The following is a 65,673-nucleotide window of genomic DNA, read 5'->3' as shown; positions in this document are numbered from 1 at the left end:
GCGCCTCCCCGCCCTCCCGGCACCGCCCTCCCGCCCTCCCGGCCCCGCCCTCCCCGCCCTCCCCGCCCTCCCCGGCACCGCCCTCCCCGCCCTCCCCCGGCCCCGCCCTCCCCGCCCTCCCCGGCACCGCCCTCCCCCGGCCCCGCCCTCCCGCCCTCCCCGCCCTCCCCGGCACCGCCCTCCCCGCCCTCCCCGCCCTCCCCGCCCTCCCCGGCCCGCCCTCCCGCCCTCCCCGGCCGCCCCGCCCTCCCCGCCCTCCCGGCCTCGCCCCGCCTCCCTGCCCTCCCCGGCACCGCCCTCCCCGGCACCACCCTCCCCGGCCCCGCCCTCCCCGCCCTCCCCGGCCCCGCCCTCCCCGCCCTCCCCGGCCCCGCCCTCCCCGGCCCCGCCCTCCCCGCCCTCCCCGCCCTCCCCGGCACCGCCCTCCCCGCCCTCCCCGCCCCCGCCCTCCCCGCCCTCCCCGCCCTCCCCGGCACCGCCCTCCCCCGCCCTCCCCGGCACCGCCCTCCCCAGCACCGCCTTCAGGAGGCGGGGGGGGGGGGGGGGGGGGGGGGGGCGGCGCGGGGCCGGACCGGGCGTGGGGGGGGCGGGGCCGGACCGGCCGCGGGAGGCCCCGGGCGGCTCCCAGACAGAGTGCCGAATCCAGGCATTTCTAGCGGAGTCGATTCCCGACCCTGGAGTTGCAGGCTTTGCTGACAGGCATTTTCAGCACAGAGAGGGGGTCAGCCTCCATCACACTCCTGGGAGGAGCGAGCTGAGAGAAAAGAACACGGGAGAGAAAAAGGCCTCGGAGAGCCCCAGGCGGGTGTGGGGGTCGGGAGAGGCCGACGGGACGCAGCAGAGGCCTGGAGCCAGGGCCCGCCACGGACCAGGCCCGGGCCTGCGCCAGGGCAGCCTGGGCGGAGAGGCCGACGGGACGCAGCAGGAGGCCTGGAGCCAGGGCCCGCCACGGGCCAGCCCCGGGCCTGCGCCAGGGCAGCCTGGGCGGAGAGGCCGACGGGACGCAGCAGGAGGAGGCCTAGAACCAGGGCCCGCCACGGGCCAGCCCCGGGCCTGCGCGACCCGACGCAGCAGGAGGCCTGGAGCCAGGGCCCGCCACGGGCCAGGCCCGGGCCTGCGCCAGGGCAGCCTGGGCGGAGAGGCCGTCCCGACGCAGCAGGAAGAGGCCTAGAACCAGGGCCCGCCGCGGGCCAGGCCCGGGCCTGCGCCTGGGCAGCCTGGGTGCGCGCTGTGACTGCCCCTTCGCAGGAGGAGTGTCACACCCACCTCATAAAACAGGTATGTAGCCAGAAAAAAGAACAAACAGACCGTGTCCTGGACACCGTCACTAGTAGGCTGTGCACAGGCTGCAGGCCCCATGCGAAGCACAGCTGAGGGAGGAGACAGGCACTCACCTCTTTTTACCCTGTAGGTCAGCTCATACTGTAGGCCGTTGGTAGTGGTCGTCTTGAATTCAAGAATGTCCCAAGGAGAGAGGTGGGAGTGAGTTTGAGACGTCTTGGGGATGAGGCAGATGGGGTAGATGTGGTCTAGGGGCTCGCTTAGAAATACAGAGAAATGCAGAGATCACCAGACAATAAGGGACTGGTTCAACCCATTATTCTTCTACAGGTGTGTCAGCAGGAAAAGGTCCCCCCCCCCTCTGTGAGTTGTGGGGCTTGAACTCTGGGCCTGGGCGCTGTCCCTCAGCTCTTCAAGGCTAGTGCTCTACCACTTGAGCCACAGCACCACTTCCGGTTTTCTGAGTGGTTTATTGGAGGTAAGAGTCTCACAGACTTTCTTGCCTGGCTTGGATAGTGATCCTCAGATCTCAGCCTCCAGAGTAGCTAGGATGACAGGCGTGAGCCACCAGCACCCGGCTAAGGTTTCCTTTCTTGATTATGGATTTTTCTTAGTGGCACAGGATCTTGTCCAGCTCTGACAGCCAGCTTGCCCTTTCCTAGGTGGACAAGTCCCCCTCTGCTTTCCAACTATAAGACCTCAGTCCTGACCTCCTTTACAGACCAGCCCTTCCCTGAGAGGGGCGCAGCAGTGAGCACCAGAGATGAGGCTCAGTCCCAGATCCCCGGCTGTACATGGGTTTCCCAGGCATCGCCCACTGAGCTCTGACTTTTCAGTAAGTAAACACCCTGTGGCAAGCATGGGAATTTAACCTTGGTCCTCCCAGCCCCCTCAAGTCCTGCCTGTTGACCTCTTGATAGCTCTGGAGCCCTCGCTCTTCCTACCCCACATGGGCCTACCTATTTCCTCCACCCCTGCAGTCCTCATCTGAGGCAGAGTAGGTTGTCTCTTAACTTGAATCTTCCAAGGTTCCCTGATGTCACTAAACTCAGAGATACAGCTGACAAGCCTTTGTAATCACTCTCAGCCTGCCTGCATTCCCCCAAGCCTGGATGTTTCCAGAACAGTTCAATGAGAAACCAACAGGATTTGCAGTCACCCTGAACCCTCTACTCCCCAGTGCTTAGTACTCCCAGAACAGCTCAGTGAGTTGCTGACAGGCTTTTGCAATTACCCTGAACCCTGCACCCCACTGCCCAATGCATGCTCCCCAGGCATTGCTTAGGAACCACAAATAACTATGCTTAATACCTAAGCCTCAGGTCAGGATAATGGAACAAACAGTGCTGGAATGTTTTAAACAGAGATAACTGACTTAACACAAAGTCCTTGGAAAACAGATGGCATTTATGTTCTAATAAGCTTTGCGCTGATGAATCCCATTACAAATGTCAACTGTACATCCAAGTGTACAAGTTCAGTACTGCACTATTCACAAAGCCAGGTTATGGAAACAGCCTAGATGCCCTATACTAGGTGAGTAGACCCAAAAAGTGTGGTACCTATACACAGAGGAATTTTACCCAGCCATTAGAAAGACTAAGGTTATGTCATTTGCAGGGAAATGGATGGACCTAGAGAACAAACCATATTAAGTGAGGCAAATAGCACATGTTTTCTCTCCTATGTGGAAGCTAGATCTAAATACTCTGGAACATGATATGTAGGACCCTAGATACTCACACACAGTGAGACCAAAGGAGGACACTTATGGAAGGAACACCATTTGCTTCTGATCATATAAAATATTTATTAAAATGAACTCCAGAAAATGGAAACGAGGGGTTTCTTTTTCTTCTTTTTTTTTCTCCAGTCCTGGGGCTTGAACTCAGGGTTCACTCAAGGTTAGCACTCTACCACTTCAGCCACAGCACCACTTCTGGTTTTCTGTGGATGTGGTACTGAGGAACCAAACCCAGGCCTTGATGTGTGCTAGGTAAGCACTCTACCACCAAGCTACATTCCCAGCCCCATAAAGGTTTATTTTTGTTGCTGTTGTTTTTGTTTCCTTTTCATCTTGTTTGTTCATTTATCTCTTTTTGGGATAGCAAAAGAGATACAGAAATGGAGGGATAAGTGGTGAACAAATGCTGCAGTGGTGCTCACTAGAAACTAAGTTGAAAATGAACTATACAAGGTGACATTGTCCAATTGTCTTTACCTACTTGTCAAGAGCCCTGCAGGGAGTCTCTCTGCATGATAAGCTTGACTATCTCGCTGGAACATCTCTGGAGGCTATTTACAGAATCTGGTCTTTGCATCCTGCCCCAAACAAAGACCATGTAGCTGCTATTGACCACCTTTTCACATTGCCCTAAGCAAGCATCCTGCAGCTGCTACGCCCAATGAAAAAGCTTCCTTATTCTAAGCATATAAATACCCCTGTGTGAAAAATAAAATTTGGCAGCTTGATCAGAATCCTTGTCTTGCTGTCCTTTGTGTCTCTTGTCCCTTCATTCCTTCTCGCTTAGGTTCACTGCCCTCGTTGAAGTCCTGCGGGTCGGGACACCTACTGTATTTAACTGTAACCCCTTGTATATCATCTTTACGATAACAATTTTAAAAGTAAAAATTAGGGCTGGAAAGGTGGCTCAGTGGTAGAGTGCTTGCCTTGTATGCATGAGGCCCTGGGTTCGATTCCTCAGCACTACATATGCAGAAAAAGCCGCAAGTGGCACTGTGGCTCAAGTGGTAGAGTGCTATCCTTGAGCTGAAGAGCTGAGGGACAGCACCCAGGCCCAGAGTTCAGGCCCCACAACAGGCAAAAAAAAAAAAGTAAAAATTAAAAGCCAGATGCTGGTGGCTCATGCTTGTACTACTAGCTAACCAGGAGGCTAAAATCTGAGGATTGCAGTTCAAAGCCAACCCAGGCAATAAAATCCATGAGACTCTTATGTCTAATTAGCCACCTGAAAACTAGAAGTGGTGCTGTGGCTCAAAGTGGTGAAACACTAGCCTTGAGCAAAAAAGGTCAGAGACAGCGCCCAGGCCCTGAGCTCAAGCCCGGTGACCAACACACACAAAAAAGCTCAGGGACAACACCTAGGCCCCAGGACCAGAGCGCACGCATGCGCACACACACGCGTGTGCGCACACACACATACACACACACACACACAAGAGGTCTCAAGCCTGCTTCTCTACGTGTGTCTCTGCCACAAGTATGGCACAAGCAACAGAGTGGATAGAAGACCTTCCCTGGGAGGATCTGCCTCTGGGACAAACCAACCTGTCCTCAGTGGGCCTGTTGAGAGCAAATTCTCTCCCCAAATCTCAGAAGGCTCCTGACTGACCTGGGCCAAAGCCCCGTCTCCACAAGGGTTTCCCAGTCCACAAGTTCTGGCCCATCCACCCAGCTTTCTTACTCCTGCACCATCCCTACTATCCCACTGGTTCTTCTTATTCTTTTACTTTCTTTTTTTGTTTTTTGTCAGTCATGGTGCTTGAACTCTGGGCCTGAGCACTGTCCCGCAGCTCTTCAGCTCAAGGCGAGCACTCTACCACTTGAGCCACTGTATCACTTTCAGTTTTCTGAGTGGTTTATTGGAGACCAGAGTCATGGACTTTCCTGCCTGGGCTGGCTTTGAACCGTGATCCTCAGATCTCATCCTCCTGAGTAGCTAGGATTACAGGCATGAGCCACCAGTGCCCTGCTGGTTCTTCTTTTTCTAAAATAAGCCTGAACCAAAATTCCTAATCACCATACTCAACTCTAACTCCTAATCCAGCCCCAACTCATAACATAAACCCCTTACCTAATCCCCGCCCCTAAACTCTAACCTTAACCTTAGCTCCAGGCAGTACAAAGTAATACATTTACCTGTGATTTATTTCAACAAACCTCCTGCCTACCAAGGTGTGAGAACAAACTGTCATGGAAATTTGCAAAGGTACTTCTGTCGCTACCGCCTCGACCAGTAAGGAAGACGCGACACCGGACTCTTCTCTCTGCAGTTTATTCAGGACCTTTGAGTAATCTTCTGACCCCAACCCCGGGGAGAAGTCCCCACAGCCTTAAGTGCCCGCTGGGTAGCCAACCCTGATACGCCACGTGGGAACCACCAATAGGTTCAGGTGCGCGGAAGCAAGCCAGAGTCTTTGCCTTAGCCATATCAGGAGTTGTTTACCACGAGAGCACTCGCCATCGGGAAGGCGGAGGGCGGAAGCCGGCGCCATCTTCCAGGTGCGGCCTCTCGCAGCTCTCTACAGTTCCCCCTTTTTTGTTTAAAGAACACAGATGAGAACAGAGGTCTGATCCCTGTTGTGCAATGCAAGGACTGCATACAAGCCTTCTCCCAGAGGGTACCTTCACAAGGACGGGAAAAGGCGAATCGAACCCGTGTGCAATCAAACATGCTCTCCTCGAGGGCAAAACTCATGCCTCTCGACTGCAGTACTTTGGCTTTGCAATCTGTGTTCATTGTTTTAGGGTGGCAAGCCACGCTTAGGGGGACTGACCTGCTCCAATGACTGTAAAGGCTTGGATAATCATGGCTGCACTGCGACGCTGAGAACCTCTAATTTGGCAAATGCACCACAGACATACCAAGGAGGCTAACACCAGAAGGCCTGTCAGGGCTCCCAAACCCGCCCATTCCTTAAGATGATTCATAGCAGCGGAGATCCATGAAGATAACCCCTCCGCCAATCCGGCATCCACTCGGGTCGAGTTCACCATGACGATGGCAACCCTGAGCTGTTCCATCAGGCTGTCGAACTCCCCAGTTCAATTACCTAAAAGATAACTAGACAACTGTTTAGACAAATTTGCAGCGTTTTTTAAATAGGTTTTTTCCTGGGCCTGAACTCTGGGCCTGGGCACTGTCCCTCAGCTCTTCAGCTCAAGACTAGCGCTCTACCACTTGAGCTACAGCGCCACTTCCGGCTTTTTTCTCTTCTTTTTGCTTATATGGTACTGGGGAATCGAACCCAGGGCCTCATGAATGCAGAGGAAGTGCTCTACCACTGAGCCACCTTCCCAGCCCCACTCCTTCTGGGTTAATTGCACCACAGCAGCAGCTAATCCAGCATTAGTTAGTGGTCCGCCCAGCTCTCTGCAAACTTTCATCCATGCTTCTAGTCCCCTATTCTTATATGGGGTTATGGTGACTCTGCATTCCTTAGTGCACTGCTCATAAACAAGCTGTTTAATTAATGGCATGGCTGCATCTGGGTCACCAAAAATTCTGCCAGCGGCCTCGACCATGGGCATCAAAGTCCGAAAACGGCTCCATAGAGCCCTGCAGGATTTTGGTGAGATTGCCACTCACCTCGCCTTTATTTGGTAAGGCCTTCCATGCCTTTATGCCAATTTTATTGATTTGTTCATAAACTTGAACCGGGTAGCCTATCTGCTGACAACTGTCCAAGCAGCATATCTCTGTCCCAAGCTGGGTTCCCCGCAGCCTGATTGGCTGCAGCCTCTTCACTAGCAAATTCAATCAAAAAGGCCTTCCAATCTAAATACTGACCTGGGCTCAAACAAGCTCGTGCAAGCCCACTCCAATCACCGGGTGTCATGCAGTGTCTGTTTAGGGCCTCCACCTGGGCTACAGTAAAGGAGGCTGTGATTCCGTATGTCCGCACAGACTCAGCTAAAGATTTTATAACCTTAAAATCTAAGGGTTCATGATACCGCTGTCCCTGTGGATCCTGAAATATTGGACAGGCTAGATGTAACTCGGTTCTGACCGCTTTCCACACGCCTGGGCTGAAAGAACAGCCGGGGCTGCCACTTCCGGGGTCCTCCGCATAGAGCAGAGGGGCCGAAGGTGTGGGGCGGTGCACGGAGGGCGTGCATTCGTCTTTATCTGGGTCCTCTCTCTCCTTCCCTTTCCTCCTCTTTCTTATCTTTGTTTTTTCTATTTGTTCTATGAGTGATTGTAGTTCCTCTGAGTCTGTAGACTCAGAGGTCTCTAGTTCGGCAAAATCGGGGTATAACCCCCCCCCTCCTCCTTTTCGCTGTCTGCCCTTTCCCATCTTTCTTCCTGCAGCATTTCTAGGGCGGCCTGACCATTCTCTACCGCCTCACTGCAACGCTGGTCCTCAAGACAGCCTCTTATCAGTTTCCATATTGGTCTCACTCCGCTCTTAAGCATTCCTTGTTCAGAGGCAAAATCTAGGTCCCTCCCTAGTTTCTCCCAAGAGGCCACCGTGAGGCTTCCGGAGACAGCGAACCATGGGGCAACGATGTCACATTCATTCAAAAATCTCTCTAAAGTACTCTTTTTTATTTTTAACTTTTTTGAGTGCAGTAGCTCATTGAGAGCCAAAAAAATTGGGTGCGAAGAAGAAGCGCCCATGTTTTAAACATTTAAAGCTGGTAAACAAACTTTTACTTTCACTTTTGGCTACTCTATTGACTAGCCTCGGGTTCTCGCTCTCTCTTTATCTACCGAGAAGAGCAAAAATCCCCCCCCCCCCCCCCCCCGCTCTTGTGGCAGATTCCCCTTTTACCTGGGAACTTACTCCCCGCTCTTGTCGCGGATTCCCCTTTTACCTGGGGACTTATCCCCCGCTCTTGTCGCGGATTCCCCTTTTACCTGGGGACTTACCGGTGCACCACCCTGACCGCAGAGAGTTCTGAGTCCTCGTTGGGGTTATGGCTGAGTTCCCCATACGGGCCACCACGTGTCGCTACCGCCTCGACCAGCAAGGAAGACGCGACACCGGACTCTTCTCTCTGCAGTTTACTCAGGACCTTTTTGTAATCTTCTGACCCCAACCCCGGGGAGAAGTCCCCACAGCCTTAAGTACCCGCTGGGTAGCCAACCCTGATACGCCACGTGGGAACCACCAATAGGTTCAGGTGCGCGGAAGCAAGCCAGATTCTTTGCCTTAGCCATATAAGGAGTTGTTTACCACGAGAGCACTCGCCATCGGGAAGGCGGAGGGCGGAAGCCGGCGCCATCTTCCAGGTGCGGCCTCTCGCAGCTCTCTACATACTTCAGGACCATTCTGGTCAAATTCCATAGGGACATAGCATTGTCCTTAAGGTCTTTTGTTTGTTTTGGGTTTGGGGCTTGGGGTATATGTCTTCAGAAGAATAAGGGGCACAGAGGTGGTAGGTACAAACTGATTTTAACGGTCGTCCAACAAACTTAGGCAGCCAGAAGTAACAAGTCAAGGAAGAGTGACTGCAAACAGCTCAATCAGGTAAGCATTGCTCAGGACAAGGTCACAGGAAGGCAAGTATTGGGGGTGAGAGTTCACAGCATGAGACTCTTTGGCTATGTGACAGGAATGTCACCAGGAGAGAGACACAGGCAGCAGAGAGACTCTCCAGTGCTCAGCACTGCTGAGACACCAGTGGAGATTCTGTAGCTGACAGTGCGTGGGCCAGGCTATAGAACAATGTATGTTTAGCTGACGTAGTGGGATTGAAGAAGAGGGAAAATGGCAAACTGTATATCACAAAGGGATGCCAAAGGGCAACCCATAAAGGGCAATGGAAAGTGTAGGTGTCAGGCCAGACAGTAGAGCCAACCCTATACATCGGAAAGCTTCAGAAGCACAGAGGCCTGGGCCCAGCCTGGGGGGACGCTGTACCATCAGTCTAGACTCACTGACCTACCAAGACAGGCTCCATTGCATGGCAGGCAGGCCAGCTCCGCCAGGACCACGCCTCACCCACAGTACTTTGCTATAGATAACTTCATTATACATATCTTCTTCCTTTTTTGAATTCTGCATAAATTTGTCTGTGGAATTAATTTTATGCTAGCAAAGGAGGTTAGAGAAGATTCATCAAAGCAAGAGTCTAAGTGACACTGGCTTCAAGGACAGGACTAGAGGGACACCTGAGCCAGGGGGCTGTGTCTGGCCAAGAGACGCTCAGGGCCAGCTGGAGGCGAGTGAGTGGAGGAATGCCAAGAGCCATGCGGAACAGGCCCCAATGAGGATGTGGGCATGGTGGGTTCACAAACAGTAGAAGTGTGTGGAACCCAGTGTGGAAGGAAAGGTATCCCGGGACTGGGCTCTGTGGAAACAAGCACTTCTGTAGGAGAAAGGACTGGCCGCCCAAGGAGCCGTCGGCCACCAGAGGGCAGCACAGGGCAGGAGGAGAAGAGCTAGGCCACCATGCAAGCTATGCATATTATCAGAACCAGACTGAAGTCCTGCTGATGTGACTGGGCCCCGTGCGGTGCCCCTCAGAGCCCCTCTGGCCCTCTCTGGATGCTGTCATCTGCTTCAGGTTCCTAATGGCCCTGTCCCTCCCAATCACATGCCCAGGCCATTCTCCATCCTAGTGGGAAGGCCCCACCCCTGACCTTCGCTGCCCAGAGCCATACAAGGCAGTGAGCAAAGAAAGGTCCACCACAAAACCCTCACTGTAGCCTCAGGGCTGCTGAGACTTTGGTCCTGGTCCAGAAGCTCCCTTCCCTAAGTTTATCCTGATTCCATTAACTCCACTCACCTCAACTCGTTTGCCAAAAGCCTAGACACGCCTGCCCAGCTTGCCTGACAGGTCTTGATGGACAGGTGGAGCCCAGCCCCTGGGGAGCTGCCGCTAGCTAATATATAAAAGCCCAGGTTCCACTAAGCAGCTCCTGAGACTAGCCATGAAGAGGAGTGGTGCTCTCCTGCTGGTGGCCCTGGGCCTCCTCTGCATCTTAGGTGAGTTTAGGCTGTGTGTTTAGCACATCCAGGATGGGGGGAAGGGGCGCTAGGAAGTTGAAATGAGTGTGTCTTTGTACACACAGGCAGCAGAGACTCTCCAGTGCCCAGCAATGCTGACACCAGTGGAGGGTCTGTAGCTGACAGTGTGTGCGACAGGCTGTAGAACAATGTGTGTTCCGCGGAGGCAGTGGGATTGAAGAAGAGGGAAGATGGCAAACTGAACGTACACTGATTCTGTTGACTCCAATCCAGTGTCACCCACCGTGGCTCAGTCCACGGAGCTTATTTCAGCTCCACACCAGGAGGAAATGATGCTGTGTTAGGGCTTGACTTTTCTTTCCCAGTGAGACTAGGGGAAGGACTAGTGGAAACCAGAGCATCTGGGACTAGAGTGATAGCGGAGGGGTCTGCAGAGATGAGGAGCTGTGTCTTCCAGGGAGGTTTGGGGGAAGGCTTGGGTAGCCCTGTCCTGGTGTCATCTCCCCTTGCAATGCAGGGTTGGCCACAGGAGAAGACGACAATGAGTTTTTCATGGACTTCCTGCAAACCCTGCTGGTGGGAACCCCAGAGGAGCTCTATGAGGGGCCCTTGGGCAAGTACAACGTCAATGAGGATGCCAAGGAAGCATTGACGGAGCTCAAGTCCTGCATTGATGGCCTGCAGCCCATGCATAAGGCGGAACTCGTCAAGCTTCTGGTACCGGGGCCTGGGCTCTCCCTCCCTCCGCGCCTGAACCCTCCCCTCGAGCGCTGTCCCTAGCTAGAACCCCAGAGCCCACTGCAGCCCTCCGACCTACTCCAGCCAGCCAAAGTGGATGCCCCAGACCTCTCTACCTACACAGAAAACTCTAGACCCTTGGATCTGATTCCCCAATTCAGGAACTATGTAAAGCAGACATGTGCACACACATGCACACACTCAATGCACTGATGCAGCATGTGTGTGCCAACCTCCCAGATACCAGAAGTGGCTGGACTGCAGGGTGGCAGGACCTGTCTTCTCCCACACACCCCTGAGATGGCCCAGGGCTGTCTGCTTCCTGGCGCTGCAGCTTTCTGGCAACTGCTCACTAACTCTTCTGGTTCACATGTATCTGCCTCCAGGTTCAAGTGCTTGGCAGTCAGGATGGGGCCTAAGTGGATCGCGACATGGTTCCCAATAGGCACAGGACCAGCCATGCAAGCAGCCATGGACACACTGCCACACTGCTGTTTACCCACAAGCAAACTCATCTTTCAACATGAATCAATAAAGCCTCCTACAGCCTGGGCCCTGGCTCCTGTCTCTCCCAAACAAAGGGACATGTAAGAACACACTCAAGGACACACTCCTTTCACCAAGGAGCAGAATGTAGGAGGATGGGCACACTTAATGGTAGATTGGACCCAGCAGACACAGGGTAGGCAGGGATGCAGCACAGAAGATGAACAGGCAGCCATGTGGACACGGAGGGGCATCAAGGAAGGGGGAGGGAGAAGACTTGTAGTCCTAAGGCCAGGGCAAGAGCTGGGGCTCAGACAAGGAAGTGGTCAGGGCAGTAGGGAAGACCCCCATCCGTGCTGAGGGGCTGCCTGCGAAAGCTGATGATTCTGTTCCGTAGCCATGCATGACAAGTTCATGTGACAGTACGGGCAGCAGATACCCAGGTGTCGAGGGCTTTAAGAACAATCCCTAAGAGTCACCCAAGGAAAGAGACCCTAACCTGAGGCTGAGTCCCAAGAGGATCCCTAATAACATCAAGAAGAAAGTCCACATGCTCCGGGAGACACTCAAAATCTGAGGTGGGGGGTTTGCTTCACTGGTGGGTGCTGAGAGCCGGCAAGGTCTGAGGATGGTCAGCAGGAAGAAAGCCTCCCCACTGCTGACTCCTGTCTCCCACATCCACTCAGACCCTAAGCCACTAGAATGACCAGCAGACAGACTCCCCGTATCTGTTATCTCCAGATTCGAATGGGAACATGGCTGAATGGGATCATTACATTCACTCCCTGCCCACCCTGGGCTCTGGGCCCTGGGAACGCTGCCTTGTTCCTCCCCTGTGCACCTTCATCCCAGCCAAGCACAGAGAGGGTAGGAATCTGGAGGGAGTGAGGTCTGGAGAAGATAGGAGTCCCTGGAGAAAATGGGGTCCCTGGTAGAAGGTAGGGGTCCCTAGAGAAGATGGGGTACTGGAGAAGGTGAGGGTTCCCAGACAGGAAGAGGCCTGGAAACGGTGGGGGTACCTTCAGCGGAGGTTCCTGGAGAGGAGAGCTTGAGGGGGGCCTGGACAGAGGGCATTGTCTCCATCATACACACTATGCTCTAGAACCCCCCCCCAGTCCTACACAGCCACATTCTAGAGCTCAGGGGAGGGGACCCCTCCCAATTCTCCAAGCCCCTGGGGTGAGAGGGAGGCCTTTCTTTCATGCTCTGCTTTTGGGAACCGCCTGGCACTGACGCCAGGGGGAGGAGCCCACCTGCGTGGAGGCTGGGTCCCAGGCTGCCCTGAGCCTGCTCTTGCACAGAGGTGAGGCCTGCGGACCGGCCCCCCTCCCAAAGGCACCCAGCCAAGCAGCTCCCATTCTCCCTACCGGCTCCCTGCTGGTCACGCCTAGGGTTCTCCAAGTAGATGGGACCTCACCCTTAGGGCCCAAGACCTCCTTAGAGCCAGGGGGTGGGCAGCGTCTCAGGGACAGTGCTGGAGGCTAGGGAGGGCTTGGAAAACGCACACAGCCCCTAATTGCTTGAGACCCCACGGCAACTGCAGCCTGCAGCTCTGCCCGTGCGTCAGCAGGACCAGGGGCAGGAATGTGGGGGCCAGGGTGAGATGGGCCAGGGCCTCCCAGCACCTGTCACCCTCTTACCCATGGACAGAGCCAGCCATGGCGGAAGAGATATGGGTGGGCACTTGGAGGCCCCATCGCCCCCGGGGACCCATCATGGCCCTCTACAGCAGCCCTGGACCCAAGTACCTGATTCCACCCACTACGGGTAAGAGCCTAGGGGTGGCGGGGTGGGAGGAGCCAGAAGCCAGGTGTGAGGTAGGGGTGGGTCTGGAGCTTGGGGAGAAGGGATGTCTGGCTCCAGCAGCAAAGAGACTGTGCGCACAGGCTTCGTCAAGCACACGCCCACCAAGCTGCGGGCGCCGGCCTACAGCTTCCGCGGAGCCCCCATGCTCCTGGCCGAGAACTGCTCCCCGGGGCCCCGCTACAGTGTAAACCCCAAAATACTGAGGACCGGCAAGGACATCGGCCCCACCTACTCCATCCTTGGGCGCTACCACACCAAGACTGTGCTGACCCCAGGGCCGGGTGAGTGACCCCACTTGAGGCTCCCAGACAAGATGGGCATGGGAAGGCCAGGGTGGACCCAAGTACTAAGCCAAAACAGCAGAGCCCAAGACCCCACAGTCCCGTCTGACCTGCAGTGCAGGAGCCCGGGCCACAAGCCCTGTTCTCCCTGCTTGAAAGCAGCCCTCCAGTCAGGGTTTGCACCCTCAGCTCTGATCGAGCCCACTCACCAGTATGCTGAGGCCTGGAGGCCTCACTCAAGGTGGGAGCTACTCACATGCCTGCTGTCCCCGCACCTCCTCCCCCTCAGGTGACTACTTTCCAGAGAAATCTACCAAGCATGTGTTTGACTCGGCGCCCAGCCATTCCATCTCGGCACGGACCAAGACCTTCCGCGTGGACAGCACCCCAGGTCTGTCACAGCTCCAACTGTCAGCCAGGTGACCGGCGTGTGGGCCCTAGGGGTAGAAGAGACCACACGGTGGGGCCCCTGAGGGGTGAAGAGAACCCCAGGACTCCAGGCCCCCCTCTTTCCCCAGGCCCTGCTGCATACATGCTCCCGGTGGTGATGGGCCCGCACACCGTGGGCAAGGTCTCCCAGCCCTCCTTCTCCATCAAGGGCCGCAGCAAACTGGGCAGCTTCAGCGATGACCTGCACAAGGCAAGGCTCCCGGGGCCCCGTGCCCACCTGCTGAGGCCCCCGGCCGGTCCCCTGAACGCATGGTGGGGGGGGAGCCAGGTACCAGCTTGGGAGCTGTGCTGTAGCCGAGAGCACTGCTGGAGGGCAAACAGCAGTGTTAGATAGGGGCGACCCGGAGAGAAGGTAAGCTCTGAGCGCTTGGGGGGAGGGTTCTAGCTTCCCTAGACTCAGGTCATTGTCCTCATACCCAAAAAGGGACAGTGTCCCCACTGCAAAGGGGCCTGACAGAAGGGGTGTGTGTTAGACTGGGGCACAATGGGGATGATTGCTTAGTGATGCTGAAATTGAGGCCTGAATCCCACAAAGGTGTTCATAGGCACAGTGGGTCCAGGCACCCCTGGTGACAGCAGGGTACCAAACCTGCCCCGTTCTCTGACAACACACGCTTACCTGAGTCCTCTTTCACCTCCTAGACCCCAGGTCCTGCAGCGTACCGCCAGACTGATGTGCAACTGACCAAGTTCAAGGCACCACAGTACACCATGGCTGCCCGGGTGGAGCCCCCAGGGGACAAGACTCTCAAGCCAGGACCGGGAGCCCACAGCCCTGAGAAGGTCCAGGAAGCAAAGCCTAGAGGCTGGGTGGGGGTCAGGACAGGACACACTCTGGGTGTGGGGGAGGGGGGGGCCTTCGTGGCTTCCCTGTGCATTGCTGTACTGGCCCGAAGCAACTCTTCAGGTGTGGGAACCAGAGCCCCAACCCTTCCCCAGCTGCTGTGAGTTAGCACTGCTGAGTGCTCCATGCTCAGGGTCCAAGCAGGCTCTTCACTGGCCACCTTGGCCCCAGGTTCTGGAGGGACAGCAGCCCGGCCCCACCAGCTCACGGCTTCTCTCTCCCAGGTGACCCTGACCAAGCCCTGCGCTCCCATCGTCACCTTTGGCATCAAGCACTCTGATTATATGACACCCCTGGTGGTGGATGTGGAATAGCCCTGCCCCGCAAGCTCCACACAAGAGGTCCCCACAGGAAGACAGCCGGGCTGGACTGGAAGCACCCTCTACCACCTGGGCCGCTGCTGGACTGGCTATGCAAAGCACAGCATGCTTATTTGGGCAATTCTAACAAAATATTTTTTCTACACTGTATTCCCATTTGCTAATCTTGTTTCCTGCTGTGTCCAAATTATAAAAATAAACCACACATTCCATTCTTAAGGATTTGTCCTGGGAAAGGCTACGTTTTCCTAGAAGCCCCCCATGACTGTCGGTGCCAACACACAGGAGGTCCCCTTCCAGCTTTCTCGGGGCTCCAGGGTCTGCACAGGAAGACAGGAGGCTTGCGAGCCCGGACCTCGGCCTCACTGTGCTGTGCCTACACTGTGGCCTTGCCCCTCCCCCGCTTGACTCTGGACCACTGTTAATAAGATGTGATGCAATTGCCCGAAACCCCATGCATCCAAAGGTGTGTGGGCATCCCACACAGGCACCTCATACAACAAATCAAGACAGAGTAAGTCAATCCTTCATAAAGCTGTTTATTTGAGTTTTTATTGCTGACAAGTTCTTGAACCATGGGATACAGCCTGGCAACTTGTCCTCATAGCCTCTCACACTGGCCTTTAAGGTCTTTTTATTTGCTGGCATCAAGAACCAAATTGGCATCCCGCTTTTCTCCTGGGTCCAGTGCCAAGTGCACAGAACCAAGCTGGAGGCCCACGTTTTTGGCACTGCCGTCCCCTTTACAGGAGTCACACAGCAGAAGACTCACACAGAATACGGAACAGAATTGCTAGAGCACTACCAACAGCTGTGGAGACAGAAAGGCGAGGAACAGAGACGGATACCCAAGGGGAACAGAACCACAGAGGTTCTACGAGAGATGGCAAAATTTCCACAAGGAACTCATCCCTGGTTAGCCATGTTCTCAGGAAGTTAGCAGTATCCTGCCAGAAAAAACAGGGAGGCCCAGCTGAATCATGATGCGTCTAACCGGCAGGGATCAGTGAGGAGGTGGCCCGGGCAGATGCTGCCAGTGTTTGGTGACAGGCAGAGGACTAAGACAAAGCTCAGCACACAAAGACACCCAGGGTGAGGGCGTTAAAGGTGTCCACGGAAGTGGCACAAACTTTACCAGCCCAGGGTTTCAGGGAAATAACAAAGCCAGAGAGAGAGGTAGTAAGAAGTAATCGATGCTGGAGCCAGACCCTCCTTCTCCAGACCCAACAGAAGGGCCAAAGATGAGGAAAGGTGACTATGGTGAGCATGTGAAGGAAAAGGAGGGCTGCTGACAGGGGGAGCAGGGGAGGGTCCTTGGGTTGCAGGCCAGAGCAGGGCAGGGCCGCCATGTGGAGAGGGCAGGCTGCGTCGACCTGACCTTGGAGGCATGGCAAGCCTCAGCGTGGTCACAAGGTAGGTGGTGAGCCAGCAAGCACTGAGGGTGGGGGACTGGAACACAGAAGCGCACACAACTGCACAATATATTCCTTGAGGACATCTTTTAAAAGCTGGGAGCAGGTGGCTCACACCTGTGATCCTGGCTCGTCCAGAGGTTGAGATCTGAGGATCAGGGTTCAAAGCCAGCCAACCAATTAAGTGATCCTGGCTAGTCAGGAGGTTGAGATCTGAGGATCAGGGTTCAAAGCCAGCCAATTAAGCACCAAAAAAGATGGAAGTGGAGCTGTGGCTCAAGTGGTAGAGTGCTAGCCTTGAGCAAAAAAGTTGGGGGTGGGGGAGAATGAGGAGGAGGAAAGAAGAAGACGATGACTCCTCTCACAAGTTCCGTCTGTATGAACTCAGGACTAGCCAAATAGGCAGTAAGGGCCAGAGACACCTGGGTAGGAAGTCTGTAGAGGTAGGGAGCAAGGAGTGTGGCTGAGGACTCTCCCACAATGAGGGGAACAGGCTGTGGGAGGCAGGGCAGGGGGTAAAAGTTCCCACTACAAACAGTATAGCTGCACGCTCAGGTGGAGTAGGGTCCTACAAGGAGGATCCTCACAGGGAAGACTACCTCACACACAGCGTCTCAAAGGGCAGGTGAGACCTTTTCTGTGTTTCATTTCATCTCCTGGGGAAAAAGTTTTGGCAATGGGGGACCCAAGCCTAAGTCCTGAAGGTAGAGTCCTCTGTTCCCAGACATAAACATGCCCCTGTGGCCCAACCAATTCCAGCCCAAACCCACAGTGCATTCCTGTACCCACAGCCTTGCTCTTTGCAGGGGTCTGGCTATATCCAAGGATAGAGGGCACAGGCTTTAAAATCGGGGACTCATGATCTATGCAGATAAATACTTGCTCAGCAGCTCTAGTGAGGAGATTGCCACATCCAGAAATTGCCATATTTGACTCTCAGCTTGTGTGAGGTTCACAGACATAATCCCTTCTTTCTGTTGTCTGCCCCAGGCTCTTCAGATTCAGACACAGACAGGACAGGAGAGCATTAAACTATTAGAGCCCTGAGGGCTGGGTGGACAGCTGCTGGCCACACTGAGCACATTCAGGATTCTCAGCTGTTTGGCTCAAATCTAGCTTGTTCTGACCTATTGGAGGGCTGAGCCTTAGTTTCTCCAAACCACGAGTGCTCTGATCAGAGGCAACGGTGGCCCTTACCACATAGGAAGAAAATGCATGGCCCATGATGATCACTGTAAAGGAGTATTTTTGTAGCATGTCCTCAGGAGCCCAAGATACCAGGTGAGGAAAACCCTGGATTCCTGTGGCTCCCACTGGCTCACGTCCTTGCCCTTGACAAGAGGTAGGAGAGGATGAAGAAGGCCACAATCAGGCCCACGGCCATACCACAGAGAAGCTTCCGATTGTCTCGCCCAGATCGTGCCATCATGGAAAAGCGCTTCACACTCCCTGTGAGCAGACCAGTCATGCTGGTGAAGTCCGAGTCCTGAGGGAAGGACCCAGCAGGATCACATACGGTGGCACCTTGACCAATCCACCACCCACACAAGCACAGACTTCAGAGCAGGTGGGAGTGGGAGGGCCACACCTTAGACCCTTACCATGCCATCCAGGTACTGGTTCTGGTCTTCAGCATCCCTATCAATGTCCAGGGCCAGCTGATAAGGATACAGAGATTATACAGTCAGGCCACAGCAGTCACAGAACATAGTACCCATCCACCCCCATCAAGACCAGCCAAACTCACCCATGTCTCTACCAGACCCAGTGTCCCAACAGACTGGAAAGGTTCAAGTATCACTCTGGGTTGTACTCAAGCCAACAAAGCTAATGGAAAGCTGCCTGATATCCCTCTGAGACTCTTCCTAACTCCTTTTTTTTTTTTTTTTTTTTGTCAGCTGTGGGGCCTGAACTCTGGGCCTGGGCGCTGTCCCTCAGCTCTTCAGCTCAAGGCTAGCCCTCTACCACTTGAGCCACAGCGCCACTTCCGGCTTTCTTTTTTACTTATGTGGTGCTGGGGAATTGAACCCAGGGCCTCAGGCATGCGAGGTGAGCACTCTACCACCCAGCCCCTCTTCCTAACTTCGTACCCCAACTCCCCAGGGGAAAGAAGGGGCACGGGCCACCACTGACCGATTTAAGCCTGGTAACCTTGGAGGCAAGGCTGTCGGCCATCCGCTTGTTCTCCCGGTCTAGAATCTCCTCCACAGCCCCGGAGCTCTGAGCTGTGAGAACAGACAGAGGCTGAAGACTCGCACGGAGTTTCTGACCTCTCACCCCAGCTGAATTTGTTTGGTAAGGCAGCTACGGAGACAGGGCTCCCTTGTGTCTGCCGAGCACCTGAGAGGCAGGCTGTGTAGCACGGTCAGCTCCCTGGGGGCGACCCCTTCTTTACCCCACAAGAGGTGGCTGTGACACCCAACACACGGTATCTGACAAAACCTGCCGGGCTGGACCCGCACCCGGCGGTTTCCGTAACAGAGCGGAGTGAACTGTGCTGGCCTGACGCAGGAGGAGATCCTGAGGACCGGGGGAGGGGAGGGGAGGGGAAGGGGGAGGGGGAAAGAGGGGAGGGGGAGGGGGAAAGAGGGGAGGGGGGAAGAGGGGAGGGCAGGGGAGGGGAGGGGAGAGGGAGGGGGAGGGGAGGAGAGGGGAGAAGGGAGGAGAGGAGGGGGAGGGGGAGGGGAGGGGGGAAGGGGGAGGAAAGGGGAGGGGAAGGGAGAGGGCAGGGGAGGGGAAGGGAGAGGGGGAAAGAGGGGAGGGGGAGGGGGAAAGAGGGGAGGGGGGAAGAGGGGAGGGCAGGGGAGGGGAGGGGAGAGGGAGGGGGAGGGGAGGAGAGGGGAGAAGGGAGGAGAGGAGGGGGAGGGGGAGGGGAGGGGGGAAGGGGGAGGAAAGGGGAGGGGAAGGGAGAGGGCAGGGGAGGGGAAGGGAGAGGGCAGGGGAGGGGAAGGGAAAGGAGGGGGAGGGGAGGGGAAAGGAGGGGAAGGGGAGGGGGAGGAGAGGAGGGAGGGGAGGGAGGGAGGAGAGGAGGGGGAGGGAAGGGGGGAGGGGGGAAGGGGGAGGGGAGCGGAGGGGAGGCCCTGGGCGAGCTGCGCGTGCGCACTCCCGTGAACCCCGCGCCCACTGCCGCGCCCGCGCCCGCGCCCGCGCCCGCGCCCGCGCCCGCGCCCGCGCCCCAGGCCCGTCGACCCTCCAGGTCTCTGCTACCCCGGACGGGCGGCCACGCTCGCTCCGGGGTCGGCCTCCGAGCCGGCCGGCCGCGGCCCCGGCGCCGGCCCACGCCCGCGGCGCCCTCTCGAGTGCTCACCCCGAGACCAGTCCGCCATCGCGTCCCCGCCCGGCAGCGGCACCGCGGACGTGGCACCAGCGCTCGCGAGGCGCTCGCGCCGCAGCTCTCCGGCCTCTCCTCTTCCGCTCAAGGCCAATCACTTCCGGAAGGGCAGCGACGGGACGGAAATACGTCAGCCTCGGGGCCCCCCGAGGAGCGCGCGGGGCCGCTGATTGGCTCGGGGACCTGCCCGTCAGCCCCGTCCTTCCGGGCCGGAGGAGGCGGGGCGTCCGGGCCGTGCAATCCCGTCCCCACGGGCGCGCGCGCCTCGCCCCTCTCGCGTGGGCCCCGCGGCCTGCGCCGGCCCCTCTGGTGCGTGGCGCGGCTCCTCCGGGCCGCTGCGCCGCCCGCCCGCGCTCTCGGCTCGGCCTTCGGCGGGTTGCTGTGCTTCCCGCCCGCGCCTCCGGGACCGAGCCACGCAGGGGCGCCCGGGGGGTCCGCGGCCCGCAGCGCGCCCCGTCCAGCGCCACGGGAGGCGCGGGCACGGCCACTTCCGGGCTCCGGGCGGCGCGCGCCGGGCCCGCGAGCCCCGCGCCCCAGCAGCCCTCGCGCCGGGCGCGGCTTCCGGGCCGGGCGGGGCCGTCGGTTCGCCCGCTGACGTTTTCCCAGCGAGAGTTGGCGGCGCGGCGTCTCGGGGGCCATGGAGCCCCGGGCGGTCGCGGACGCTCTGGAAAGCGGCGAGGAAGGCGACATTCTGGAAGCCCTGCGGTCGTACAACCGGGAGGTGAGTGCGCCGAGGCCGGGCGAGGGGCGCGCGGCCCGGGCCTCCCGGGAGGGCGGCGCGGAGGCGGCGCGGGGCCGCAGCCCTGAGCCCGGCGCTCTCTCCGCAGCACGCCCAGAGCTTCGCCTTCGATGACGCCCAGCTGGAGGACCGGAAGGTGGGTGCGGTCGCGCGGGGCGGGCGGGGCGGGAGCGGGAGGGGCGCGGGCGGGGCGCGGGGCGCCGGCGGGGAGCAGGAGGGGCGGGGGCGCGGGCGGGGCGGGGGGAGCGGGTGGGGGGTCCGCCGGCGGGGAGGCGCGGCGCGCGGGAGGGGCGGGGCGGGGCGCGGGGCGCAGGCGGGGAGCAGGAGGGGCGGGGGCGCGGGCAGGGCTGGGGGGAGCGGGGGTGCGGGCGGCGCGGGCGGGGCTGGGGGAGCGGGCGGGGGGGGGGCGGCGCGGGCGGGGCTGGGGGAGCGGGCGGGGGCCGGCGCGGGCGGGGCTGGGGGAGCGGGCGGGGGGGGGCGGCGCGGGCGGCGGGGGCGCGGGTGGGAGGGGCCGCCGGCGGGGGGGCGCGGCGTGGGCGGGGCTGGGGGAGCGGGGGGGGGGGGCGGGCGCGGGCGGGGCTGGGGGGGGCGGGCGCGGGCGGGGCTGGAGGAGCGGGCGGGGGGCGGGGGTCGCTCGCCGCAGCCGCTCCGTCCCGTCCACAGAGGCTCGCCTCCCTGCTGGTCTCCGTCCTGGAGCGGGGCCCGCCGCCCTCGCACCGCGTCACCTGGCTGCAGACCGTCCGCATCCTGTCCCGGGACCGCGGCTGCCTGGACCCGTTCGCCAGCCGCCAGAGCATCGGGGCGCTGGCCCTCTGGGCGGACATCGCTGGCCCCGCGGGGCCCGGCGCGGGGCCCCCGGACATGGCCGTCACGCTCGAGGCCCTCAAATGCCTGTGCAACCTCGTGCTCAGCAGCCCCGCGGCGCAGCTGGCGGCCGCAGAGGCCAACCTGGTGGTGAGGCTCACGGAGCGCGTGGGACTTTACCGAACGAGGAGCTTCCCCCACGAGGTCCAGTTCTTTGACCTGCGGCTCCTCTTCCTGCTAACAGCGCTCCGCACCGACGTGCGCCAGCAGCTGTTTCAGGAGCTGCGGGGTGTGCGGCTGCTGACCGACACGCTGGAGCTCACGCTGGGAGTGACCCCCGAAGTGAGCCCCCCTGAGTTCCTTCCCCTCCAAGAGACTGAGCGAGCTATGGAGATCCTCAAAGTGCTCTTCAACATCACCTTCGAGTCCATCAAGAGGGAGGTGGACGAGGTGAGCACAGGTGGGGCTGGGCTCGGCTAGGCCATTTCATGGATGTGGCAAGACAGGAGCCATGCCTGTTTCTGTAAGTGGAACTAGGGTATGTTAACGTCATCCCAAGGGGAGTCACTAACGTCCTAGTCTGCATCGAGGACCGTTTGGGAGAGCAGCAACGGTCGTCTCAGCCTAGCACTGGCTAGGGAGGCCCTGGGGTGCAGCAGCCAGAGTGATGCTCCTCACAGGAGATCCTTTGTCTTTGGTCAGGAAGATATCGCCCTTTACCAGTACCTGGGAACGCTTCTGCGACACTGTGTGATGATCGCTGCTGCCGGAGACCGCACAGAGGAGTTCCATGGGTGAGAGCAGGGCTTGTGCTTGGGAGTGACATACTCAGATACCTAGGTGGGGGTGTCTCACTTGCCTGTGGACTAGAACCACCTTGAGAGCCAGGGCTGTACCACAGTGTCTAACTTTTGTCTGGGGAATCAGACGTTAACTGGCTTGCTTCCCAAGAGCGCAGGTGCTTCCCCGTATGGAACATAGGGGCAGGGCTTAGGGCAGAGGCAGGGATCACCAGGCAACCTGTTTTTTGTGTCTCAGTGCCTGGGCTGGCCTAGCTTTCCAGAGATAAAGTGGTGCCTCAGCCCAGACAGGTGGCGAAGGCAGTGTCTGCAGAGGAGCCCCTCCCCCCATGTTTCTGAGACCAGTCCTTGCTCTTGACTGTGGTTCTTAGTACTATTCTTTAAGACCTTAAGTGCTGACTTGCACCGTGTATTCCTAGAAGGGGAAACTAGGAGTTACACCTGTGCTGAGGACCAGCTCAAGGATCCTCCATCCATCTTTCCCCAGGCACGCAGTGAACCTCCTGGGGAACTTGCCTCTCAAGTGTTTAGATACCCTTCTCACCCTGGAGCTTCATGAGGGCTCCTTGGAGTTCCTGGGAGTGAATATGGATGTGATCAGTGCGCTCCTTGCTTTCCTGGAAAAGCGTCTGCACCAGGTAAGCAGGAACTTTACCTGGACGTCCCTAGGGGTTCTGGCCCTGGCATCCACACACGGCTATAGTCACTGTTTCTGCCCTGCTCACATTAGCAAATGCAGGTCTGATGACCTGGCTGCTCCAAGCCTAGCCTTAGGGAAAGCTGCCAAACGTTACCCTGTCTCCCTCTGGACACCTGCATGCTTACGCCCTCTCTGCTGTTGTTTTCTGCAAGGAAACAAGTTTCTTAGGGCTTAGTGAAGTGCTTGTTATCTTTTAAGTCTTTTTGTAGGTTCCTCCTGCATAGTCTTCAAAAGCTCCTAGTCCTTGCTTGTGACCTTCACACTTCTAGTGTTCGGGCATGGCAACCCTAGGTTACCCGCATTATCCGTCCTTGGCACTGAAGCTTCTGATCAGAGGTCCCTCTGATTCACTGACATTAGGCAGGGGAAAAGCTGCAGACTGAAGTGTGGCGGGCCTCTGAGAGAGGTGTGTGGTGCGTCAGGAGTGGGTGTGGAGTACAGAGCATGTGAGCTGTGCGAGTGCAGAGAGGAGCTGGCTAAGCCCCCTGTTGCTACAGCTGCTGGTGTCGGGCTCCAGAGAAATAATGCGGCTGGGCACAGATAGAAACTCAGCTACTTGTCTGCAAGGGAGGCTCCCAGGATAAGGAGTCTGTTGTTTCTCATTGCTATCATTTCCTGAGGATAGTATGTATACCAGGGGTATGCTGACAGCTTCCAACGTGTAGTTCAGTCACACTCCTAGTTTATAATTGAGCAAGTTACATTAAAAGCAACTGAGCTGTTTGCTTCAGGTCACAACGTCTTTAAGTAGGTTACAGAGTTAGGTCCTGTTCCCATCCCTTCTGAAGCTGACAGACACCCACCCCCAGCTCTGGCCCTCCACTGACTTCCTCCAGCATGGCCTCTCACAAGCCTTCCTGCCAGGACCCAGCACTGCCTGTGTGTGGGTGGCCTGCACCCCACCCCAGGGGTGACTGGCCCTTCTGCAGACCCACAGGCTCAAGGAGAGTGTGGCTCCTGTGCTGAGTGTGCTGACTGAGTGTGCCCGCATGCACCGTCCAGTCAGGAAGTTCCTGAAGGCCCAGGTACCCAGCAGAGGAGCCTGAGTGGGGGTGGGGGTGGACTTGCCTCAATCCACGTAAGCCTGGCGTCTCCAAGCCTGGCCTCAGGGACAGCTGCCCTCCCAGGTGCTGCCCCCTCTGCAGGATGTCCGGACCCGACCTGAGGTCGGGGACCTGCTCCGGAACAAGCTTGTCCGCCTCATGACACACCTGGACACTGACGTGAAGAGAGTAGCTGCCGAGTTCCTCTTTGTCCTGTGCTCTGAGAGTGGTAAGGGGTGCCCAGTTCCCAGGTCTGCCCTGCCCTAGCTGCATTCACACACTGATTCCTGCCTTGGCCTGCAGTGCCTCGATTCATCAAGTACACAGGCTATGGAAATGCTGCAGGCCTCTTGGCTGCCAGAGGTCTCATGGCAGGGGGCCGGCCTGAAGGTCAGTACTCAGAGGACGAGGACACAGACACAGAGGAGTACAAGGAAGCCAAGGCCAGGTGTGTGCTAGCTCACCATCAGACCTGTCAGTCCCTGCTCCTGCCCTCCCTGCCTAGACTCCCGTGGTAGGTGGGATGGCATGAAGAATGGGTGAGACTTTTCTAGAATCATCCACCTGTCCCAAGTGATGGTTGTCCTGATGACATGCTCAGGCTTCCGAGCAGGCTCTCTAGGGAGCCAGGAGTTGCCTGGAGCAGAAGCAATTACTGTTCCTGAAAGGAAAGTTACCTCTTCCATCACCACCAAAAATCTGGGTTTCTTCCCAGACCAGGCTTGATGAGGAAGATGGGAACACCGCCTGTCCACCCAGCACCACTTGTCTTAGAAAGTAACCTAACACGTGTCTCATGCTCTTGCCCTGGGAAGCAGCATCAACCCGGTGACCGGGAGGGTGGAAGAGAAGCCTCCCAACCCTATGGAGGGCATGACAGAGGAGCAGAAAGAGCATGAGGCCATGAAGCTGGTGAACATGTTTGACAAGCTTTCCAGGTGAGAGTGGTGAACCGAAGGGCCTGTGGCTGAGAGAAAGGGGACCAGAGGAAGGAAAAGACCTTGGAAAGGCTGCATTACTTTGTTTAAACTCACTGCTTGCCCTCTAAGAAATCCCACAGAAAAGAGGGGAAGGTCCTTATTGTACCCTTTATTACCAGTGATGAAAACAGGCCAAGAATTTGAGGGACTGTCCAACATTAAGTCTGTTAGATATTAAGATTTGGGCCAGACTGGCACAGGGTACTCCCTAGGCCCCGGTCGCAGCCAGAGGTGTGCAGGCAGGCCCTTTGCCCAGCCCTGCTGTGCTTTCCCCTCAGGCACAGAGTCATCCAGCCCATGGGGATGAGTCCCCGGGGCCACCTGACATCCCTGCAGGATGCAATGTGTGAGACCATGGAGGAACAGCTCTCCTCAGACCCTGACTCGGACCCTGACTGAGGACATGGTGTCTCTGCTTCTTCCTGAACTGGTGCTGCTTCCAGAGACGCCCTCAGTGCCACCCAGGGAAGCCACACACTCCTCTATCTGGGGACCCCCTTCTCTATCCCCCAAGTTCTGTCTTGTGATCTGCCTAGGACTGTGATGGTCGTGTTCTGCTGTAGGTGGGGAAATCAGCTTTTCCACATGCAAAGTTGTCTCTGTGATATGTGTAAGTGCGGAGGCTACTTGGTCAGAGACATCACAGCCAGTATGTGTGGGGAAGGGTGGTACTGAGCTGGGAACACAGGTGCAAAACCATCTGAGGTTGGTATGTTGGCCCAGAGCTACTGTATGGGGCATGTGGTGTGTTTTATGCAGGGGAATGGGCCTCTAACTATATAGCTGGAGTTTGGTAACAGAGCAAAGCATGTGCTATTGTTCCTGCTTCCTCAGCTCAGCACAGGGCTCAGCCACCTTACTGGTTGTGATAAATAGATCAATCCTACCTACTTATTCTAGCCTAACACATGAAAGAAAATGCCCTTGTGAGACTGTAAACTGACTTCAGAGGAATGGAATAAAGATGAGTTTTGGGCAGGACCATGCTTTTGAGTATCTGTATAAAATAGTGAAACAGGGCTGGGAATGTGGCTTAGTGGTAGAGTGCTTGCCTAGTATGCATGAAGCTATGGGTTCAATTTCCTCAGTACCACATAAACAGCAGAAGCCAGAAGTGGTGCTATGGCTCAAGTGGTAGAGTGCTAGCCTTGAGCAAAAGAAGCTTAGGAACAGTGCCCAGACCCTGAGTTCAAGCCCAGGACTAGCCAAAAAAAAAAGGTAAACATGCTGATATTAAGTAAAAACCCAAGCTAGTTTTATTCTCCGAATCTAACACTTCCTCCAGACTCAGTTAACAGTCTTGTTAACTGAGAAGCAAGGTCCCAGAACCACCTTCCATGGAGTCTTAACTTTTCCCATCACCCACCCTCCCCCTCAGGTGCAGCTTGGACAGGAAATGGTCCGCATGCACCAGGAAAGAGGGTACAACATATGGGTGGCAGATAAGGAGGTCAGCTATTAAGAGTTGTGTCTGGGCCATGTAGGAAACAGTACCTCTACAAAATAGGAGATCCAGTACGCATCCATACAAGCTGGGGCTAACAGCGGAGCCAGTAACGTTTCCTAATACATGGTACCTTGTGTTTGAAGTTTTCAGTACCCTAACTAGACACCCAGGTGTAGGGGTGGGGGACAAGAGGAAGGTTAGGAACTGCTGGGCAGACTGCTCTGAAAGGCCTGGACCATTTTCACAATCCAAGGACAGACGAGTTCAGTCCCTCCTATCCCAAGAGGGGGACACCATGTCACAAAGTTAGCTTTCCACTCTGATACCAACACTTGCTGTCTTGAGAAGACAAAAAGGATGATTGGTTTTGCATTTATTTCGTGTGAGAAATTTGCTGATTAACTACTGCAGATGTTGGCACACTAGACAACCCTAGTCCATTGCTAGGGTACCAAAGGCTATGTGACCCAGACCTGTGTCTTGTGACAGACATGCTGAACTGCCCTCGACAGTCTGGTACAATAAAGTAAGCCGAGTCCGGGATCCGGTGAATCAGGTCGAGAGCCACTGCCAGCAGAAAGTATATTACAAGCTTCAGCAGAGTGAAGAACTAGACGAAGAAGACAAGGCAAGTAAGCGGCTCTTTGCCATCCATGTGTGTGATGTGAAACACGCCCATCCACGAAGAAGTTCCAGTGCAGCCTCAGATGTCTACTCTGGCTCAGGCTGTTTCCTGCTTTGTCCAAGATTTGTGAACCTGCCCACGCTGTCTTCAAGCACGTTGTCTCACTAGAAATGGGATGTGAATCTGCTGTATGATAATTTCTCCTAGGCTAACCATTACCCTCCTACCTGTCCCATCCATTCAGCTGGTACAAAGGTGAGAGAGTACCAGTTACTGGACCCCAGGCCTAATTCAAACACAGCTGAAGACAAGCAAAATAATTTTACAAAACAGAAGCTCTTGTCTTTGTAAATAAGAGATCCCAGCAGGCCTGGCAGAAGTGGGTCCAAATGGAAGCCTTGTTCCAGTGGATTTTAACAACTCTGTGTTGATGCTCTCACATGCACAAAAACATAACACTTTGGAGAAGTAACCTTGACTGGTAGTTCTTAAGAAAAGCCGATGAAAACACACCCCATCATAACATAAACCCCTGTGGTGCTGGAAATACACGTCAAGTTGTTAGGCCACCCCAAGGTTCTTAAGTCTGTCCAGAAATGAGTCTGGCTAGGAAAAGGCCATCAAAGTCCAATCTGGTGACCAAACCCCAGAGCTCAGTAGTCTATATCTTTCTAGTTTCCCGCTGAACAAGGTCCTTTAGTTCTTCTGTCCAGCCAAGAAGGTCCACCAGCTTTTCCACGCTGTGAACCACATCCCCTAGCTGGGCAACGTCCCGGCTTCGAGGACGCCAAGCAAAGGGCCCCACCAGTTCCCGGTTGATGAGCAGTCGGGGCACTGAGCTCCGTACAGCCTCAGACAAACTGGCAAAAGGTTCCACCTGAAAAATGGTCAAGTGTGAGGAGCAGCATCAGTACCTGCCTCACCCCATCAGAATCTCACCTCATCAGCTCAGGACTACACACCACTTCCACAGAAACCTTGAGGACGCAAAACCAGACACATAGCCCTACCATGCATCACCTCCTACCACTTGACTGGATGATCTTATCTGCTTCACATTCCCAGTCTCTATCCATCTTGCCAATCTGCAAGCTCTGCCACGAGCGTCTTCTATTCAGCTGCCCACTGTAGCACAGCCTGGGCTCTGAGACCCTTCCACACCTATCTTAGCTGATGGAGAGGCCCCGAGCCCCTGCCCGTGGCTGAATCAGTGTTCCAAAGAGGCCTATGTTACCAGCATTGGCTCTCAAGCACCATCCTCTTTCAAGATAACACTGTGACAAATAAGATGATGCTATCAAGATGGGCTTATATCTGAAGAGTAAATACCCAATCCTGTCTTTCCTTAAAAATTTCTGGCCAGATATGGTGGCACACCTAGCCCTGGAAACCCAGCCCTCTAGAGACAGAATGGGGGGTTCATGGCCAGCCTGAAATAGAGTGCACTGACAATGAAAACCCACAGTTTATGCATAGGGGTAGAGCAGGACCTCTCTAGGTGTGTTAACTGAAGTTAGACAAAGGTACGAGACAGATTTGACTACTGTTCATTAGTATCCACATAGACTATGGAGTTTAAGAACATTTAAACTTCCCGTCACCACAGACATATGTGACTGTTAGTATTTCTAATTGATAAACTAATTTAAAAATGTAATTTGTGAACAAATTTATATGGGTGTGTGTGTGTGTACATGCATGTGTGCATATGCACAGGTACTGGGGTTTGAACTGAGGGCTAAGCTTTTGCTTAGCTTTTTCACTCAAGACACATTCTACAACTTAATGTCTCTGTCTGTCATCTGTCTGTCTGCCTGTCTCTCATGCCAGTCCTGGGGCCTGAACTAAGGGCCTAGGCACGGTCCCTGAGCTTCTTTTGCTCAAGGCTAGCACTCGACCACTTGAGCCACAGGGCCACTTCTGGCTTTTTCTATGTATGTGGTGCTGAGGAACCAAACCCAGGCTTCATGCATGCTAGGCAAGCGCTCTACCACCGAGCCATATTCCCAGCCCCATATGGTACTTTTATAAGTAGAAGTGGGGATGGGGTGGGGGGCTGTTTTCATTTTACTTCAGAAATAAAGATGTAGCCTGGGTAATGGGGCTGGCTGAACCCACAACCTGACTATAGACCTCGAGGCCTTGAGGAGTCTCCTCTGTCCCACACCTGTACCCCCAGCTCTGCTGAACTCCACGTGCCTTTCACTTCCAACAATGAGTGCCTCAAATCCCAGTGAAATACAGGCAATACTCTAGGGTTACAGGAGTTCATATCACCCCCAGGTTGGACATCCAGGCTCTCATGGGTGTCGATCCCTACAGGTCTACCTGTACCAGCCAGCACCATCTGACCTCACCTGCAAGGGCACAGGACCGCAGAGCCCTCTCAACAGGAAGAGACCTGACATAGCGCATCAATCAACAGGAAGAGACCTGGCATAGCGCATCAGGGCCTCTTGGCCCTGCTCTCCATGCTGGCCATCACGCCCCTCAGCTCATTCGTCTCTCTTGAAGGCACACATATATCACCTGACAAGATTGTGTCCAAATTCACTTTGCATCCACTGACCCACCCTGACCCATTGTTTGGTTTTCCCATAGTACACCCTGCCCTCTAAAAACCCTGTAAGCTCATACCTTTGTCTTACTTTGTCCAGAACACCAGTGAGGCCTGGATTACTGGAACAGTAATAGTGCTGGGCCTGTCAGCAGGCTGGGCTTTCTGGTCTTTCTATCTGCTGGTGCCTAGATCCAGTCAGGCTCAGCTCTTTTTCATGGTCTCACTGCTTACTCTAATCACACCTTTTAGAAATTTCCTGGCAATCAGAGCCAGATGCAAATCAACTTCTTGGACACATCTAGTGGGTGTCTTAGGCAACCGTGTGCAACTCAGTATCTCTCCGGATCACCCCTTACCAGCAAAGCCAGCCCTGCAAACTAAGCATTACATGCTCCCCTCCCCCAGGCTACAGTCCACTCCTGCAGTAGCATCCAAGGTACAATTCCAGCCCCGGGTCAGCTGCTCAGGTTTGAGCCTGGTCCCATACAAGATGGGCTTCCTGACCTGGTCTGGGAGACCCACCACACGGCAGCACCTTCTCTTCCTCCCGTCCCATACCCATTCACCTAACCTGACCCACTCCCCCAGGGCCACCAAACAGGAAATGCTTTGGATCCACTCACCTGCAAAGACGGCATCTTCACCACTACTCTGTGGTAACCCCTCGGTACCCACTTCCACCCAGCACCCACCTCCACACTGACAAACCTCCAGGGAGGTACCCAGGATGAGCAGCAGATCTGCCATGGGGAAATCAGCCACGTGCAGCAAGAATCTCTGGGGCATTGGCTCCCCAAAGAACACGATGTCAGGCTTCACAACACCCGTGCAGACAGGGCAGCAGGGCACCCGGTCTGCCATCACTTCCGCCTGGGGAGACAGAGGGCTGCACTAAGAAGATATCTTGTAAGAGGAAAAGAGGAGAAGGCAACAATGTTTCAAAAAATCTCAAGTATGCACAAAAGCTGAATTATGTAATGAACGGCCAGGCACACAGCTTTAGTAATTAATTACCAATAGTTTGACAAATGTTTCACATAAATGTCCTAAAGCATTTAAGAGAAAATCCTAGATATCACCTAGCTTCACGCACAAATCGTCCCTCAGGCTGCGTGTCTACCCGGAACCACATCTGTGCAGTCCCCGGCCCTCAAATGCTGTTCTGTGGCATCTGGCCTACAGTGAGACAGCAGACGTCTGTTCCTGGTTTAAGCTGAAGTGAGCAGGGCATTGCTTTGGTGTTGGCGTTTAGTCTTCTACAACTCGCTGGCATGGCCAGGGCTGACAACAGCTGCCAAAGACCATTTCCTTGTAGGACAAGATGGGATAGATAGCGACTGTTAATATACCCTGGGCCAGCGCACCAAGTGGAGAAAGGAAGCATGGAGGAAGGCATCCCAGCCTCGTGCTCCTGGCTCACGCCTGCAATACCAGCTACTTGAGACTGAGGTCTGCGGGTCCTAGTTCAACGACAGCCAATGAAGGAAATTCCACCACACTTATCTCCCATTAACCACCAAAAAGCCAAAAGTGGAGCTGTGGCTCAAGTGGTAGAGCACTAGCCTCAAGCAAAACAGCTCAGGGATGGCACCCAGGCTATCCTGGGAGTTCAAGCCCCAGTACCATCACCCAAAAAAAAAAAGGGGGGGGAGAGGGGAGGAAGACACTTGCATTATAAGACAAAGCTTTGTGACTAACATGACATGCATTAGTAGAGTGAATCCAGCAAGAACAAACAGAAACAAATGGCAAAAGAAAGATCCAGCTTGGACTTCAGATATTGTCATCTACAGTTTTTTTTTTTGTTGTTTTTTACTGTATCATGTTCAAATTAAAAGGGAAAGAAAAAAAATAACAGCTAGGCATCAGTAGCTCACGCCTATAATCTCAGCTACTCAGGAGGTCGAGATGTGAGGATCTGCCAGCCTGGGCAAGAAAGCCTGTTAAGACTCTTTCTCCAATTAACCACCAAAAAGCCAGAAGTGTAGTTGTGGCTCAAGTGGCAGATCACTAGCCTTGAGCAAAAAAAGCTCAGAGACAGGGCCTATGCCCTGAGTTCAAGCCTAAGGATTCACACCAAAAAAATAACCATTAAGAATTTTTTTTTTTTGGGGGGGGGAGGGCTGGGAAGGTGGCTCAGTGGTAAGAGTGCTTGCCTTGCATGCCTGAGGCCCTGGGTTCAATTCCTCAGCACCATATAAGCAAAAAGAAAAAAGCCCGGAAGTGGCACTGTGGCTCAAGTGGTAGAGTGCTAGCCTTGAGCTGAAGAGCTGAGGGACAGCGCCCAGGCCCAGAGTTCAAGACCCACGACTGGACCAAAAAATAAAAAAATAAAGAGATCCATGGCACAAAATAAGAGCCCAGACTGAGGCAAACAAAGGCAACTGATCTCTGATAAAGAAGCAGAGGCAATCCAATGGGGAAACAACACTCTGCAACAAAAGGTGCTGGAATGCTTGGATGTTCACATGCAAAAAAAAAGTCTGGACAGACTACATGCTTCACAAAAATTAACTAAAAATGGCCAGGCATCAGTAACTCACACCTGTAATCCTACTTAAGAGGCTGAGATCTGAGGACCGTGATAGAAAAGTCTATGAGACTCTTATTTCCAATTAATCAGCAAAAAGCTAGAAGTGAAGCTGTGGTTCAAGTGGCAGAGCACTAGCTGTAAGTTATAAAAAAGCTCAGGGACAGCGCTGAATTTAAGCCCCAGGATCAGCACAAAAGTAAAAAAAAAAAAAAACAATCCCAAAGGCCATAGAAGAAGTAATTCATGTCATATATTAAAATTAAAAGCTCTTGTTATGTGAAGGATATTGTTAAGAGAATGAAAGAAAAAAATGCCACAGACAGGAAAAAGTTTCAAAAGACCTATCTGATAAAGAATATTAACTAAAATTTAAAGACCTCTTAAAACTCAACAATAAAAAATAAACAGATTAAAAAGAAACCTCCCCAAAGAAGATTCAAAGATAAAACACCACATAAAATTATGTGTAACATCACAGGTCGTCAAGTGACAAAAATTAAATCAATGAGACAATTCTACACGCCTGTGAGACACTTCTACATGCCTGTAAGTCACTTCTACATGCCTGTGAGTCACTTCTACACGCCTGTGGGACACTTCTACACGCCTGTGGACACTTCTACATCCTGTGAGTCACTTCTACACGCCTGTGGGACACTCCTACACGCCTGTGTCACTTCTACACGCCTGTGGGACACTTCTCCACGCCTGTGAGTCACTTCTCCACGCCTGTGAGTCACTTCTACACGCCTGTGAGACACTTCTACACGCCTGTGGGTCACTACTACACACCTGTGAACACTTCTACACGCCTGTGAGATATTTCTACACACCTGTGAGACACTACTACACACCTGTGAATCACGTCTACACGCCTGTGGGACACTTCTAAATGCCTGTAGGACACTTCTACACACCTGTGACTCACTTCTACATGCCTGTGAGTCACTTCTACACGCCTGTGGACACTTCTACATGCCTGAGACACTTCTACACGCCTGTGAGACACTTCTACACGCCTGTGAGTCACTTCTACACGCTTGTGGACACTTCTACACGCCTGTGGACACTTCTACATGCCTGTGAGTCACTTCTACACACCTGTGGACACTTCTGCACGCCTGTGAGACAATTCTACATGCCTGTGGACACTTCTACACACCTGTGGACACTTTTACACGTCTGTGAGTCACTTCTACACGCCTGTGGACACTTCAACAGGCCTGTGGGACACTTCTACATGCCTGTGGACACTTCTACACACCTGTGGACACTTTTACACGTCTGTGAGTCACTTCTACATGCCTGTGGACACTTCTACATGCCTGTGGACACTTCTACACTGTGGACACGTCTACATGCCTGTGGACACTTCTACACGCCTGTGAGTCACTTCTACACGCCTGTGAGTCACTTCTACATGACTGTGAGACACTTCTACACACCTGTGAGTCATTTCTACACACCTGTGAACACTTCTACACGCCTGTGAGTCACTTCTACACGCCTGTGAATCACTTCTACACGCCTGTGGGACACTTCTACACGCCTGTGGGACACTTCTACACGCCTGTGAGTCACTTCTACACGCCTGTGAACACTTCTACACGCCTGTGAGTCACTTCTACACACCTGTAAATCACTTCTACACACCTGTGGGACACTTCTACATGCCTGTGAACACTTCTACATGCCTGTGAGTCACTTCTACACGCCTGTGGACACTTCTACACGCCTGTGAGTCACTTCTACACGCCTGTGTCACTTCTACATGCCTGTGAGACACTTCTACACGCCTGTGAGACACTTCTACACGCCTGTGAACACTTCTACATGCCTGTGAGTCACTTCTACACGCCTGTGAGACACTTCTACACGCCTGTGAGACACTTCTACACCCCTGTGGGACACTTCTACACGCCTGTGGACACTTCTACACGCCTGTGAGTCACTTCTACACGCCTGTGAGTCACTTCTACACGCCTGTCAGACAATTCTACACGCCTGTGATTCACGTCTACATGCCTGTGGACACTTCTCCATGCCTGTGAGTCACTTCTACACGCCTGTGAGTCACTTCTACACGCCTGTGGGACACTTCTACACGCCTGTGGTCACGTCTACATGCCTGTGTCACGTCTACACGCCTGTGGGAGTGGCCCACATCCAGAGCTAACAAGGAAGCATGCTGGGAAGGACAAGAGGCAACAGAGCCCTCAGCGCTGTCGTCGCACGGAACGTAAAACCACTTGGAAGACAGTTTGGTGATTTATGATCAAACTACTACTACATGACCTGTCTGCAGTTAAGCATGTAAGCACTTGAGCACCTGGCAGGGGTCAATGCAGTGTGCAGCTTTTATCAGTTAGCTCAGCTGAAAGTTCCCTCACCTCAGGCTGAGTATTCGGTTCTGGGCCTGGCCAGCCGTGCCTACTGTTGGCCCCCAAGAGACCACAGCCTGATTTTGTATTTGCTTCCTCGTTAAGAGCCTGACCTCAACTCTACCTCCCTGTATAACTTTCATCCTGTGGGAAGGTTGCTACCCCTCACTGCTGTAATAAATAGTTGAGAGCAAGTCGGGCCTGTTCTTTCTCCTCCATTTTTGTAACATAGGGAGCCGAAACCCAGGAGAGGTTAGTATCCAGAGCTAACGGACCCCCCCTTCCGCCTCCTGGCCACGTCTCCCCAATCTTCAGTCTCCATCTCTCCTTGGGGTCTCTCTCCACTGGGAGGACAGAGCCTACCACGCTTACTATTTTAGGCTAAACAACCACCAGTCACCCCTGGAACTCCCTGAGTTATCAGCGTCAGCCCTGGCCCCTCCGAATCTCTCTTCCTCTCCTCCATCCCGTGACTCTTGATCTCTAGGCCAGGAGACCCTTCACTGTTTGGCAGGCTGCATCCCTGCACACAGCCTTCAGGACAAGGTATTCATCCAGATCCACGGTAGAGACGCCCCAACGCGGCTCTGAGGACTCTGGAAATCTCCCACTTTCTCTTGGTCTGCACGGTCTCCAGAGACTTTGGCAATCTTTCACATTTGACTGACCCCAGATTCTCTTTAATTAGGACCTTGGGGATGCCCTTCTCCTAATTATTGGGTTTGTTCTTTGCCTTCCCTAAGCCTCAGAGATGCCCCTGGTGGCAGAACAGGTCATTTCGTAGTCCTTCCAAGTTTTCTGAAATGGGTTCTCAATTGCAGCCCCCTAGAATTAATTCACTTATGTACCCAGATCTGGCTGGCTTCAGTACAAACTCCAGCCCAACTTTGATACTTTAGATTTTGACATTCTGACTGACTTCCTCCAAAGAAATGGTCCAGGTCCCCTACATCCAAGCCTCCAGACTCCCTCCCCTGCTCTCCTGTTCTGCTCACCAAATCCTTCTCGGCCATAAAACATTCTCAAAATCTAAATTGTCATCTAAAAAGTCCCAGCCATCTCCTCTAGAAAGGTAACTTACCTTGTCTTATGGCAGTTCAATCTGTCTCTTCCTGCACACACACCTTTTCTTTTCTCTCTCCCTCTGATGACCTCCGGACCAGAGACCCTTTACCACTGGACTGCCTCCATTCCAGCTGACAACCCTTCAGCTTGTGTATCGAGAGGGAGATGCAGGCTGGGTCCTGGGGACCCCTCTAGGTTCCCTCTTGAAGGCTAGCTGTTGTAGACTTGCACTTTTGACCCCACAATACTGCAAGATATACATTTCTCCAATGGAATGGCAAGTGGTCAGAGTTCCCTAAGCCCAAGCCTTTTTCTGTATTTGCTCTTGTAACTGCATTCTTCCGCTCTGCAGTCAGTCCTCTATAAGTAAACTCCCTCTGTGCCTGCCAGACCAGTTCTTGGCATCCCCAGGTGGGCCACCTGTGCCAGATCACTGCCAAAATGGCGCCTCTGCTCTGGCTCCTTCACCAGTCTATCGCTGACAAACATACAGGGGCCAGTTTCTTTCTCTGACTTGAATAATCTGGCCCTTTTTCCCACCCAAAAATCCCATAATGGGAACAGTAAGACAGTATGCCCAAAACAAACCGGATCTTTTTGTTTTGGGGACTCAGACACTAATCCATTCCATTTCTCTTTCCTGAGTCTACTCACTTCAGAATCTGGTTCTCAGAACTCCTATAGAAGGCTGCAAAAGGCACCCTGAGAAGCCCTCCTTCTCCCTCTTCCCTCTCTGGTAGCACTGTCCAATCACTCGTTCACTCTTTAAGCCTCTCTTTCTGTACCTACATTTTGTTGCCTCCTCCCCTTAAAAATGTCTACAGGAATTTAGGTGATGCACCACTTCCTCCGCTGAAAACCTGGTTTGGGAACCTTCCCCAACTCTCTTTGCAAGCCCTTGAGACTGAAGAGACCAAGGCCAGGTGGTATGTTTCCATGTGACCCCTCACTCTTCTACCAAGCTTTACCAAAATAATTTTAAAGTTTTCCCATTCTCACTAACCAATGTTTGTTCACATGTGAAATTCTGTTTTGTTTGTTGTTAGCACAAGTTTTGCTCTTGAGTTTGTCTTGTATTTTGTTTGGTGTTGCCACTGGCCATGTGGTTCTATCATACAACAGGCAAAAATATCCTTTGCTGCTGAATTCCAGAAAACTTATAGCTGATTTTCTTTCTTTTTTTTTTTTTTTTGGGGGGGGGGTCGGTCATGGGCCTGAGCTTTGGGCCTGGGCCCTGTCCCTCAGCTCTTCAGCTCAAGGCTAGCGCTCTACCACTTGAGTCACAGCACCACTTCTGGCTTTTTCTGTGTATGTGGTGCTGAAGAATCGAACCCAGGGCCTCATGCATGCCAGGCAAGCACTCTACCACTGAGCCACCTTCCCAGCTCCATGATTTTCATTTTTTTTAACCTAAATGCACCTTAAAACTTTAGTGCACAAGTGTGTGTGTAAACATGTTCAAAATAAGCTCATTTTCATACATAAAAACTGTCACCATGGTGTGAGAAAAGTAGTCCTTCCTATCAAACTAAAGTGCTTCTATCTTAAATATTGATTTTTTGATGCTGATATTTCCTGAAATTGCTTTTTAACTTCAACTGTCACTATTATCTGTGCTGCCAGAGACCAACAGCCATGTGAGAAATGCAAATCCTGTGTCAAGGAAGTTAACAAGTATCCTGCGGTTAGAAGGAAAATCTTTATCAATGCAAGTAGCAAAATACTTAGGTACTTAGAAAGTGAGCCTAATTCCTTAACTAGGAGAAAGGACAGTTTGGATTGAGATAAAAATCTAGCAAACTGGCTCTGCCCAGGCAGCCTGACTGTGGGTGGAAAACAGTAACTTGCCTTGAGGAAAGTTATTGTGCAGTTCTGAGATAACCAAGATTTAGCTGGATCCCAGACCAAAGGAAAAAAGTGGGTAGTTTTAAACCTAAGCCTCAAAAAAGTTCATCAGATTTGTGTGTGAACACATGTGTCTAATGTGTTTCCCAAGTATGTATGTTTTAGATACAGAACTGACATCTTAATTATATCCAAAAGTGCTATTTTCAGTTAAAAAGTAACTAGATTGTTTAATCAGTTGCTGTTTCAAAACTCTCACATCTATTGTTGAGTTTTGTGATTATGGATTTTGTGCTCTGCAGCATTTAGTCAGACCCACGGGGGGGAGAGGGAATAAATAACTCTTCCAAATACTTTTTGGTCAGACTTAACTTTTATTCTTGGTAAGTTTTAGGTAAGCCCTGTGTCAAAACTATTTCTATTGATCTCCTTGTTACTTCAGTTGGGAGTAAGGGGCTATTACAAAGACTCATTAGATTTGAGGATCGTGCTTCAAAGCCAGCCATGGCAGAAAAGTCCCTGTGAGACTCTTATGGCTAATTAATCAGCAGAATGCTGGAAGTGGTACTGTGGCTCAAAATGGTAGAGCACTAGCCTTGAGCAAAAGAGCTCTGGGACAGTGCCCAGGCCCTGAGTTCAAGCCCCAGGACTGATAAAAGAGGCCAAGTGGGACATTAGCCCAGCAAGAAGCAGACACCCACATGACAAAGCTTGTCCTGGGGATGAGAGTCTATCCAGAGGCAGTTGGAAAAACTTCAGATAAGAGAGAATGATGTCATGCGCTAAATGGAGTTCACTTTGTGCATGCCCTTTCAAAATTAACCAGAGCCAAGAGACCATAGAAAATAGTTGATAAGCATGCCTATTTATGTTCATACCTGTCTTTTTTCTAACTGGGCAGGAACTTACATCTATTACCTGCTATTTCTATTAATAGTGGATCTCCCAACCATACTCTATAATATTTTTTTTTTTTTTTTTTTTGTCGGTCGTGGGGCTTGAACTCTGGGCCTGGGAGCTGTCCCTCAGCTCTTCAGCTCAAGGCGAGCACTCTACCACTTGAGCTACAGCGCCACTTCCGGTTTTCTGGTGGTTTATTGGAGATAGGAGTCTCACGGTCTCTCCTGCCCGGGCTGGCTTTGAACCGCTATCCTCAGATCTCAGCCTCCTGAGTAGCTAGGATTACAGGCGTGAGCCACCAGCGCCCGGCTTCCATACTCTATAATATTAAGGCCGCCCATCAGTCCTTTAACCACTCCAATCCAGCCTCAGCTTCTGTCCACTATGCCCTCCTCTACCCAGTCACTGATGTTAATTAGTCAGAGTAGTAAGGGACATGATCCACTAACTCCAGGACCGCCTAGAATGTAGGAGACAGGGGCTAGCCAAGTCACCCAATTTTTTTCTTTTCCATCCTTCTGCAGTCTGTAGGCCCAATTATCATGATCATACTGGCAATATATATAGGCCCCTGCCTTGTCAAATGTCTGATTTCCAGGAACATGTGCAAACATTCACATCCCAATGGGTGACCAACTCCTTCATGTCCACGGGATACCAGCCACTCGACAAAGAGGAGCCCTGGCCAACACAAGACCTCACTGAAACCAACATCTAAACATTGCCTCTCATCAGCAGGAAGTAGCTAAAGAAGGACGACCATTGACTTTTTTTCCAGCCTCCCCTTTTTGGTCTCAGTCCAATTTTTCTATCTATCCAGAGACTGAATATGAAGAATCGACACCCCCGCCCCCCAGGTCAAGCGAAACACCAGGAGCACACTCATGGGCGTAACTGCAGGCAGGTCATTCTGACCTATGCCTGGCTGAAAGTTCCCTCACCCAGGCCAAGGGTGCTTGCCCTTTGCCCCCAAGAGACCACAGCCTGTTATTTTATTTCTGTTTCCTTGTTAAGACCAATAGAAACCTGACCCCAACTCCACCTCCCCACACAACCTTCATCAGAGGAAAGCTTGCTTAACTCTCACTGCTATAATAAACAGTCCTCACCTGCTGAGAGCAAGTCTGGCCTATTTTTTGATCTTCCACTATTGTAACATACTACTTACAATTCCAACTCTGTAACATTCTGGAAAAATTAAAACTTAGAGTCAGTAAAAACAAACAAACAAAAAAAACAAAACCAGCCGGGCGCTGGTGGCTCACGCCTGTAATCCTAGCTACTCAGAAGGCTGAGATCTGAGGATCGAGGTTCAAAGCCAGCCCGGGCAGGAGAGACCGTGAGACTCCTATCCCCAATAAACCACTAGAAAACCGGAAGTGGCGCTGTAGCTCAAGTGGTAGAGCGCTCGCCTTGAGCTGAAGAGCTGAGGGACAGCGCCCAGGCCCAGAGTTCAAGCCCCCACAGGCAACCAAAAAAAAAAAAAACAAAAAAAACAGGCTGACAGAATGGTGAAGGGCAGGAGGCTTAAACAAGTAAAGCACAGAAGAATTTTAGGACAATGAAACTACTCTGTATGCTACTATAATGGTGGACTTGAAGCATCACACGTTTGTCCAAACCCACAGAATACACACCAAGAGTGAGCCCCACTGTAGTTTTATATTCTGGGTGATACTGACATGTCCATGGGGGTTCACAGCACACCCCACTCTATTGGAGAATTTGAGAGAGGGGAGGCTGTACATGTATGGGGCAGGGAGTATATGGGAATTGTCTATAATTTCTACTCAATTTTGAACCTAAAACTCCAAAAAATAAAACCTACTTGAAGAAAAATATACTTTATTCATTCCTATGGTTTGAGGTTAGCCCAGGCAAAACGATGAAATCCTGTTTCTATTTGTCCCCTTTATCTTTGGTGCTCAGGGCCTTATGCATGCCTGGGAAAAATAAGCTAGGTGAGGTGGTACAGGCCTGAAATCCCAGGCCTGAGTAGCAGAGGCAGGAGAATTTAGTCTGAGGTCACCCTGAGGAAAAACGCAAGACCCTAGTTGAAAAGCAAACTAAAAGCAAAGAGGACAGAGTTGGACTCAAATGGGAGAGCATCTGGCTAACCAGTGCAAGACCTTGAGTTCAACCCTCAGTACTGCCAAGAAAAAGAAAATTACAAATATCAAAAGTAAACATGGGTGCAATGGTTCAAGCTACTTGGAAGAAGATCAGGAATTGCAGTTCAAAGCCATCCTGGTCATAAAATTTATGAAACTCGAACTTACTCAACTGCCTGACACATCCCAGCAATAAAAAAAAGTAGGAAGATTGAAGCACAGGTATAAAAACAAAGAGGCTACCTCAAAAATAACCAATACAAAAAGGAGCTGGAGGTATGGCTCAAGTGATCATTCACCTGCCTTGCAATAGCAAGGCCGTGAGTTCAAACCCCATACTACTCAAACAAAGTGTTCCACAACAGGTGAGAGGCTAAATGTAATACTCCATAGCTAATAAAAAGAAGGAGCAGGGCTTTAGGTGTCAACACTAGATAACTAAAATTCTGCAAAGAAAGTGAGTGCAGAAGATTAAGCTTAATTAAGACTCCATCACTGAAAAACATTAATGTCCATGTGCAGACACTTCTCTTTTTCTTTAAAGGCCCTGAACATTATATACCAAATTGTTAAAGGCAAGGCAGGAGGGATTGGTTAAAGGGAAATTCAATTTCCTTGCATATTTCTGTACTTAGTTTTAGTTTCCAATTTTGGTCTTCCCATCATGCAACTTGGTGCTGGAAATCACACCCAGTGACTTATGCACACCTAGAAAGTGCTCTACCACTGACTCATAGCCCGAGCCCTGCCTTAGTTTGTATAAGCACATGGTACTTTTCTAAACCCAAAATAAAGCCAGGTGCCAGGGGCTCACGCCTATAATCCTCGCTACCCAGGAGGCTGAGCTCTGTGGATCATGGTTAGAAGCCAGCCCAGACAGGAAAGTCCGTGAGACTTTAATATCATATTAACCACCCAAAAGCTGGAAGTGGAGGTAGCTCAAATGGTGAAGTGCCTACCTTTCATGAAAAAGATAAGCGAACAGCGCCCAGGCCCTGAGTTCAAGTCTCAGTAGCAGAACAAAAAAGTCCTGAGGTTTGAATTCAGGGCCTGGCCACTGTGCAGGAGCCTTTTTACTAAAGGCTAGCATTCTACCACTTGAAATACATTTCCACTTCTAGCTTTTTGGTGTTTAATTGGAGGTAACAGTCTCTGGACTTTCCTGCCTGGGCTGGCTTTAAATCACAATCTTCAGATCCTGAGTTGCTAGGATTACAGCAATGAATCACTGGTACGTAGTCACCACATTTTTATTTTTATTTATTTATTTTTGTCGGTCATGGGCCTTGAACTCTGGGCCTGAACGCTGTCCCTCAGCTCTTCAGCTCAAGGCTAGTGCTCTACCACTTGAGCTACAGTGCCACTTCCGGTTTTCTGGTGGTTTATTGGAGATAGGAGTTTCACGAACTTTCCTGCGCCGGCTGGCTTTGAACCGAGATCTTCAGATCTTAGCCTCCTGAGTAGAAAGGATGATAGGCATGAGCCATGGTCACCCGGTTCACACACATTTTTAGAATAGCACTTACCACTTTTACAGCACCCTCAAGAACTGAAGAAAGGAGACTCATCAGTGGAAAACTCACCCAGCAGTGGTCCCCTGGGAAGGACCTTCGACAGACTATGCAGGTAGCTGAGGCAAAAGTCCCATGAGCTTCTACCAGCTTTCCAGCTGGGATGCCAGACACTGAAATTGAAACCAAAGTTCAGTGTTAACAGCCTGAGATAGCTGAAGTCTGGGGCTTGGCAAGCCTAAACTTTAAACAAACTGGAATGGCTAATAAACAGACTAAAATGTAACTTCTCAACCGGGCATGGTGATCAGCACACCTCTAATACCAGCACTCAAGAGACTAAGGCAAGAGAATTATGAGTTCCAGACCAGCCTAGGCTACAAAGCAAGACTGTCTCTAAACAAAAACAGAAGGTGAAGAGATGGAGACTTCCCAAAAAGTGTGCTATTGCTGTTCATTTCTGAAAGGCTTGGGGCAGAAACCTCCAGGCAGCTTCCCACCAGTGTCCCAACTACCGTGCTGGAGCGATGGCCTGGCAACTCCACCCTCCTCCAAGGCCTGCCCAGCTGCTCCTTGCGAGAAGAGAGGGCCTCGGGCCTTCTCCCAGGAAGTGTGCTCCTGGAGCAAAGCAGGCAGGTCTTTTCAGATGACAGTACTTCTGCAGACTGGCAGGGCGGCTGCTGCTCGGCAGTGCACCAGTACTGCACCTTGGGCAAGGCCCTGACGGCGCTTCCCTCACACAAATAGCCTGGCAAGCACAGCCTGCACAACGCTACTGCAACCACAGCAATTTCACCAAGAAATTATCACAGGCTGACCTGGACAGCACTGAATATTTGGTGATTCTTCTGTGTGATAACAATTGTCTTAAATAACTGTGGTGATCTATGTTCTAAAGTATATCTCCCAAAGACACCCACTGGTTTAGATTGTTTCTAAATTAAATTGGGGGCAGGAGTGTGAAGGAAATGCAGGAAGAGCACAGACCAACATGGACTGACATGTCAGTAATGAAGAGTTATGGAGAAGACATAAGTGCTCCTTGCAACGTTCTCTTTATGTACTTGACACATTTCTTTTCTTTCTTTTTCTGTGCCAGTTCTGGGGTTTGAGCTCAGGGCTTGGGCACTTTTTTGCTCAAGTTAGTGCTCTACCACTTGAGCCACAGCTCTACTTCTGGCTTTTTGATGGCTAAATGGAGTTAAGAGTCTCACAGACTTTCCTGCCTAGGCTTGCTTCAAACTCGATCCTCAGAGCTCAGCTTTCTGAGTAGCCAGGATTATAGGCATGAGCCAAGTGGCTCCACATATTTATTAAGAGACAAAAAGGAGATCATCACACTAGATTCATAAAACAATGTGAATTTTAGTTCTTCCTCAAACTCACAACCCAGTAACTTTGTGGGAATAGGGAGGCTCCCAACAATAGTCTGGAACACTTGGAGAATGCAAAGGCATATCCAGTTGGCTTGAAACAGCCCCAGGGATGAGGCCCAGCCCTACCTGAAAACAGGCATAGAATGTTCGAGGGGGATAGAGGGCTCACCTCTCTCAAGCCCGTCGATGTTTTGTGTATAGAGCCGCAGAAGCAGACCCTTATCATGGAGCAGTCGGAGGAAGTAGTGAGTGACATTGGGCCTATAGTTCCCAGGGTACAGCTCCTTGGCCAAAGTAAAAAAGGGCTTGGGGTTGTGAAAGAAAAATTCAAGTTCAAAAATGGCCTCAGGGTATGGGATGTTGTACTGCTGGAGGTTGCTGTAAAGGCCGCTTCCGGGAGATCTGTGGGATAAAAGGAAGAAGTCTAACCCTTCAAAAGAGTGGAGACATAGCATCAATGCCACTGGGGGTTGAAGTGTACCTGAAATCTGGAATGCCACTGGGTGTGCTAATGCCAGCCCCAACCATGGCCACTACTCTTTGGCAGGCTCTGGCACGAATCAGCTCAGCAATATCCTGAAGGGAAAGCTTCTCCTTCTCATGATTGCCTCCACTTCCAAAGAGGCCTGAAGCACCCACAGAAAGAGATATGAATCTTCTTCCACCTGTAGCACTGACAGCAAGAGCAGAGCAGAAAAGCAGCAGACAACAATCAGTCTCAAACTAGCAAGAATGTGTATGATTCAACCCTTCCCATCATAAAACCATCACTTCTCCCAGGCTCCCTAAAATAACTACTTTTCTCACCACAGATAACTACTAGCAGAGTAGTCTTGAATTAGAAATCAAGATTTACTCGGGGGCAAAAAGACTGGTTTAATGGGGATTATATAAATTAGAATAGCATACCGAAGTTCAAGCCAGGCAAAAACCATTCCTTTATGGGGGTGGGAGAATGTTCTCATCAAAGCTCTACACCTTAATGTGGCAGGTATACAGTATGACATTTGAAGAGCATATGGTATACAGTGACATATGACAGATATACAATGACATTCAAAGAAAATTAAAACTTTCATGCTTATGTATTATTGGGAAGAAAGCTAGGCTCTAGTGACTATTCCACACCTGACAGCTCAAGTTCAGACTGCCACAACTCAGCAGCCAAGGTTAGACAGCAGGCAAGGCAGTGTGTATACTACAGGTCAGGGATCTCCCTGGGCAGCTCTGGGATTCTTGGGTCACCTTCAGAAACCAGGAACTAACAACATTAGGAGTTTGAAGTTTATCTTTCAGAGGAAAAAAAGCACATAGCAGGGCCTTGGGATCTGTAAACTATTCAACATCGGGGAGAGTGAGAGAAGAAAACCAAAAACGTAAGTAATACAGAGTCTATGGCAGCTCTACTGAGGTCTGCACAGAGAAGCTCAGGCACCACTGTTTCAAACGGCTCTCTGGAAGACCTCCTGGGTCTACTCTAGAGCTTGACTCTTGGGCCCTCTTAACATCTAATCAAGTGCAGCTCCTCCCCTTACTCTGGCAACCTGCCGTGAGGTGGGCCAAGGGCGTCTTTCTTATAACCTGAGGGCTGTGCAGCCCCTGGTCCATTCTTTTATCAGATGTCCTTGATGACTTTCTTTGGCCGCATCTCTGTCTACATTGTGGAGAAGTGAAAAGAGTATGACACCCTCTTCAAATACATGAGGTGGAAGCCAAGTAGACACAATAACAGGCGACTAAGAGTATTTCCTTTGTTAGCCACGCATGCCAGAAGATGCTAAAGGCACATCTTTAGCCGTGAGGACAATTCAGGGTCTATATCCCAGGAGGATGATCCTAATAGTGCTTTCTTTTGCCTTTTGTGTGGGAGTTGCACACACCCATCTCCTTTACGCCACCTACCCCGGCCCTGGCCCAAGGTCTCCGTACTCCTGGCACCCGAGGACTCCCCACAGTGCAGTTCTAAGCTTTCCACTGGCTCCTCGAGCCCCTGCTTCAGCCCGCCCCTCCGAGCAGGCCCACGGGCCAGGTCAAGGCCCAGCCCGCACCCCCAGGGGCCGCTCTGAGGGCAGCTCCGGGCCCTGGGCCGCGGCCGCGCAGGTCGCGGGGGTCAGCGCCGCGCAGGACGGGGTGCGGCTCGGCGGCCGTCCGCTGCACGACCTTCCCGGAGGGGGCCTCCCGGCGCCGCGGGCCCGCCCGCCCGCCCGCCCGCCCGCCCGCTCACCTCCCAGGCCGCACAGCCTGAGCGCGGCCAGCGCCCGCTGACCCCGCAGCGCCATGGTGCTCCCGGGCGCGTCCCTGCCGCTCGGTCTCGGGCCTCCAGGCCACGGCCCCGCCCCGGCGCGTCACGTGCAGACCCGAGCTCGGCCCCGCCCCGGCGCGTCACGTGCAGACCCGAGCTCGGCCCCGCCCCGGCGCGTCACGTGCAGACCCGAGCTCGGCCCCGCCCCGGCGCGTCACGTGCAGACCCGAGCTCGGCCCGCCCCTTGGTGTTACGTGTGGACCCGAGCCCGGCCCGCCCCTTGGTGTCACGTGCAGACCCGAGCTCGGCCCGCCCCTTGGTGTCACGTGTAGACCGACATTCCGGCTAGCTCCCGGCGCGTCACGCGTGGACCCGAGCTTGGCCCCGCCCCTTGGTGTCACGCGCGGGGCCGAGCTCGGCCCCGCCCCTTGGTGTCACGTGTGGACCCGAGCTCGGCCCCGCCCCTTGGTGTCACGCGCGGGCCCGAGCTCGGCCCCGCCCCTTGGTGTCATGCGTGGGCCCGAGCTCGGCCTCTTGGTGTCACGCGCGGACCCGAGCTCGACCCGCCCCTTGGTGTCACGCGCGGGCCCGAGCTCTGCCCGCCCCTTGGTGTCACGCGCGGACCCGGGCTCACCCCGCCCCTTGGTGTCACGTGCGGACCCGAGCTCTGCCCGCCCCTTGGTGTCATGCGTGGGCCCGAGCTCGGCCCGCCCCTTGGTGTCACGTGTGGACCCGAGCTCGGCCCCGCCCCTTGGTGTCAGGACCCGAGCTCGGCCCGCCCTCTGGTGTCACGCGTGGGCCCGAGCCCGGCCCGCCCCTTGGTGTCACGTGCAGACCCGAGCCCGGCCCGCCCCTTGGTATCACGCGTGGGCCCGAGCTCGGCCCGCCCCTTGGTGTCACGTGCAGACCCGAGCTCGGCCCGCCCCTTGGTGTCACGCGTGGGCCCGAGCCCGGCCCGCCCCTTGGTGTCACGTGCAGACCCGAGCCCGGCCCGCCCCTTGGTGTCACGTGCAGACCCGAGCCCGGCCCGCCCCTTGGTGTCACGCGTGGGCCCGAGCTCGGCCCGCCCCTTGGTGTCACGCGTGGGCCCGAGCTCGGCCCGCCCCTTGGTGTCACGTGCAGACCCGAGCTCGGCCCCGCCCCTTGGTGTCACGCGTGGGCCCGAGCCCGGCCCGCCCCTTGGTGTCACGTGCAGACCCGAGCCCGGCCCGCCCCTTGGTGTCACGCGTGGGCCCGAGCTCGGCCCCGCCCCTTGGTGTCACGCGTGGGCCCGAGCTCGGCCCCGCCCCTTGGTGTCACGTGCAGACCCGAGCTCGGCCCCGCCCCTTGGTGTCACGCGTGGGCCCGAGCTCGGCCCGCGGTCGGCGCCCGGCCCGCACCCGCAGGTCAGAGGCGGACTCGACGGCGGCCCCCGGGGTCGAGCGCCCGGCCGTCAGTCCCCGGCCGGCCCGGGAGGCGCACCTGCCGCCCACGGCGCTGGCGCTGGTCCCGGCGCGGGGAGGGCCGTCCCCGCGGGACCCCGGGCTCGCGCGCAGCTGCAGCGCCGCGGGCTGGAGCGTGGCTCGGCGGCGGAGCGCTGGCCTGGCGCGCACCACGCCCGGGTTCGAGTCCTCAGAGCTCAGGGGGTCGAGCGCTGGCCTTGGGCAAAAGCAGCTCCGGGCAGCGCCGGCACCAGGGGAGCAGCCCGGACGCGGGCCGTGCGCGTGCGCGTGCGCGTGCGCGTGCGGAGCGAGCCCCGGGCCGGGGCGGGGCGCAGAGACGTTACCCGGGCAACCCGCGCGCCGCCGGCGCCGGGCTCCCAGCGGGCCACGCGCCGGGCGGCGCGGCGCGGCGCTTCCGGGAGTGACCGAGCACTTCCGGCCGCCGTCCCCGCCGCCGCCCTCTCGGCTGTGAGGAGACCCGAGCTCGGCCACCATGAAGGACGTGCCGGGCTTTCTGCAGCAGAGCCAGAGCTCCGGGCCCGGGCAGGCCGCCGTGTGGCACCGACTCGAGGAGCTCTACACCAAGAAGTGAGCCCGGGAGCCTGCGCGGCCGCGGGGAGGCGGCGCGGGCGCGGGGCGGCGCGGGAGAGGGGCGGCGCGGGAGAGGGGCGGCGCGGGCGCGGGGAGGCGGCGCGGGAGAGGGGCGGCGCGGGAGAGGGGCGGCGCGGGAGAGGGGCGGCGCGGGCGCGGGGAGGCGGCGCGGGCGCGGGGAGGCGGCGCGGGCGCGGGGCGGCGCGGGCGCGGGAGAGGGGCGGCGCGGGCGCGGGGAGGCGGCGCGGGCGCGGGGCGGCGGCGCGGGCGCGGGGCGGCGGCGCGGGCGCGGGGCGGGGCGGCGCGGGCGCGGGGCGGCGGCGCGGGCGCGGGGAGGCGGCGCGGGCGCGGGGAGGCGGCGCGGGCGCGGGGAGGCGGCGCGGGCGCGGGGAGGCGGCGCGGGCGCGGGGCGGCGCGGGCGCGGGGAGGCGGCGCGGGCGCGGGCGCGGGGCGGCGCGGGCGCGGCCCCGGGACCCCGGGGCCCGAGCCGGTCCGCAGCGGCTGGGGGCAGGAGTCGCCGCTCCCCGGCCGGCCGGCCTCCCAGCGCCTCCCTCTGGCCCTGCCGCAGGGCCCGCAGGGTCGTGGCGGCCCGGGGCCAGCGCGCGGTGGCAGCCGCTCCACAGGGAGCGGCAGGTCCCGGGGCTCCTCCGCGTGTCACGTGTCACAGTGACCTTTCCCACGGCCTGGAGCCCACACCAGTCAGCCGTGCGATTGGTGCGTTCTGCGACCGGTTACAGGGATGCCCCAGTACTTCCTGTCCCTACTTTCCACTTCACGTTGTGCTTCTTGCTCCGGAGAGGTCTCAGAGTTTGGGTTTGTTTAGAAACAGGATGAGATTTAGATCCACCGTAAGTTACTAGCGTTTGGCCAGGCGACTCAAGCCTGTGTCCCTGTCTGGGAGGTGGAGGTCGCTGACTGCAGTTGGAGCCCCAGCAAAAAGGTTGAGAGAGTATCATGACCAAAAGCTATGTGCAGTAGTGTGGGCCTGTTATCTCAGCCAGAGGGGGAAAAGTAGCTGGCCCTTGTTAGCCCAACAACTTTGTGAAACAACTTGGAGGATTGCAGCCCAGGCCTACCAGGGAACAAAGCAAACCTTACCTGGTAAATAACCAATGCAAAAGGGGCGGGGCTGGACTCAAGAGATAGAGCACCAGCTTAGCAAGTGGAGACCCTGAATTCAATCCCCATTACAGCCCCACCCACCAAAAAAGTAAATTACCAGCATTGGGAGCTGCTCCATGAAGAGACAAGTCCCATAGTATCCCTCCTACTGACCATGGGGCATTTAACAGCCTTTCACCCAAACATTCACATGTCTTCATAGTGTCTGTCAGGCTTCTGATAGTATCAGTTCTTAGTGTGTGACAAATGGTAGGTAACATTTGATCTGCATTATTAAATATTCGCCTTTAGTGTTTATGTGAAGGGTGTTATGTCACTGTCCTAGAGGTTTTATGTTTTAGCTCATTCCATCCTTCAGCCACAGATGAGAAAACTGAAGTTGTTTTCTTGCCTCCCCTGAGATACTTGGCTAACAAGTAGGAGAACTTGGATTTCAATATAGTACTGCATAATTTCAAGATTGTTTCCAGTTGAAACAATCACCCTTCGAAGTCTAGAAAGATGTTTTCCATTTCATAGCTGGGAAAACTGACTTAGGATAAGGGAGCTCAAGGTAGCATGACCATTAGTAGCAGAGTCTTAGCATTCTTTACACTGTGCCCTATAAAGAATAAGGAAACTGGTTAGCATTTGTTGTTTGCTAGGACTGGCAAGGTTGAAAATATTTGTGACTTCATGTTAGTTTATGGCTCTAAAGGGCATAATGTTTTTCAGGTTGTGGCATCAGCTGACACTTCAGGTGCTTGATTTTGTGCAAGACCCGTGCTTTGCCCAAGGAGATGGTCTCATTAAGGTAAGTCATTTATGGTGATAAGTCAGATTATATGAATATGTTTTTTTTTTTTGGTCGGTCGTGGGGCTTGAACTCTGGGCCTGGGCGCTGTCCCTCAGCTCTTCAGCTCAAGGCGAGCGCTCTACCACTTGAGCTACAGCGCCACTTCCGGTTTTCTGGTGGTTTTATTGGAGATAGGAGTCTCACGGTCTTTCCTGCCCGGGCTGGCTTTGAACCGTGATCCTCAGATCTCAGCCTCCTGAGTAGCTAGGATTACAGGCGTGAGCCACCAGTGCCCGGCTTATGATTTTTTTTTATTTTTTATTTATTTATTTTTTTTTTTTGTCGGTCGTGGGGCTTGAACTCTGGGCCTGGGCGCTGTCCCTCAGCTCTTCAGCTCAAGGCGAGCGCTCTACCACTTGAGCTACAGCGCCACTTCCTATGAATATGTTTAAGGACTACTGCTTTGTGATGATCATAATGAGATCAAATCACTTTATGCCAGGGATTGTTGTAGGCACTCTATATTTTTTTATAACTTTGGGGAATAGCTACTATTTTTAATTTTGTGGTTGTTGTTCTTTCTTTTTTCCTAGAAGCAGACCTAAGAGTTAAATGATTAACCTACCTAACAAGTCACAGAAGAGCTTTCAGAGACAGATATTGTCTCAGCCGGAATGGTGGCTCACAGCTATAATCCCAGCAACATGGGAATTATAGGTAGAGCATTATTCCTGGAGGCCAACCCAGGCAAAAAGTGGCAGACCCTATCTGAAAAATAACAACACAAAAGGGCTTAACGTGTGGTCAATTGGTAGAATGCTTACCTCACATTGACAAGGTCCAGAGTTCAAACCCCAGTATCACCAAAAAGAAAGAAAACTACAATTTTTGTTTCTATGATTCTAGACTAGAGCTGGGAATGAGACTGAGTTGTAGTTTGTGCTTAGCATTCATGCAGCCTGTTGTTTTATCCTTAGCGCCACCAAAACAAAATAAACACAGTGAAATGGTATATAATCTCAGGAGACTCAGTCAAGAGGATCATAAGTTCAATGGCCTAGGCAATATAGTGAGACCTGTCTTTTGTTTTTTTTGGGGGGGGTCCGGTCATGGGGCCTATACTCTGGGCCTGGGCGCTGTCCTTCTGCTCTTCAGCTCAAGGCTAGTGCTCTACCACTTGAGCCACAGTGCCACTTCCGGCTTTTTTCTTTTTGCTTATGTGGTGCTGAGGAATCGAACCCAGGGCCTCAGGCATGCAAGGCAAGAGCTCTACCACTGAGCCACCATCCCAGCCCCTGTTTTTTTTGTTTTTGTTTTGGCCAGGTACTGGTGGCACATACCTGTAATTCTACCTTTTCAAGAGGCTGAGATCTGAGGACCATGATTTGAAGCCAGCCCAGGCTGGAAGGTCCAGAAGACTCTTGAGTGGTAGAGCACTAGCCTTAGGCATAAAAGCTTATGGACAGTGCCCAAGCCCTGACTTCAAGTCTTAGGACTAGCACCACAAGAAAAGGCCAGGTGCTGGTGTCTCATGCCTGTACTCTTAACTTAGGAGGTTGAGATTTCAGGTAGGAAAATCTGTTAGACTCTTACATCTAATAAATTACGCCCCCCCCCCCAAAAAAAAAAAAGCTGGAGGTGGAGCTGTGGCTCAAGTAGTAGAGTGCTAGCCTTGAGTAGAAAAGCTCAGGGAAGCTGGGTGCCGGTTGCTCACGCCTGTAATCCTAGTTACTCAGGAGGCTTAGATTTGAGGATCGAGATTCAAAGCCAGCCCGGGCAGGAAAGTCTGTGAGACTCTTATCTCCAATAAACCACTAGAAAACCGGAAGTGGCGCTGTGGCTCAAGCAGTAGAGTGCTCCCTTGAACTGAAGAGCGCAGGGTCAGCGCCCAAGCCCCATGACTGACCAAAAAAAAGCTCAGGGACCATGCCAAGGCCCTGAATTAAAGCCCCAGGGCTGCGCGCGCGCACGCACGCACGCACGCACACACACACACACGAGAATAGATATAGATGAATGAAATAAAATTCTAGCTTAAAATACTACCTTATAGCATGTCCAGGTATCTTTTATTATTTACACATTTTTTCAGTGTCATGTAGGCCAGGGTAGTCTAGAACTTCCATCCTCATCTATCTTAAGCTTCTTAAGAACTGAGATTATAATCCTGAACCACTTTGGTTTTTTGTTGCTGTTGTATTTTACTTCAGGGAAACTGTTCCAAAAGAATAGAAAGTTCAAAATAGAGGATGATACAAAGAAAGATTGCCATAGGAACCTTGTAGATAATTCTCACTCCCCTTCTTTACCACTCTGCTTGTGGAAATACTTCTGACCTTAGTAATGTAGAAACAATATTTGTTCACTTGAGAGAAGTAGGATTGAAGGGGCAACAGCATAATATGCTGCCTTTTTAATAGATTACTTTGAGGATTTGTAAGCAGGAAAGGGAAAAAAACTTTCTAGCCTGAATCCCCTGAAAGAACTCAGAAGCCTCTTGAGATCTTCTCAGGCATCTTTTTCTGATTTTGAATGAATCAGATTTCTATTGATAGCGCACCTATAATTGTAACATGAGTTATTTTTCCTGAATACATTATTTTGTTTATATCGTTAATTTGTGTGTGTGGGTGAATGTGTGTGTGCCAGTACTGGGTCTTGAACTCAAGGTCTTATGCTTTTTTGCTCAAAGCTAGTGCTCTAGCAGTTGAACCATACCTCCACTTCTGGTTATTTGGAGAGGAGCATCTCAGAGACTTTGAGATTCAAAACCTGAGCTGGCTTTGAACCTCAGTCCTCAGATCTCAGCCTCCTAAGTAGCTAGGATTATAGGTGTGAGCCACCAGCACTTAATGCATTATATCGCACATACTGAAGCTTACCACTTTACCACTCCACCTCCTAAAGCTGAAAACTTTTTTTGTGTTTTTTTAAAAATATTATTATTATTACTATTATTATTTGACTGTTGTGGGGCCTGAACTCTGGGCCTGGGTGCTGTCCCTCAGCTCTTCAGCTCAAGACTAGTGCTCTACCACTTGAATCACAGCACCACTTCCACAGCACCACTTCCAGCTTTTTCTGCTTATGTGGTGCTCAGGAATCGAACCCTCATGCATGCAAGACAAGCACTCTACCACTGAGCCACGTTCCCAGTCCCTTTTTATGGTTTATATCCATCAATTTGCCACTCTACTACCAAAAATAACTTGCAGTTGTCTGTAAGCATAAAGTTTTTTGCTGACCATTGGAAAAATGATTTAAAAAAAAGTATTAACAGTTGTTCTCCAAGGTTCTACATCCTATAGTGAAATATAGTTCATTGTTATCTTTGCAGTCTTAACCTTTGAATTGTTTATATATGGCAAAGTGTTCACTCAGCTCTTGTAGTAATATGACACTCAGCAGATTTGAGTTCACTTTTTCATAGATAAATAAACCTTGAAAGTTGTTAAGACCAAGTTCACATAGTGTAAAATGAATGGTACTCATTAATACAGTCACTGTTTTTTGTTTATGTACTCCAATTTTTAAAAATCAGCAAACTTTTTGAGTAATAATCCCCCTGTTGGGAGAAGGATGATTATATTTATTTAGATGATTGTATGCCAGATATAAATAACTGACACAGCAACATTTCCATCTTGCTGCTTTGTATTCTAGAGAACTATCATGCTCGTTTCAAAATTGAAGTTATCTGGAGGTTTCTTCTCTTTACCCACCATGAACACTCCCTTTCCCCAGCTAACCTAGTTGTGACCTTAGAAGTTCATTGTCAACCTGCCTTCCCTGTGCCCAGCCCACATCTGATCATATCCGGTCCAACTTACTGGCATGTCTTTGTATCCTCAACAATGCTCTGTTCCACTGTCTTTCAGTCTTCTTCTTCCAGTGGTCTCAGTGTTCTCTGGTGTTTTTCTCTGTACCTAGTTTTATTTTCCTAGTTCAGCCTGGCCTAGAGAAGAATCTAATCTCCAGTGTCTTCTACCTTATCCTTCAGAATCAGTGCAATCTGTTCATGTCTGCCGTCTCCTCAGCTACTTTGTATATGATGGGCATTTTGATTTACACCTGGTAATACTGATGCAGCTTCTTTAACTAAAAATAGTGGTTTTGACATCTGATTTTGCAGAATGAAAGACATCCTGTACTTACTCTTCTGTTTTGGTTTCACAGCTTTATGAAAATTTCATTAGTGAATTTGAACACAGGTAAAAAACCTTTTATTAGTTATTTACTTTGAAAATAAATATGTTGATATTTTTTGACATTCAAAAGCTGGTGGTTATTATTTCAGGGTGAACCCTTTGTCCCTGGTAGAAATTATCCTTCACGTGGTTAGACAAATGACCGGTAAGCCTCATTTTGTTTCATAGTAGAACAGATCAAGTGGTAGTTAAAGTGATCTTGAAATAGGCTTTTAACTGAATGAAATGTAATTAAATGTAATTTAATAAACAGTATTGGCTGGGAGGAGTGCACACTTTGAATCCTTGTACTCTGGAAGCTAAGGCAGGTGAATCACAAGTGCAAATATAGCTTAGGCTATGTAGTTAAGAAACTTGTCTTTTAAAAAAAAAAAAAAACCAGTCACTGGTGGCTCACACCTGTAATCTGAGGGTTCTGGTTCAAAGCTGAGGATTGCGGTTTGAAGCTAGCCCAAGCAGAAAAGTCTGTGAGATTTATCTCCAATTAAACACACACACACACACACACACACAACAGAAGCGGAGCTGTAGTTCAAGTGGTAGAGTAGTAGAGAGCAAAAAAGCTCAGGGACAACACTCAAGCTCTGAATTCAAGCCCCAGGACCAGCACCAAAAAACCCCACTGGCACATACTTGTAATCTCAACTACTACATTGGGTAGTTGGATTTAGAAGATCATGGTTCCAGCAAAAATTAAATGAGATAGGGTTTATCTCAACAAGCCTAGGCTAAGGCCCAAGACCTTACCTGAAAAATAACCAAAGCAGTAAGGGCTGGAGGTTGGCTCAAGTGGTAGAGCACCTGCCTGACAATCACAAAGCCCTGAGCTCAATCCCCATACTGCCAAGGAAAGAGAAAGAAAAAAACATTAGATTGAGTTAAGTTTTTATTACACCTTCTGATCTAACCCTGCAAGGTGTTGGCTAGTAGAAACTCTGCTGCTGGTGAGCCTGACTTTGTTCTTCTTTCTCTTCTAGATCCTAATGTAGCTCTTACTTTTCTGGAAAAGACTCGTGAGAAGGTGAATATAAAGTTTTAACAGCACCTGTGGGAATATATGAGACTTGAATGTTCCTCTTTAGAAGCCTTTAATCTCCTGGCTTGAAAGTGAGATCAATGACCAAGTAGTGACTCACTTTGTGAATTTGCTGCCCACATTCTGAGTTTCTCTTGTTTTTGATATTGTTAGGTAAAAAGTAGCGATGAGGCAGTGATCCTGTGTAAAACAGCAATTGGAGCCTTAAAATTAAACATTGGGGACTTACAGGCTACAAAGGTAAGGTTACCATAATAACCTATTTATCTGTGGTTTAAAACTGGGAGTGGGGGGAACTGAAAAAAAAAAAAACTTCCCTTCTCTTTAACTGTTAACTCAAAATAGTTTTGAGTTATAGAAAAGGTGCAAAATAGCACTCATATTTCCTTTTTTTTTTTTCCCCTTCTTTGTTCTGCTGATAGGTCTTTGAATTCTGTGCTTGGGTGCTCTCCCTTAGCTTTTTTGCTCAAGGCTGGTGCTCTACTATTTGAGCCACAGCTTCACTTCTGGCTTTTTGGTGGTTAATTGTAGATAAGAGTCTCAGACTTTTGTGCTAAGGCTAGCTTTGCACTCTAATCCTCAGATCTCAACCTCCTGAGAATCTAGGGTTACAGGCATGAACAACCTGTACTGAGTTAATCCAGATTCCCCAGTGATTACATTTTGCCACTTTTGCCTAATTGTGTGTGTGCATGCGTGTGTGTGATTTTTCTTTCTCAAAATCATTTCATAGTGAGTTGTTCATATGAAGCCTGCTATCCTTAAAACAAAAGAACACTGCCTGTGTGACCACAGCTTTCCATTCTGTCAGATCTCCACTTCGCCTTGGCTAGGTGACATTCCTGGGCTCTTGCTGGCCAGGTGCAGCCTCCTCACTACTGGCAGGTCATGTGCTCCTCCATCTTCTTTCTGCCTCAAAAACTCTTGTTGAAGTTTCCTGTCTTGCCTTTCTTTTATCTTTGTTCAGTTTGGGGGACAAATGTGGAGTATGGTTAACAGTGAGACCAAAGTATATAGTTAGTCCTTGGGGGGTAAAGGGGGAGGAGAGTGGGGTGGGGCTGGTGGGGTGGTGCTAGTCCTGAGACTTTAACTCAGGGCCTGGGCACTGTCCCTGATGAGCTTTTTAGCACTACCACTTTAGCCACAGTTCCACTTTGGGTTCTTTGGTGTTTGAGTCGAGAAAAGTCTTAACAGACTTTCTTGCCCAGGCTGGCTTTGAACCTTGATCCTCAGATCTCAGCCTCCTGAGTCACTAGGATTATAGATGCCTGGCTAGTCATCTATTTTGTTTAACCAGAGACTGCATGTATTTTTGTTTGGTTTGGTTTTGATTTTGGTAACCATGATATTAATGAAAATAGGTTGGTGGGGTAAGGGTTGGAAGTTCTCCTTGCCTTAAAAAAAAAAAAATGCCTTTTAATTATTGCTACCCATCCAGGATCTTGTGCATACTTGTTACACTGATTTTATTTAAGACACATGGCCACTGTGAGACAGTAAGGAATTCTGTAACTGGCCATCCTTGAGTTCCAACCAGGTCAGGAGCAGAGCAGCATATGCAGTAAGCACACTGTGCTCCCAACCCTGTTCCTCCTCACTGGGGCCTCTCAGTGCATACTTCCTTGTCCAGGCAGATGTGTACAACTCTTAATCTCTACTCCTCTGGTTTTAGGGCCATCATGTATAGATGTAGGCAACTTTTACCCAAGTTTTCTTCTACCATGTGTTGTTTCACAACTTACAAATGCGGTGAAGGGATATAAGTTGCTTCTACACGTAATTTATTATCATCTCTATGTCTAGTTTATTGTGTATGTGAGCAGTCTCCCATGTGTGTTTCTGGAGAAGAATTGAGTATGAGGTGTGTGAGCCCCCAGACTCCTGATGCTTCCTGCCTTTGTCCCTTGATTTTTTTTGGGGGGGGGGGGAGGGGGTCCGGTCGTAGGGCCTGAACTCTGGGCCTGGGCGCTGTCCCTCAGCTCTTTAGCTCAAGGCTAGCACTCTACCGCTTGAACCACAGTGCCACTTCCGGCTTTTTTTTCTTTTTGCTTATGTGGTGCTGAGGAATCGAACCCAGGGCCTCAAGCATGCAAGGCAAGCGCTCTACCACTGAGCCAACTTCCCAGCCTGTCCCTTGATATTTTGGGGGGGGGGTCCGGTTGGGGGGCCTGTGCCACTTCCGGCTTTTTCCTTTTTGCTTATGTGGTGCTGAGGAATCAAACCCAGGGCCTCAAGCATGCAAGGCAAGCGCTCTACCACTGAGCCAACTTCCCAGCCCTCCCTTGGTATTTTTATGTCATTGTACTCTTGCAAATTTACTAGAGGTTAAGTTTTCTAGTGTCGCGTTTATCAGTGCCTCACTTTGCAGTATATGCTTTTTGTTTTTGTTACTTTTTAAATCTTTAAATTGGAGGACAATTACACTTCCTGTGTGTAGGAGACAATTGAAGATGTGGAAGAGATGCTCAGCAGCCTCCCCGGAGTGACGTCCGTTCATAGTCGTTTCTATGACCTATCCAGTAAATACTACCAAACAATTGGGAACCATGCATCCTACTACAAGGACGCTCTACGGTTTCTGGGCTGCGTTGACATCAAGGATCTACCAGGTAACAGAGCCTTTACAGTTCATGTCACACAGGCATATTGCTGAGCACAGCAGTTATGAGGTGCTGGAGGAAGTAGGTTCAGCTTCATTCAGGTGGGTTCATCCTCTGAAGTAAAGTAGAAAGATTCTGTAGCTCTGGTTTATAACTTATTGGTCTCCAGCACTTAATGTGTATGACAGCAAGGCTAAGTCCTACTAATCCCTTCATCTTCTCCAGGTTCATACTGTTACCTAAGTCAGAGGTCTTACAGGAAGTATAGTATGTGATACAAGGACCTTCTGATCTCCTGCAAGATGGAGGTCCCTGAAATTCCCTAGAGCTGAGGGCTTCTGAAAACCAAGCTCTGGATTAGAGTCTTTCAAGGATCTGACAAGTAGAAAGAAAGTTGGCCAGAGCTTTGGGAAAGAAAGAAAAGTATGCATTTGCATAAAAATTTCAGCATAAGGGGCTGGGAAGGTGGCTCAGTGGTAGAGCGCTTGCCTTGCATGCTCAAGGCCCTGGGTTCGATTCCTCAGCCTCACATAAGCAAAAAGAAAAAAGCCAGAAGTGGCGCTGTGGCTCAAGTGGTAGAGCACTAGCCTTGAGCTGAAGAGCTGAGGGACAGCGCCCAGGCCCAGAGTTCAGGCCCCACGACCGGACCCAAAAAAAAAAAAAATTTCAGCATAAGCTAGGTACTGGTAGCTCATGCCTGTAATCTTAGAATCACAGTTCAAAGCCAGCCAGGACAGGAAAGTTGGAGCTTTTTGTTTTGGAGGCGGGGGTCAGTCCTACGGTTCAAACTCTGGGTCTGGGCACTGTCCCTGAGCTCTTCAGCTCAAGGCAAGTGCTCTACCACTTGAGCCAGAGTGCCACTTCAGTTTTCAGGTGGTAAATTGGAGATAGGCATCTCACAGACTTTTCCTGCCCAGGCTGGCTTTGAACTGTGATCCTCAGATAGCAGCCCCCTGAGTAGCTAGGATTATAAGCATGAGCCACAGGTGAGAATCTTATCTCCACTAAAACTACCTAAAAAGCCAAAAGGGAAGCTGTGGCTCAAGTGGTAGTGTCAGCCTTGAGCAAAAGAAGCACAAAGAAAGCACCCAGGCCCTGAGTTCAAGTCTCCTCCCCCCCACCCCCTCCCCCCAAAAAACCCCAAAACAACAGTATAGTATAGATAGACCTCAAAATATGCTGGTGAAGCTAAGGGATCAGAAACTCTAAAAAATGCTGGTGCAGCTTTGCAGATCAAGAAAAATACACTGGAAACGCAACTACTGCAGCCCAGAGAATAGAGGGCTTGATGTCAAGGGAGCAGAAAGCTGGCTTGTTCTAGTTTTATTTTTATTTTATTTATTTATTTATTTATTTATTTATTTATTTTTTGTTGGTCGTGGGGCTTGAACTCTGGGCCTGGGCGCTGTCCCTCAGCTCTTCAGCTCAAGGCGAGCACTCTACCACTTGAGCCATAGCGCCACTTCCGGTTTTATGGTGGTTTATTGGAGATGAGAGTCTCACGGTCTCTCCCGCCCGGGCTGGCTTTGAACTGTGATCCTCAGATCTCAGCCTCCTGAGTAGCTAGGATGACAGGCGTGAGCCACCAGCGCCCGGCTTTGTTCTAGTTTTAATAAATGCAGACTGAGGTGACATTCAGACAGCTGAGTGGCAGTTTTACTTCCCATGGCAGGACCAGGATGGTTCTAAGAAACTCATTACTCTGGAAAGAACAAACTGAATGTTGAACAAATTCACATGCATTTTGGAAACAATTAGTGATCTGATTGCTCCATCCATAACATTCATTTCTATGTGATTCCTATTGTAACCCAGATTGGCTCAACACTTTAAGAAGAAGCTGCCAAGACTGTGTTCTCTTACTTGTGTTATGTTTTGTTACTTTGTTTGGCTTTTCAAGGCCAAACAAGAGTTGGATATGATTGGTATGTTCTTGTCTCAGTGTCAGAGCAGCAGGAGAGAGCCTTCACACTGGGGCTCGCAGGACTTCTCGGCGAGGGAGTTTTTAACTTTGGAGAACTTGTAAGTTGACCTGTATAGATTCCTTGATGGAGCAGGGGAGAGGGAGGCTGCCTTCTGCCTGCTGATGTCTCCTCTCCACAGCTCATGCACCCTGTTCTGGAGTCTCTGAGAAGCACTGACCGGCAGTGGCTGATTGATACCCTTTATGCCTTCAACAGCGGCGCTGTAGACAGATTCCAGACACTTAAGACTGCCTGGGGCCAGCAGGTAGGCCCCGTGTGCCACTGGCTACACGTGTCCACTCACCAAACAAGTACTCACCTGGCCTTTGCTCTACACGTGTCTAGCGCCCAGGAGGCCTTGGGCACAGAGGGGGCAGTAGCACACCAAGGCAGCAGATGGTCAGTGATGCTTAACCCTAAAGAAAGAGTAGAAGGTGTATAAAAGAGCAGTACGTACATACACCTTCATCTGCACGGAAGGTGCAGATAAAAAGGTGTCAACCTCCTGAGGGAAGAACTGGCCTGGGCGTTAGAAGAACAGAATCAACACCTTCGTCGGTGCTGGATGAAAGGATGTTACCCCCTCCGGGGAAACGTGAAATAGTAAGGGAAAAGCAAATGCTTAGTATGCTTGCTAAACTGAGTAAGCATGTGTGTGCAGCTACATAAGCAGGCAGTCGCTTAGTGTGAGAAAGAGTGGAGAAAATGCAAGGAGAGGGAGTCACTCTCAGGAATGCAGTGCAGCCGGAACCACAGGATGGGGGGGCCACACAGGAGCATGGTGGTGGGAGGAGTTAGCAAGAGGTGCTTAGTGATAAGTCAAGCCTTTTTTAGTGAAACTAGTAGCAAAATTGCTGGTGTTAACTGTAGTAGGAATTGTGGTTGTGTTCTTGATTATGTATTTTCCTGAAACTTCCACTTTCTTAAAGCTTAAACTTGCAAAGTTCATATATAATGGAGCAGGATGGGTATGAACGTAGGATCCCAGAGGAGGCAAGAAGTACTAGACTTAGTCGGCCTTAACTGAGTCTGTGTACTGGCATCTGTGCAGAAATGTGCGCTCATAGAGTGGGCACAGTGACCCATACCTGTAGTCCCAGCTGCAGTCAGACAATCGCTTGAGCCTTGCACTTGGAAACTGGCTTGAGCAATATTAGAAGACCTTGTCAAAAAAAAAAAAAGCTGGGTACAGTAGCTCACACCTATAATCCCAACTACTTGGGAAGTAAAGATAGTAAGATCAGGGCTGGGAAGGTGGCTCAGTGGTAGAGCGCTTGCCTTGCATGCATGAGGCCCTGGGTTCGATTCCTCAGCACCACATAAGCAAAAAGAAAAAAAGCTGGAAGTGGCGCTGTGGCTCAAGTGGTAGAGCGCTATCCTTGAGCTGAAGAGCTGAGGGACAGCGCCCAGGCCCAGAGTTCAGGCCCCACGACTGGACCAAAAAAATAAAAATAAAAATATAAAAATATATTAAAAAAAAAAAAGATAGTAAGATCAGGCCTTGAGGTCAGTCCAGGGGAAAAAGCTAGCAAGATTCCATCTCCGTGAGCCAGCTTTCGTGTTGCCTTCTTCCAGCTGTACAGAAAACACTGTGCAGTTGACTGCTGTCTGGGTGAGTGGATGTGTCAATATGTCCATCCCTGATGTCCCCCTACCTGAAAAGTAAAGAAAGCAGAAGGCTAGGAGCATGATATAGGCGGTAGACAACCTGTGTAGCAAACATAAGGCTAAGTTCAAACCTCAGTAGCCACCCACCCCCCAGAGAGGGGTGGGGGGACCACACCAATTGGCTAGCCATAGCAGTTTATAAAGGGAGAGTAAGATCAGAGGTTCGTTATACCAGTGACTAGGCTGGAAACGCTCCTGCTGAGGAGAGTAAGGTTTCATGATCGTTTTTGTTTTTTATCTTGAGATGGAATCTCACTGTATTTCCCAGGCTGACTTGTGGGCCAGGAGATCCTCCCACCTCAGTCTCCCAAGTGCTAGGGTTATAGGTGCAAACCACTCTGCCTGCTGCTGTGTGTTATCAGTGTTTGCATTAAGTCATCAACTGCCATTAGTTTAATTCTGTGTTCACCAAATAACTTGCTGGTCTGTTGGCAGGAGAGAATATGCAGGCCTCACAAAAGAGTGCTAGTTCATATTAGAACACGATTTTCTTTTATAAACCAGACACTTGTTACTTGATTCAGCACAAGTCCCAGGACTCAGGGGCTCCTCAGAGGAGTTCCGCACCATGCTGATGGATAGCAATGCCACTGGGAGCCTCCAGGAGCACAGGACAAGTCCTTTCCTGGAGGTGCCTGTGCCAGGAGAGGCTGGGGGTACCTGGCAGTGTTTGTGATACCATTACTAATCTTGTCTCACAGAGTCCTTGTTGGTAGTAACAGCTCATAAAAGTCTTTCATTTCCTGCATAAAAGGAAGTTAGTATATCATTTGTCAATGAACTTTATCAACCCACAGTATAATATTTTGGGTTTGCCCAGTTTCTTTTTGTTGAATGCACCATAATAAAGCCTAGGTTAAGCCCAGCACTGATGGCTCGTGTCTGTAATCCTAGCTGCTCAGGAGTCCTGAAATACAGGATGAGGACTGCAATTCAAAGCTAGCCAGGGCAGGAAAGTCTGTGAGACTCCTATGTCCATTAAACTATCCAAAAAGCCAGAAGTGGAGCTGTGGCTCAAGTGGTAGAGTGCTATCCTTGAGCAAAGGAAGCTCAGAGACAGCCCAGGCCCTGAGTTCAAGCCGCAGGACCAGCACAAAACAAAAACAAAAAACACCTAGGTTAAGTAATTGATCAGCTGAAACATGAGAGATGTCTCTGTCTTTTTGCAGCCTGATTTAGCAGCCAATGAAGCCCAGCTTCTGAGGAAGATCCAGTTGCTGTGCCTGATGGAGGTAAGAAGCACCCGGGAAGCAGTCTGTCCATGCATCCAGGCTGCCATCAGGCTGCTGGACCCTGAGGGCCCCTCCCACCTTTCCTGAGTTTCTTTATAGTAAAACACATGGCTGTAGTATGTGGGATACTAACAAGGGGGTTCTCCATTTTCAGAGTAGGTTTTGACCAAAAAATCCTTACCAATCAGTTCTCCGACCATTCTTATTTGGGAAAATTGTTTTAAATAACATTTTTTTCAGATGACTTTCACACGGCCTGCCAATCACCGACAGCTTACTTTTGAAGAAATTGCCAAAAGTGCTAAAATCACAGTGAATGAGGTACAGTTCTTGGCCTGGGGTACTGAAGAGCTCAGGCAACTGAATGTGTGTCTTCCAGGCAGAGGAGGGCCTCTGTGAGCACTGTGCCCCGGCCCGTTCCCCCCACCCCACCCTGCCAGCAGAAGCAGTATTGTGTGCACCCAGAGTGTCTCACACAAGTCCTCAAACAGGTGGAGTTGCTGGTGATGAAGGCGCTCTCGGTGGGACTGGTGAGAGGCAGCATAGATGAGGTGGACAAGCGGGTGCACATGACCTGGGTGCAGCCCCGAGTGCTGGACCTGCAGCAGGTGAGGTGACTGAGGCTGCCCGCCTTCCCAGAGGGAGGCGGCACCTGTGGGGTCCTAGCTTCCTGTGGCACATGCCACCTGGGAGGGAGTCATTGCTCAACAAGAGGGTTAGAGATGGGATTACTGCTACAGGAAGTCAGTTTCATGTACCTAGGGTTTGAGCACTGCATTTAGAAGCTTAGAGCGACAACATGCTGGTTATAATCTCAAAATTGGTACTCAAATCAAATGTGTTCCTGGTTTTGTGATTTGAGCTCAAATCCTTCTTACTCGTATTGCTGGAATTTAATCCTGCGGATTTCCTCTATTCTCACCTGTTCTCTTTAATAATGTCCTTGTGATAGGAATTAACAGGGGTGATCATATCATACACACACCCCTACCTCCAGCTCTGATATTCTTACCACTGCCCCAGGAGTGATCTGGAGACATAACATGGTCCTGTGTTGCCTGTGACTTACTGGTCCTGACACACTGGTCCTGATTTGCCTTCAGATCACAGGAATGAAGGACCGGCTGGAGCTGTGGTGCACCGATGTGAAGAGCATGGAGATGCTGGTAGAGCACCAGGCTCAGGACATCCTCACCTAGAGCCGCTCCAGTGCTCCACTCAGCCTCACCCAAGGAGGCATTTCCTGGCCCAGGAAACTGGCAGCAGAGAGGATTACCTGTGTTCAGCTGCTCGCCCTCTGGAAAAGCAGCCTGAGTGGTGAAAGGGTCCTTCAGGCCTCAGATGATGAGGACGAGATTGAAAGTGGAATCCGTATTTCCACCCATGTCCACCTGCTGGATCTTTACCAGTGCAGTTCAGAAATGTTCTGACAATAAACGCCTTTGCTTTGTCCTGTTTACGGTTCTTTTCTTAGCTTTCAGGCTACGCCTATGCCTAAAGATAGCCTGCCCTAGAACTTGGGGGCCAGGGCCTTCGCTCTGCCTCCTCACTTTCCACTGCACACAGGATCGGGGCAGAGGCTTGCGCTCAGTCACCTAAGGAGCAAGTCCTGTCCTTATTGTCAGATGCCATAGTGACCCCTTTCTCCTTCTGCCCCCTCTGCCTTCAGGGATCCACGCATTCACACCCGTGACACCTTTGCCTCCTCCAAACCAGGGCACCCTGACCTGAGCAAGAGTTGGGTGAGAGTCCGCGTGAAGGCGGGGAAGGGTTAACGTGACCTCGGGGCTGTGCACGGTAAGGCTCCAGTGCCTTCATGCTGAGAGCTTTTCCTGCAGCTCTCCAAGTGAGGTAAGACCCACCTGCAGGGATCGGGAAGCTGACGAAGGTCACCATCCCAGCAGCCCGTTCCTGACAGAAAAGAACACGTGAGTCACAGGGCCATGCCTGACTACCAGAGGAAGTCTGACTGCCCCAGTCCACAGGGACCCGCAGTGTGGAGCTGTCTCAGGCAGAAGCAGCCTCCACAGCTAGATGGCGCTGTCCCTGCCTCCTCTGGCCTTCCGCTTGTCAGTGGTGTTAGCAGGTTGGCAGCCTCTGTCCCTGCAGGAGGACTAGCCTTGGGCTCCAGCACTCAAGATTCTGGCTGCCAGCACGCCATAAGTGTGCATTCACTTCCCAGCTGTGGCTGTATGCTGGGGTGCAGTGCAGAATGGCTGAGCCACTGAGTTAACTTGGCGGTGGACAAGGTCCAACTCCCTGTGCTGCATGACCGAGTGTGGTGTGCAGAGGTGACCCCACTTGGAGCTCGGTGTTCTTGGTTCTGAACTTGGGGGACCAGACTCAGAACCAGGCCGACATCCGCAGTTCCCGCCTGAAAAGGGCCAGCTAGAGACTAGCCCTTCCTGTTTAATCCCTAGAATTTGAGAACAAATTTGGCCTAGAACAGGAACCTTCGTCTGAATTCATGCTTAGCTATGTCATCATGAGCAAATGACCTGGATTTTGTTTTATTGGTAATTAAGCACACTCCTGAGCTCCACCAGCTTAGTTACTATTTGGGTCTTCGCTCTGCACCTGCGCCCTGATCCACCTGAGTATCTCAGCTGGTTGTGCCCAGATAGCAGAGGCCTGAGAAGGGAGAGTCCAGCTCTGCATTTGATGACCCCTTGAGTTACCTGGTCTTCCGGCAATGACATCTGGGCATGCACCGCCAGCCACAGCACTGACCCCTAACACCAAGGTCACCTCTCCTTTAACACCCAAGAAACGGGCCCAGTCCTCAAGATGGCCCACAGCTGCCTTGGGGGACACTCTCCATGGGGACAGTGGGGGTTCTGGCTGGTTTGGTGGAGACATGGACCTTGGAAACCACCTGGCCCCTGAGGGGGTGTGGAGTCACTGCAGGGTAGGGGACAACCTTAGTTAGCAAGGTTCTGTAGGGTACCTCCCTGCATTCCAGCCAGGTGGCTGGAAGCTACAGCCGTCCCTTCTGGTCACGGGACTTGGCAGAAAGGACACCTGCTGGGGAGAGCATGGCCTGGCATGTGGCCTTGCATTGACTGAGGGGCTTGAGGCAGCTCTGGAAAGGGTGTTCACTCCACAGTGAAGCGGACTGGAGGGAGGTGGGCTTGAACTGCAAGAGGAGAAAGGCGGCAAGATTGAAAATAAACCTTGAAGTGCCGGCCATACTACTGTACAATCAGAGCTGCTTCGTCTCCAACTCGGGATGGCTGGCCCAGCTGCAGCCTTCCCATCCTCAGATGACGCCCTCACCACCAGTTGTTCCAGAAGCCTGCTCAGAACACTGTACGGTCTTCCCAGCAGACAACCTCCTTCCTCAGTGGGCTTCCAGTCACGCTGCAGAACTCAGCAGATACTTCCTGAGGCCCAAATTCCAGGCACCTCATGTTAGCTCTGGGAAATCAACACACAGAGATTCATTACATTGTAGCCATTGGAAAACACTTCAGACATCTTCAGAGGTACACCTCATTGCCCCAGGTTCAAACAGAAGAGGAGACAGTGTGAAGTATGAAATCTCTACAGCAGTCTCAATGGGCTGGGAAGGTAGCTCACTGGTAGAGCGCTTGCCTTGCACACACGAGGCCCCGGGTTCGATTCCTTAGCACCACATACACAGAAAACCACAGTGGCGCTGTGGCTCAAGTGATAGAGCGCTAGTCTTGAGCTGAAGAGCTGAGGAACAGTGCCCAGGCCCAGAGTTCAGGCCCCACAACCAAAAAAAACCAGTCTCAAGTCACAGGTACAGCGCAGTTGACCATTA

The 65,673-nt window shown here is 52.3% G+C and overlaps 7 protein-coding genes across 14 annotated transcripts; 4 read left to right on the top strand and 3 right to left on the bottom strand.

Annotated features, from left to right (window-relative positions):
* The first annotated feature begins 9,863 nt into the window (after positions 1-9,863).
* On the top strand, positions 9,864-11,229 carry LOC138818761 (secretoglobin family 1C member 1). The gene is made up of 3 exons (XM_070009852.1): positions 9,864-9,957; positions 10,457-10,656; positions 11,064-11,229. Exons 1-3 carry the CDS (start codon positions 9,903-9,905, stop codon positions 11,094-11,096), a joined length of 288 nt encoding a protein of 95 aa, XP_069865953.1. The 5' UTR covers positions 9,864-9,902; the 3' UTR covers positions 11,097-11,229.
* Positions 11,230-12,333: 1,104 nt separating this feature from the next.
* LOC138818760 (ciliary microtubule associated protein 1A) lies at positions 12,334-15,069 on the top strand. The gene is made up of 7 exons (XM_070009851.1): positions 12,334-12,466; positions 12,814-12,930; positions 13,050-13,250; positions 13,540-13,641; positions 13,769-13,890; positions 14,343-14,483; positions 14,769-15,069. Exons 2-7 carry the CDS (start codon positions 12,822-12,824, stop codon positions 14,856-14,858), a joined length of 765 nt encoding a protein of 254 aa, XP_069865952.1. The 5' UTR covers positions 12,334-12,466; positions 12,814-12,821; the 3' UTR covers positions 14,859-15,069.
* Positions 15,070-15,390: 321 nt separating this feature from the next.
* On the bottom strand, positions 15,391-20,007 carry LOC138818775 (BET1-like protein). The gene is made up of 4 exons (XM_070009875.1): positions 19,584-20,007; positions 18,410-18,501; positions 17,878-17,934; positions 15,391-17,762 (listed from the first exon to the last, which is right to left on the bottom strand). The coding sequence occupies exons 1-4, from the start codon at positions 19,600-19,602 to the stop codon at positions 17,595-17,597; spliced, it is 336 nt and encodes a 111-aa protein (XP_069865976.1). The 5' UTR covers positions 19,603-20,007; the 3' UTR covers positions 15,391-17,594.
* A 106-nt stretch (positions 20,008-20,113) lies between these two features.
* LOC138818773 (synembryn-A) lies at positions 20,114-25,654 on the top strand. 5 transcript variants are annotated; one of them, XM_070009865.1, is made up of 10 exons: positions 20,114-20,328; positions 20,435-20,482; positions 21,010-21,600; positions 21,853-21,944; positions 22,438-22,588; positions 23,580-23,675; positions 23,760-23,922; positions 23,997-24,141; positions 24,509-24,631; positions 24,952-25,654. In XM_070009865.1, the coding sequence occupies exons 1-10, from the start codon at positions 20,245-20,247 to the stop codon at positions 25,070-25,072; spliced, it is 1,614 nt and encodes a 537-aa protein (XP_069865966.1). In that variant the 5' UTR covers positions 20,114-20,244; the 3' UTR covers positions 25,073-25,654. The 5 variants fall into 5 exon arrangements, with proteins under 5 accessions (XP_069865966.1, XP_069865971.1, XP_069865969.1 ...); XM_070009870.1 differs by having other exon boundaries at positions 20,115-20,328; positions 23,796-23,922; XM_070009868.1 differs by having other exon boundaries at positions 20,142-20,328; positions 23,778-23,922.
* An 824-nt stretch (positions 25,655-26,478) lies between these two features.
* Positions 26,479-45,358, bottom strand: LOC138818774 (NAD-dependent protein deacetylase sirtuin-3, mitochondrial). 4 transcript variants are annotated; one of them, XM_070009871.1, is made up of 6 exons: positions 45,252-45,358; positions 43,509-43,692; positions 43,197-43,429; positions 41,724-41,824; positions 30,014-30,175; positions 26,479-27,622 (listed from the first exon to the last, which is right to left on the bottom strand). In XM_070009871.1, the coding sequence occupies exons 1-6, from the start codon at positions 45,304-45,306 to the stop codon at positions 27,407-27,409; spliced, it is 951 nt and encodes a 316-aa protein (XP_069865972.1). In that variant the 5' UTR covers positions 45,307-45,358; the 3' UTR covers positions 26,479-27,406. The 4 variants fall into 4 exon arrangements, with proteins under 4 accessions (XP_069865972.1, XP_069865975.1, XP_069865974.1 ...); XM_070009874.1 differs by having other exon boundaries at positions 43,509-43,700; positions 45,252-45,357; XM_070009873.1 differs by having other exon boundaries at positions 26,479-26,909; positions 45,252-45,357.
* Positions 30,188-35,773, bottom strand: CUNH17orf100 (chromosome unknown C17orf100 homolog). The gene is made up of 4 exons (XM_070009601.1): positions 35,705-35,773; positions 33,967-34,026; positions 33,654-33,821; positions 30,188-32,898 (listed from the first exon to the last, which is right to left on the bottom strand). The coding sequence occupies exons 1-4, from the start codon at positions 35,771-35,773 to the stop codon at positions 32,623-32,625; spliced, it is 573 nt and encodes a 190-aa protein (XP_069865702.1). The 3' UTR covers positions 30,188-32,622.
* A 1,768-nt stretch (positions 45,359-47,126) lies between the features above and the next one.
* Positions 47,127-63,343, top strand: LOC138818795 (26S proteasome non-ATPase regulatory subunit 13). The gene is made up of 13 exons (XM_070009915.1): positions 47,127-47,278; positions 49,118-49,196; positions 53,355-53,389; positions 53,476-53,531; positions 54,364-54,407; positions 54,576-54,662; positions 56,860-57,031; positions 58,965-59,044; positions 59,126-59,251; positions 61,824-61,886; positions 62,127-62,207; positions 62,378-62,494; positions 62,990-63,343. The coding sequence occupies exons 1-13, from the start codon at positions 47,184-47,186 to the stop codon at positions 63,083-63,085; spliced, it is 1,131 nt and encodes a 376-aa protein (XP_069866016.1). The 5' UTR covers positions 47,127-47,183; the 3' UTR covers positions 63,086-63,343.
* The last annotated feature ends 2,330 nt before the right edge of the window (positions 63,344-65,673 follow it).

This window comes from Dipodomys merriami, unplaced genomic scaffold, assembly GCF_024711535.1.
Source record: "Dipodomys merriami isolate MVZ:Mamm:240054 unplaced genomic scaffold, mDipMer1.0.p SCAF_78, whole genome shotgun sequence".
Lineage (NCBI taxonomy): Eukaryota > Metazoa > Chordata > Mammalia > Rodentia > Heteromyidae > Dipodomys > Dipodomys merriami.
This window is presented reverse-complemented; position numbering and strand designations above follow the sequence as displayed.

Coding starts and splice junctions, on each gene's coding strand:
- LOC138818761 (XM_070009852.1), top strand. CDS start 9,903: ATGAAGAGGAGTGGTGCTCTCCTGCTGGTGGCCCTGGGCCTCCTCTGC. Junction 9,958..10,456: donor GGGCCTCCTCTGCATCTTAG/GTGAGTTTAGGC, acceptor CTTGCAATGCAG/GGTTGGCCACAGGAGAAGAC. Junction 10,657..11,063: donor CGGAACTCGTCAAGCTTCTG/GTACCGGGGCCT, acceptor ATCTGCCTCCAG/GTTCAAGTGCTTGGCAGTCA.
- LOC138818760 (XM_070009851.1), top strand. CDS start 12,822: ATGGCGGAAGAGATATGGGTGGGCACTTGGAGGCCCCATCGCCCCCGG. Junction 13,251..13,539: donor TGTGCTGACCCCAGGGCCGG/GTGAGTGACCCC, acceptor CCTCCCCCTCAG/GTGACTACTTTCCAGAGAAA. Junction 13,891..14,342: donor TCAGCGATGACCTGCACAAG/GCAAGGCTCCCG, acceptor TTCACCTCCTAG/ACCCCAGGTCCTGCAGCGTA.
- LOC138818775 (XM_070009875.1), bottom strand. Junction 17,935..18,409: donor AGGTTACCAGGCTTAAATCG/GTCAGTGGTGGC, acceptor TATCCTTATCAG/CTGGCCCTGGACATTGATAG. Junction 17,763..17,877: donor ACCAGTACCTGGATGGCATG/GTAAGGGTCTAA, acceptor TCCTTCCCTCAG/GACTCGGACTTCACCAGCAT.
- LOC138818773 (XM_070009865.1), top strand. CDS start 20,245: ATGGAGCCCCGGGCGGTCGCGGACGCTCTGGAAAGCGGCGAGGAAGGC. Junction 20,329..20,434: donor TGCGGTCGTACAACCGGGAG/GTGAGTGCGCCG, acceptor CTCTCTCCGCAG/CACGCCCAGAGCTTCGCCTT. Junction 21,945..22,437: donor CGCACAGAGGAGTTCCATGG/GTGAGAGCAGGG, acceptor ATCTTTCCCCAG/GCACGCAGTGAACCTCCTGG.
- CUNH17orf100 (XM_070009601.1), bottom strand. CDS start 35,773: ATGTTTGTCAGCGATAGACTGGTGAAGGAGCCAGAGCAGAGGCGCCAT. Junction 33,822..33,966: donor GGCGTGTAGACGTGACACAG/GCATGTAGACGT, acceptor ATTGTCTGACAG/GCGTGTAGAAGTGACTCACA. Junction 32,899..33,653: donor ATGTAGAAGTGTTCACAGGC/GTGTAGAAGTGT, acceptor AAGTGTCCACAG/GCGTGTAGAAGTGTCCACAA.
- LOC138818774 (XM_070009871.1), bottom strand. CDS start 45,306: ATGGCGCTGCGGGGTCAGCGGGCGCTGGCCGCGCTCAGGCTGTGCGGC. Junction 43,693..45,251: donor CAGGCTGTGCGGCCTGGGAG/GTGAGCGGGCGG, acceptor TCAGTGCTACAG/GTGGAAGAAGATTCATATCT. Junction 41,825..43,196: donor CATCGACGGGCTTGAGAGAG/GTGAGCCCTCTA, acceptor TTTCAATTTCAG/TGTCTGGCATCCCAGCTGGA.
- LOC138818795 (XM_070009915.1), top strand. CDS start 47,184: ATGAAGGACGTGCCGGGCTTTCTGCAGCAGAGCCAGAGCTCCGGGCCC. Junction 53,532..54,363: donor CGTGGTTAGACAAATGACCG/GTAAGCCTCATT, acceptor TTTCTCTTCTAG/ATCCTAATGTAGCTCTTACT. Junction 54,663..56,859: donor GGGACTTACAGGCTACAAAG/GTAAGGTTACCA, acceptor TCCTGTGTGTAG/GAGACAATTGAAGATGTGGA.